This window comes from Dama dama, chromosome 9, assembly GCF_033118175.1.
Source record: "Dama dama isolate Ldn47 chromosome 9, ASM3311817v1, whole genome shotgun sequence".
Taxonomy (NCBI): domain Eukaryota; kingdom Metazoa; phylum Chordata; class Mammalia; order Artiodactyla; family Cervidae; genus Dama; species Dama dama.
The window spans coordinates 72,746,352-72,818,440 of record NC_083689.1 but is presented as its reverse complement, the minus strand read 5'-3'; the positions used below and the strand labels follow the sequence as shown (position 1 = coordinate 72,818,440).

The 72,089-nt window shown below is 38.9% G+C and overlaps 2 protein-coding genes across 3 annotated transcripts in view; one reads left to right on the top strand and one right to left on the bottom strand.

Annotated features, from left to right (window-relative positions):
- IL12B (interleukin 12B) overlaps positions 1–12,463 on the top strand; it is a 15,185-nt gene extending 2,722 nt beyond the window's left edge. Inside the window, exons 2-8 of the mRNA XM_061149479.1 lie at positions 1,339–1,426; positions 4,616–4,891; positions 6,337–6,454; positions 8,487–8,704; positions 10,117–10,274; positions 11,654–11,779; positions 12,341–12,463. Coding sequence (XP_061005462.1) covers positions 1,339–1,426; positions 4,616–4,891; positions 6,337–6,454; positions 8,487–8,704; positions 10,117–10,274; positions 11,654–11,779 — 984 coding nt within the window. The 3' untranslated portion in view covers positions 12,341–12,463. The remainder of the gene's footprint in view (positions 1–1,338; positions 1,427–4,615; positions 4,892–6,336; positions 6,455–8,486; positions 8,705–10,116; positions 10,275–11,653; positions 11,780–12,340) is intronic.
- A 24,151-nt stretch (positions 12,464–36,614) lies between these two features.
- On the bottom strand, positions 36,615–56,676 carry UBLCP1 (ubiquitin like domain containing CTD phosphatase 1). 2 transcript variants are annotated; one of them, XM_061151857.1, is made up of 11 exons: positions 56,541–56,676; positions 52,647–52,844; positions 51,786–51,877; positions 51,073–51,158; positions 50,876–50,991; positions 49,750–49,848; positions 47,426–47,463; positions 46,766–46,864; positions 44,144–44,260; positions 39,269–39,396; positions 36,615–37,704 (listed from the first exon to the last, which is right to left on the bottom strand). In XM_061151857.1, the coding sequence occupies exons 2-11, from the start codon at positions 52,798–52,800 to the stop codon at positions 37,677–37,679; spliced, it is 957 nt and encodes a 318-aa protein (XP_061007840.1). In that variant the 5' UTR covers positions 52,801–52,844; positions 56,541–56,676; the 3' UTR covers positions 36,615–37,676. The 2 variants fall into 2 exon arrangements, with proteins under 2 accessions (XP_061007840.1, XP_061007841.1); XM_061151858.1 differs by lacking the exon at positions 56,541–56,676 and adding an exon at positions 55,656–56,521.
- Positions 56,677–72,089: the final 15,413 nt, after the last annotated feature.

Sequence of the window (72,089 nt, the reverse complement as noted above, 5' to 3'; positions counted from 1 at the left end):
CCTAGAATTAGCACCATTCTGACAGCCATGATTTGTCAATATTTAGTCACCCTGACCAAGGGGTGCTTATTTTTAAGGTATTTTGCCAAAAACTTTTTGACTCTGGTCTTTGGATAGCCCAGTGGTTTTTTAAACTATATTCCTACAGAACATTGGAGAGCCAAGATGGATAGAGGTGTGTCAGATTGAAAATAAATAATAATCTCCATCTAATTTTCAGTCTGAAAATTTTCATAAACCCTGGATACTAATCTTGACTGAGTTTCACTGTAACATGGTGAATTCACTATAATATGGCTGATTTAGCACAAAAGTATGCATTTAATTACTCTGTGGTGAATATTCAGTATTTTATGGTCTTCTCCCAAGAAACATCTTGGTTTTCAGGGGTTGTGGACCCTGGACATGGATTAAATCAATGGACCTTGAAGAGTAGTCCTCAGACCAGCAATATCAGCCTCCCCTGGAAGCTTATAGGAATGCAGATTCCCACACCCAGACTGCTGAATCAGTTATTTTAGGGTCAGGGTAGGGGGTAGGGTCACCAGTCTGTGCTTTAGCAAGGATTCCAGGTTATTCTGACATACACTCAAGTTTGAGAACCACTGGTTACCTTACATGGGATGAAATAATCTTTGTGTTTGGAACAATTACAGTCTAAACAGGAGAGAAAGGAAACTTCTTTAACAAGGGCTGAACTCATTGCCAGAACTTGAAAGATCACTTCAAATATGACTCCCCCGCCCCACAATGTAAATCCTATAGTCCTGAGTGTCACTGCACATACTGCTTTGTGCTACAATAATACGGATATGTAGCTTATTTCCCCAACCAGAGGATAGGGATTTAACAAAGTGACTTAATAAATACTTGTTGGATGAAAGTATTTGCTCCTGGATGTCAGGATCCAGGTGAAAATCCTTTTCCGTTTCAGCTATTCTAGCTCAGTACCATCTACATAGGGAGTAAATAATGACTGAATGTCAATCCAGACAAGTCACTCTCCTTCTCTGAGCCTTAGGTTTCTCATCTTAAAAATAAGAGGATTGTATCAGATGGCTGGCCTTAGGTCTCTTTCAGCTCCAGATCAACTGTGGTTCTCTGTTTGGAGACGTTCTTACTCAGAGACTGGCAGAGGGCTCCTGGAATTCACTGCAAATTAACCTGAAAGCACAAAGAAGGAAGCGGAAGATAAAGATTAAAGACAAACGGAATACATAGAATGTGAATATGGTTTCCAAATGTGACTGTGTAACTACTGACATTTTCTCTTCTCCTATCCCTCCTCTTCTTTTCTCTTTTCTTCCTTCTCCTCCTCTGTTTCTCCCCCTCATGCAGATGCACCCTCAGCAGTTGGTTGTTTCCTGGTTTTCCCTGGTTTTGCTGACATCTCCCATTGTGGCCATATGGGAACTGGAGAAAAATGGTAACCAACCTTTCCTGATTCTCTTCAAAGGTCCCAGGGCCTAAGCCAGGACTGTCAGGCAGTCTTGTTGAGAAATTAGACTGAAATGGGCAGGCACTGGGGCTTCACTCTGGGATAACAGTGGCCCTCTGTCCTTGTTCCACCTTTGAGTATATCTGTATTGTATGGCTTGAGGGTATCTATATTGTTTGGCTCTCACATTAAATGTCAGAGAAGGAGCTTTTGGTGGACTATGGTAGGAAAAGAGATACAGACTTTACCAGTATTACTAAATATCAGCTGTATCATATGACAAAGATTCCAAAGTGAGGGATTTGAAAAGTATAAGAACTATGTCTTCCACTCCACCATGCAATATCAGACCCTCAGTTAGCACTGAGATGACTTACCTCTGACCAAGCATTTTGTGGAAATCATGGGATTTTAGACCTACATTGACTTCCATTCAGGGCTGATTTATGTCACTTATTAGTTATGTGGCCTTGAGCTGGGTCACCTCTGAGCCTGAGTTCCTTCAAGTAAACTGAAGATTATGAAGTTATATCTACTACAAAGATTATTAAGTATACTAGTGAATACAGAGAACAACTCAACAGATGATGAAGTGACAGTGAATTAGCTAGTATTATTGTTTTGGTTGTTTAAAATAATGTGTCTGGTGATTCAAGGCCATCTATTTATTATCCCAGTGATCAATAAAAATTATTAGTAGAATAATAGTTACTTATTATTAGAATAAGGGATTTCCTCTATCCTTCTAGTATCTCACACACAACAAATATGCATTAACAGATTGTTAGCTGTTCCTGAAAAGCCCTCAGATATTTCTCCTTGATGTCAATGTAACAACATAGACAATTACTGTCTTTAATTGTATAATAATAATGTTTATTGAGAATAGCATCTCATTTAATTCTCACAACAACCATAAGAGATAGGAAGTGTTTATACCCCATTTTACAGATGTTAAAAGTAGAGGCTGTAGAGATTAAGTAACTTGCCAAATTTCACCCGGTAAGGGTGGAACAGGAACTTGACCCCAATTCTGTCTCACTTCAGTGCTTATGCACTGAAGTATTTGAAGAAGGTTTTACCAGAAGGACATGAAGCAATTGTTTCCTCTGTCCTCAGACAGCTGAGCGAGAGGAAATAGGCATGCACTTAAAATGAAGACATTGCAGCTGATCATGAGAAATCATCTTGCAGTAGTGAGAATACACTACAATGGATCCCTGAAAGAAATCTGGGGCTCTTCCTCCGTTCTTAAGAATTTATGGAAGACAAGGATCCAACCATCCCTACTTTGCCTCAGGAGAGTCTGAGAGTTTTAGACCCTCCCCTGAATAAAGAGAAAGGTCTGAGCCAGATGATTGTTCCAAACCCTTCCAGCTCTGGGAGTTTGAGCGAGCTCAGGAGCTATGTCCCTTGCATAGCCTGCCCTTAGTTACTTCTGATTTGGTAAACCACAGAAATTCCACAAAGTCAAAGTGAGAAACAGTGAGAGGGCATGCGACTCTGGCAATGAGACGAGATGCTGCTGGGTGCTAGGTTCTAGACACATCTCCTCATGCAGCTGTTTCCCCTGCCCTTGGACAGGTGTCTTCGGCTTCTGAGTCTTAATTGTGACAGGAAAATAGCCCTGCTGGTCGGTCACCAGTGTGACAGAGACAGTCAAAAGTGCCGTGTGGTTTTATCTCGGCACAGCTGACCATTTTCAGAGCTGGGCCCCAGGTACTTTTTACATCAGTTCTGTGTTACCCATTCAGTAATTATAAATCCCTTTGCTGTCAAGTGGGAACTTTATATTCCAAAACGATTCACATTGGGATGCCAATTACGAGAGCCAGCAGTGACAGAGCATTTAAGGGCACTGTGTCAAGCTCTTAGATGAATTAGCTCTTGTAATCCACATCTCCACCTTCTGGAACAAGTTCTAATATATTGCTTATTTTAAAGATGATGACACTCGAAGCTTAGAGTAATTGAACGCTTTGATCAAGGCCACAGGCCAGTGTAAAAGATAGAGCTGAGTTCTAAACCAGACCTGTGTTGACTCCAATATCCGGGCTTTTAACTATCATGGCTCTCTAGAGTGGGTTTCAGAATCATCTGCAGAGATTACAAACAGGTCACTGGACCCAGCTCAAAGTTCTTGATTCAGTAACTGAGAATTTGTAGTTCTAACAGAGTCCAATGTGCTGCTGCTGCTGATAGTAGTTGGATGCTCATGCATTGAGAACCACTACATTAAATAATTCTGTTTAATTAATAACTGATGCATGAATGAATGAAGGTTTGATATGAAATACTCTTCAAAATATGATATTAGGCCATTCCTCAAGTGCCAGTTTAGATGCTGGTATTAAAGCTTCAGTGCAAAGGCCTGAGATATAACTCTTGTGATTCTAACTTGATGTAACGTTGCTTAACCTCTTGGTCTGAGTACCCTTCTCTATAAAATGGGAAGACTAAGATCTACTGAACTGCCTCATAAGAGTGTAAAGTAGCTTTTAAAAACAAAGAGAGAATGAAAATCTCCATTGGTGAGTTTCATGCAGTAGGAAATAAATCCTTCAATCCCCATGGAAAATTGGAAAGCAGTTTCTGGCACAGTTGTCTAAACTTTGGTCTGTGAATAACAATAACAGCTAATTCTGAGTGACAGATTCTGTGCTGTGTTTTACATGCTTTTTTCATTTAATCCTCACAGCCAAACCTACAAGGCAGATACTATTATTGTTTTCATTTTACAGACAAGGAAACTGAGGCTCATGGTGATTAAGTATCTTTCTCAAAATTCCCCAGCCAGCTAGTGGGGACAGGATCTCAGTCCTCATCAGTCTTTTTCAGCACTTATTCTCTATGAACGTGAATTGTGCTGGAAGTTTCCTATGTCCACCAAGACTTTGAGAAAGAATATTGTGCTGTTTGCATTTTTTGGTGTATCAAGGTCTTCCTCATCTGCCAGCTAATCAGAAGTTAACTATTAATGGCAGCCTAACAATCAGTCAGTGGCAGTTATTACACTCAGCTTCTCTCTTCCACAATTTTGAACCCAAGTGAAGCCTGATAACCTGAGGTCATCTTCAGCAAGCATTTGCTGTTATTAGCAAGGTTGTGCTTCAGCCATTCAGATGCCCAAGTGATACAGAAAACACAGTCCAGTTCTCCAATCCCTGTGCTCTCCAGTTTATGTTGTAGAATTGGATTGGTATCCTGATGCTCCTGGAGAAACGGTGGTCCTCACGTGTGACACTCCTGAAGAAGACGGTATCACCTGGACCTCAGACCAGAGCAGTGAGGTCTTGGGCTCTGGCAAAACCTTGACCGTCCAAGTCAAAGAGTTTGGAGATGCTGGGCAGTACACCTGTCACAAAGGAGGCGAGGTTCTGAGTCGTTCACGCCTCCTGCTGCACAAAAAGGAAGATGGAATTTGGTCTACTGATATTTTAAAGGATCAGAAAGGTAATCCCATCCCCTTGGATGGTGTCAGTTTTCTCTCTGGCTCCATAAGAGATAAAAAAAAAATTAGAATTTAAAAGGCAAGACATTTCTGGCAGTTGTTTTTGGACTGGATGGATTATTTTGCTAGAGAGGTGCATAATTACTGAGCACTTGTAAGGCATCAGGGATCATGCTATGGATAGGTAGAGTGGGAGAGGTGGTCTGTCCTCATTCTTCTCCTTTTCGTCTCCTCCTTGCATCCCAGAGTTGACTTAGCAGGGTCTTGACCTGGCATCACTCTATTCCTCCTCTCAGGCCTCTTCTCCCATCACAGGAGGCATGACTCTTTCTTGCCAAGTGTTCACATCAGTGTTTCCTAGCTAGTTCCTCTTGTTATATGGTCACATCCCAGTAGACGTTTTGGTCAAGGTTGCAGGAAAAGGACTGAAGATAGACTGCGAAGGTGGTTCTCCCACCTAGCCTGTGGGTCAGATTCATTACAGTAAGTCTTAGGCCACAGTGAAATCGGGGAGATTGGTTTGTTCTTTTCTCCTTTTCCATCTATGTGGTATATTTTTAAACAGAATTTTATTTTTTAAATAAAAGTTCCTTATAAGAGGATACCTTCATTACACTCCTGCAATATAGCCGTTATTGTATTGTATAGTTCCGGTTATCTGTATTATATGTAATGAAACTAACAGGGTGGCTGCTGCAGAATGCGGGGTGTCACAGGGAACATACAGAGCTGTTCCCTGGAAGTTTCCTTTTAATTCCAACTGTGGCCCTTTTCCATGCGCCTTCACTTGAGCTGTTTGCCTTAACCTCTACAGTCTTGCTCTCCAGGGTGGTAAAAAAAAATGCAACACTTGGCATTTTTTATGTTAAAAAGAACAGTATTTTATTTATAATAAAATCTGAATATTTGTAACCCTTAAAAAAAATAAATAAATAAAAGGCAAGACATGCTTAATGTGGTTAATGAAGTCATACCAAGTCCCTTACTGAAACCACCCAAAACCTAAATTTTCCTTTGCTTTGCTTTTCCTTTGCTGGACACTTTGGATTATTGACCATCAAAATCTCCTGTTGAGAGAGTTTCAGAGGGAATCTAGATGCTTTTCCTGAGGTTCTTTTCAAATAGCAGTAATATGATTGGATGACTAACGAAGTTAACATGCAGTGTGTGTAACTCAACTCTGGGCTGATAGCCTTAAAAGAAATTAATACCTCCCTCTGATATATTAGGTGTGTAGTATAATCTACAGGATCAACATCCTCTTGGGACCTTTGCAGTCCTCGCTGAACTGCCTGCCGGGGGAACAGCAGCATTTTCCAAGGACATAAATGGAAAATCTTCACTCTTATACCATATGGTGGTCTGTAATTTATGGCAATAAAAATCTGTGCAATTTTAAAAGAAAGAAAATCCCTAAATATTGAATTTTTGTTATTTTCAAATATAGAACCCAAAGCCAAGAGTTTTTTAAAATGTGAGGCAAAGGATTATTCTGGACACTTCACCTGCTGGTGGCTGACAGCAATCAGTACTGATTTGAAATTCAGTGTCAAAAGCAGCAGAGGGTAAGTGAAACCACTGGGGTTTCTCAGCATTTTTCTTGAACTTTCTCATTAAGAAAATAAGGGCAACCGAGCAATAGCCTATCGGTTAATGAGAAAGGAGAAAATAAAATCAATCCTAATGTTTTTAACCACCCCCCTCCACATATACACACCCTTCCCTAAATTAGGGAAAGAACATGAAGGTTTAAGCTAATTGTCTGAATAAATGTAAGCATTAGAACAGGATATTATTGGGACTTGGAATAGCCTCTGCTATGTATGAACCCACACAACCAAATTGCCTGGCAATGCTTCATTAAGGCTCATAGCACCACAGGGAGAGAATAAAAGGAGAAATCAAAGCTACGAAGGACTTGCCAAAATTGCACCTTGAGTCAAAAATAGAAACAAGAGCCCTAGCACATGGATCTTGTAAGCCCTGAGACCAACTCCAAAAACTCTGTGAAGCTTCTAGAAATTTCCCCAGGGCCACTTCAACTCCTTTTTCTTCTGCTGACACTACTAATCTGAAGGTCACTGTCCAAGTCCAAGTCCACTTGGACTTACCCCAAAAAACCAATTCCCTTGGTACGGAACCTACGTTAGCCCTCTATGTGACTTCCCTCACTCTCATCTAAGTTCCCAAACAATGTAGGCTAACAGAACAAACCCTAAGTGATCACCCTGGCCTGGCCACTATTTAACTGTGTAAACCATTGGAGTCTTACTATTCCATCTTTAAAATGAAAGTGCTTATTAAAGAAATGCTTATACAAGTTCACAGAGACATAGATGCAAGGGTTCATCATGATGTTCTTGGTAATCTGCAGGGAAAGGTTAAACAGTGAGGTACATTATACTCCCTCTTATTGTGCAGTCTTCAAAATGAATAACCCAATCCATGTGGTGTGTCATGGGGTACTCCGTATGTTCAGAAGGGGGAAAGATGGTTGCAGGATTATATATATACATACATATGTATGTAAATATGGGTGTCCCTGGTGGCTCAGTGGTAAAGAATCTGCCCCCCAAACAGGAGGTGCGGGTTTGATCCCTGGGTCAGGAAGATTCCCTAGAGAAGGACATGGCAACCCACTTCAGCATTCTGGCCTGGAAAATTCCATGGACGGAGGAGCCTGGCAGGCTACAGTCCATGGGGTCACAAAAGAGTTGAGCACAACTTAGCAACTAAACAACAGCATATATAATATAATAATAGGTTAGAATCTTAAAACTTATAAAATACATATTTTACATGTATATATAATTTGATCCTTTTTCATAAAAATAAAACCGATGTATGTGTATATAGACAAATAAGTGTATATGCATATATGTGTGTGCGTGCTAAGTCACTTCAGTCATGTCCAACTCTTCGCAACCCCATGAACTGTAGCCCACCAGGCTCCTCTGTCCATGTGATTCTCCAGGCAAGAATACTGGAGTGGGTTGCCATGCCCTTCTCCAGGGGATCTTCCCAACCCAGGGATTGAACCTGCATCTCTTAAGTCTCCTGCATCGGCAGACAGGTTCCTTACCACTAGCACCACCTGGAAAGTCCTTATGTATGCATACATGTGGATAAATGATTGCTTTGAATACTCATAGAATAATGTCTGGAGGGATACAAGAAGCCAGGAAAAGTATTTGTATTTATATCTAGGGCATGAGATTATGGTTAAAAGGGGACTAGAATTAAAAGAGGCATACACATTTCATTTATACACCATCTTAATCTTCTTAATAATAGGTATGTATTGATTTTTGTTCAGGAAAACGAATTAAAATGTTTAATAAGGAGATTTAACCAGAAGTTTTGAATCCAAAAATTTTCGAATTCATTTAGGCCAGAGGCATATAAGTGCAGAGTTGTTTCTAATCATTTGTACTACTTTTCGAAGCAACACTTGGTCTCATGGGGAGAGCAGTTGCTATCCCCTTGAGAGAAGTCAAACCAATTGGAGAAATTGCATCCTTGGACAGATGTCTGGCTACAATGGCTAGCGACTCACCTACAGTCGTGTGACACAGGATAACTTGTCTTTGATTTCAGCTCCTCTGACCCCCGAGGGGTGACGTGCGGAGCAGCGTCGCTCTCAACAGAGAAGGTCATTGTGGACCACAGGGAGTATAAGAAGTACACAGTGGAGTGTCAAGAGGGCAGCACCTGCCCGGCCGCCGAGGAGAGCCTGCCCATTGAGGTCGTAGTGGAAGCTGTGCACAAGCTCAAGTATGAAAACTACACCAGCAGCTTCTTCATCAGGGACATCAGTGAGTCTGCTTGATTGTGTGTGTGGCTTAATCAGGATGATGCCATTCATCACATGTTCACAGTACCGCATGCAGTGGGGTGAGGGTTTGTACATGCGTTATCTCTTACTCTTCACCTCCACCCCAAAATAATTACAATGTAGATACAATTGCTGCTTTTAAGGAAGAGGAAATTGAGTCCTGGCTAGGTTAAACATCTTGCCCCAGATCTCACAGCTAGCAATTCAGACCTAGACTGCCTCAGAAAAAGAGCAGGCTCCTGGTTACCCTTCTGTTCTGCTACCCAAGCACCTTCCATGATGAATCCAAGCGCAGTCCCTCAAGGATAATATTCATATGCAGAACCAGAGCTTCCCCTCCTAATGGCAATTATTCCCAACTAGTCTTTCTCTAGCATTTGAAAGAGACTTCTTTATAAATTGGCAGACGGAGATTTTGCCATTTGTCATATCCTTCACCGTTTATCCAGTGAACATGCATCATGACATAAACTGTAATAGAATCAGAGAATCTACTTTAGCATTTGTGGAGAGACTGCCTCTGGCGGGAAGGAGAGGGTGGGGTCTTGTTCATGTGAGGTAGCCGGGGAAGGTCTCTGTGAGGAGGTGGCATTATCTGAGTCCTAAGGGAAACAAGATGTCATTGTGTTAAGAAAGAGGAAAGAGTATTTGTGGAACATCTAGGAGCCTTTCGTCTTTGTGTGGAGAGGTGCTGGGTCCAGATGGTTCAAGCCCATTCTATGGACTCCATCTTCTCCCTACACCCTTCTAGAAGAAGGCATGTTATTTGAGGACAGAGTCTTTCTGACTTTCTGAGTCTTTCTGTGCTTTCTGCACACAGTCCAGTGGCTGGCACATAACGAGGGCTTTTTATTGAATGAATGTGGGACTGAGCATAGAGACAAATTGGCTTCACTGCCACAGGACAAGTCAGTGTCAGACTCCATGGAAAGGCGAAAGAGAGAGCACTAAGTGGGAATCTGTCATCTAGTCCCCAGCAAGAGGCTCCGCCCTTTCTGAGTTTGGTGCCGAGAGGAATGAGTGTAGAGAGGGTGGTCCTTCACTGCCAGCCCAGATGTAAGTCTTGTTGTCTCTGAGATCTCTCCTCTGAGCACCACACAGAGGTTATTCCACCCCCCAGGCCTATATGACTGCACAGTGACGAGACGGATTCTGGGTCTCTCTTAGGTTCAGCCAAAGCAGCGGTTGGTGAGGACTGCCTCCCACAGGCATCAGCATGAGCATCACCTGCGGGGGTGACTCATGTCTGTCAACCAGGAGATCAGAGAAGTTCAGTAACTGTTATATGGACCTAGGCTCAGAGCTGGTCAACAGCGAAAGTGGGATCAGAAGCCAAAACTACCTTACCCCAAAGCCCCATTAGGAAAATAACTGTTTCTCTGTCTTCTGCAGTCAAACCAGACCCACCCAAGAACCTGCAACTGAGACCATTAAAGAATTCTCGGCAGGTGGAGGTCAGCTGGGAGTACCCTGACACATGGAGCACCCCACATTCCTACTTCTCCCTGACATTTTGTGTTCAGGTCCAGGGAAAGAACAAGAGAGAAAAGGTAAGATGTGATTCAGGTGCCATCTGTTCTGTAGTCAGGTTTACATAGGCCCACATCGAGGAGAAGATTAATAATGCTAGTAACAGCTAATGTTTAGTTGGTACTTTCTATGTGCCTGAAACTCTGCTGAGGGTTTTCTCTGCATATCTCACTTAATTCTCACAGTAACCCTGGAAAGGCAGGCGGTGTTATGTGTAACACTAGTCTTCACTAGTGAAGACTTTGAAGCTCAGAGAGGTAGAGTGACATGCCCAAGGTCACCCAGTTAGGAAGTGGCAGAACCTGGACACAAACTCAGTCTCCAGGACACAAAAGCCATGCACTTAAGACCCTACTGCCATCAGTATGGTTGATCATTAATTTTTGCTCTCAGAATTGGCCTCAATATAGAAAATTTGGGCTCTAGGAGCCTAAAATAATTGTTTCTAATGAATGAATATAATGGGTGATAGAACATTCATGCTATGTTTCATCTAAAGTGTTAGATAATTCCCAGCTTGTGAAATTATCTTATTGAATAGAATGTTGTCTCAGACCTTGGCTTTCAAACTTCCTTGCCTGAGCATCATAATCTCAAGTTCCTAGAGGCCCTTTTATAGAGCCAAAGTCTCCTTGGACCCCAGTTTTAGAAATCACTAGATAAAGGCCTTATTCAGTATAGTGGTTTATATGTGGTAGAAATTTGATGATTCAGGAACTCCCTGAGAATTTTTTTTTCTGGAAAGGAAGGGCTATTCAAGAGTAGATTTTACCTAGATCTTATTTAAAATCTTGCTATGTGCTTCTCAATATATTATTAATATATAGTATTAATAGGTAGTAGTATTTAAAGAGAATTTTCTACATGATTAAATACTTTGCTACTTTAACTTTTATAAAATTCTATAATGGAGTGATTATTATGATTATCTCTCTTTTATAAATAAGGAACTGAGACACAGAGAGACTAAGACATTTTCCTGTGACCATATAGCTAATAAACAGTAATGCCTGAGTTTGAACAAAGATATTTCTGATAAAAGGATCAGACTATACAATTTCAGAATATCCAAGGGACAGCTAGAGGAAATCTGCCTCAGCCCACCACTAGCCTAGTACTAGAGTGAGTGCTCATGGGGTCTTCAAGCAAGGCAACTGTGCTGAAAAAAATGAAGCCTAGACCAATTTCTTCCTCCAGGCTTTGGGCTTACAAAATAGAAAAAATCGTGTCTATGCTGAGAGCTTCTGTCAGTAGGTGGCGCGAGTTCTACATACGCCCTGTGAAGTCCAAGAGTAGTGCCCTGAGACTAAGGTGTGGATGTTTTGGGAGACTGTACTTGCCAAAATATGCCCAGCCCACTTTGTGATTGCGTCGTCAAAAAGTTCCCTGTCCTTTGCAGAAACTCTTCATGGACCAAACCTCAGCCAAAGTCACGTGCCACAAGGATGCCAGCATCCGCGTGCAAGCCCGGGACCGCTACTACAGCTCATTCTGGAGTGAATGGGCATCTGTGTCCTGCAGCTAGGTGAGCAAGCCAGCAAAGCCCAGGCCAGACTTGTGCACCCAGTGTACCCACGGTCAGGACAATGGTGGGGATGGGGATGGTGTGGGGCGGGGGGGTCGGTGCCCAAAACACAGTCGCCAGAAATAGAAACGTACGTTTGTTCATTGATGGGTGTTTATTTGACGCCCAGGGCATTCCAAGCACAATGCTGGGCACAGGGACACTACAGTAAAGAAAGCAGGCTCAGGTCCCGCCCTTCCCGAAGGGAAGGCACAGAGAGAGAAGTAGCACAGGTGGCCTGCAAGCTGTTTCCAGGAATCACAATCTTATCTGGAGACCCCTGGGGCCACTGAAGGGCTTTAAGCAAGGAAATGACATGATCAGATAGATGGTCTTTTAAGAAAACTCCCAAGAGAACCTCTGGCAAGTATAGTACCAGCAAAATCTTAGGCCACATAAAGAAGGGGAGCACTCTTCTGACATGGAATCCCCAAAACCCAACTGCCCAAATAATGTGTTGTGTGAAATAACGGTTTGCTACTGAATTTCGAATCTACATAGATGCTCGGCGTTCTTTTCCAGGTTCTAACCTCTGGATGAAACCTTGGAGGAAAAGTGGAAGACATTATGCTAAATTTTTAAAAGACATGTCGGAACAGACCTCCCCAAAGATATTTTCTAGCAATTTGCTTTTTTTTTTAGGATTATAAAGATGTCTTCGCTGTATTTTTATATTTAAGTGCTAAATGCTCACTGAAACTATCAGCTAATTTATTTATAGTGTTTCTAGCTAGCAGGTCACAGCTGACTTTTATGTTATTTAAATATTTAAGTAATTTATGTATTTATTAATTTATTACTGTTATTTAACATTTGTGTGCCAAGATATGTTTCATACACTCATGACCTGATGTAAGGAATGGGCCTTATTATGCAAAATGTGAATTTATGTGTTATTTATACTGACAACTTTTCAATTGAGGCTGCAAGTGCGTCAGTTTTATGACAACCAGTAAGAACACAATGTTCTGATGTCAGCACTATAATATATTTGTGATGGATGGGAACATAAGAGGTAGTTAAACAGAGACATGAACACCCAAACTGAGAAGGTCCTAGACAGCAGATATTAGTTCTCGTGTCCATGAAGACTTCCTTGAAGTGGTGGTGATAACTCAGGGCTTTTTGCACCTCTAAGCAAGTTTAGTCTTTGGATGCCTGAACTTAGAATTTAAAAAGATGATTGAAATCGAAATTCAGCTTCAGCCTTTCTGGCAGCCCCCACCCCTTTCTATCTGTAAGACATAGGAAAGTGATATGGAGAAATCGTTAGCGTCTGGAAAATACAAAGAACTTACAATTCAAGAGAGAAGACAAGTGTAGTTATGGCTATGGACATAAAATTGTCAGAATTGCCAGTTGTTCCTTAATAGCCACACAAAGAAGCAGACAGATGCAGAGAAAACAGCCAACAATCTCTTATTTGTCAGCATGAGGGACTATGACAAGCGGATATAACCAGAAAGTGCCAAGCCATTAAAATGCTACTTTTAAGTAATGAATGTGCTTTCTGTAAAATGACTTCATTTGTTTTCTGTTCACTTATTTATTTTTATATTCTGATGGTGAACTAATAAAAATATAATTCTTCTTTGCAATAATATTTTGGACTTTCTCAGTTGACTTGGTATGCCGTTCCCACGTTGATCAGGGCTGAGTTATTTTTCCCCTGTCGTTGAAGAATCACCCCACTTTGGAGCAATTTCATTTCTGGTTTTGCAGAATGGACCCTTTCCCCTTATAGGAAAGTCAGTGTCTTTCTGAACTCAGGAAGTGTCCCTGTGGTCTGACCACGGGGGACTCTGTGAGGGCACTCAACTGCATCATGCCCCTTCAGGGATGGGATATTCTAGCTTCACCTTCTAACCTGGAATTGATCCTACCGGTTTCCAAAGCATCATGAAAAAAATTTCCCAACTGGTAGAGCCATGGGCAGCCCATCCCATAAGTCCAGCTTCGATGTTTATTGAGGGTTTATAGTGTGTCTGGCCAGCTGCCTGGGCTGTGGGGTTGAGCAGTTCCAAAAATCCTTGTGTTGCTGCCCCCAAACAGTGCCCACTCCTGGCAAAGCTTGTAAGACTACAATGAAAAGTTAACCTCAACACCACTAAGTGCTACATGTTCACTGTATATAGCGCCCTGGGGTGAGAATGAAGATGGATCAGTATAATCTGGAGTCACCCAAGAAGGCTTGATAGAGAAGGGGGTGTGCTTACTCTGGGCTCAAAGAATGGCCAGGGCCTGCCAGTTCCTCTTTGGTGCCTCTTGTTTGGAAAGAACAAGTGGTGGAGTAAAAGAGAATGGTGTCCATTCTCTATCTTCAAAAGCCATATGTACACATCTGGCTCCCTTGCAATGGCAAGGTAATTATAATAGGGATGTTTATTTACATTCCTTATTTTAAGTGTCCCCTGAACCCCCAACTTCACTACTGTCCTGGTCTGGACAGATGTTGTGAAGTTTCTGTCATCCTAATCCAACATTTGAAACATATCATCTTGTGTGATAAGCCCACTCTTGACAGCACATGATTGGTTAATAATAACTATATGTATCCTCTTGAGTACCTTTCATCTAGAGATACCAAAACACTTACTGGGCACTTAATGAACAACACTAACCAAGAAAAATATAATTACACCTCATCAGCACAGAGACATGGGGACCTTTCCCAAAACTTCCGGCCAGCCTGGGGCACTGCTCAGGTGTCCTGGCTCCACCAATGCCCAGTGCTTTCCTAACGCAACCTCCTAGCAGTTGATTAATTTCAGTTACATATAAGCTATGGAGAGTTTTCCTCTTTGAAAGATACTCTCCAGGACAGTCGTTTTTATTGGGAAAATAGCCACTACAAATTCATCAAATGTCCCAGCAAAAGAGCCCAGGATGGGGAACCCAGAGCCTGGGTCCTCGGCCTGGCCAGCCCTCCTGTGTGACCACGTGACCTCCGGCAGAGCACCAGACACAATCAATTCTCACTCCCAGAGGCCTTCTCCCCTCATGCACCTCCTCAGCTGAAAGGTTGGGAAGCTAAGTAATCACTTTTCCAGTTGCCCCTGCTTCTGAGCAAGGCCAAGAGACCCAGTTCTGGCCCATGAAGTAGAAGAAAACTCTTCTGGGGGTTTACCTGATTTAAAAAACCAGAGCTATAGCTAATATCTCCCATCCCCTCCTTCTTCCTCTCTTGAGCAGATGAAATTTAAGACGTTTCAGAGGATACCTTGAACTCAGGATAGAAACCATCATGCTAAGACAGTAAAGAGAAAAAGACTCTGAGACCCTAGCTTCATCAAGGAGCTGAACCAACCCAGACTTACTGTTGTGTTGGAAAAGCAGACCCGTATGTGTGGTTTTTTAATTCTGGTAAAATACATACAACATAAAATTTACCATTTTAACCATTTTTAGGTGCAGAGTTCAATAATATTAACTACAGTCATGCTGTCTTGCAACCATCACCACCATTCAGCTCCAGAACTTACTCTTCTTCTGAGGCTCTGTACCCATTAAACAACTCTGTTTTTAAAATAGGAAATGAACAAACTGAAAATTAAATAAAGACATCTTCCTAAACATTCAGATCCCCATCTACCAGAGGCTGTTGGCCAAGTCAGATAAAGGAGCCAGGTCAGCATAGGAAGGAACTGGCATCAGAAAATCTGGTTCTACTTCTTACAGTTGGCACAACCCTGGGGAGGCCCTGGAGGACTTGATCCTAGTGATGCCAGGTGGGGTCCTGGTAATATCCTACCTAACCTGGTAGGGTTGCCATGGTCAGGAAGCCTGCTTCAAGGGCAGCCTGAGTGTCAGCAGGATTCACATGGTGGGGTGCAAGACGAGGAGATGAGGGGTTACCTCTTGAGGGTTAAGAGAACTATGAAATGAGGTCATCAGTTTACTGTGATCAGTACAGTACCTGGTCTACCATAAGCACCCAGAAAATGGAAGTTATTTCCACTGACTAGCTCTGTGATCTTGAGCAAGTTACTTGAGCACCTCAAGCCTCAGTAAAATGAGATAATAACAGTTACTATCTCACAGGGAAGTTGTGAGGATTAAATGGAATAACACTCAGAAAATGCTTAGAAAAATACCTGATCCATAGAAGTACTCAATAATAAGCTTGTTAATATTCTTACCATATTACTTATCACTTGAAAGAAGCATAATTTATCACCCGTGCTTTTGGGAGGTGGTGAGATGGAGGAGTCATTGTTAGGAGGCCCTGATGTCTCTAAGAACTAGGTTGGGATGAAGAAGGTATTAATCAGCCAGTGGGGAAGAAAGAGGTAGTTCACCCCCTTGAGACCGAAAACAGTCTTCAGTGTAGAATCCCCTTCTAATAAATAAAGTTGCAAAAAACATCCCCATGGGGGATACCAAGATGCAATGAAAGCAGTTGCTGCCCTCAGGGACTGTAGTCTAGTGAGAGAGAAATGGGCCAAATATAGCGACTATATTAAAATACAGGCTAGCTAGCACAAGAGCACATGCACCCTAAAAATTTCTTTTTATAAAGGTTTACAGCTTCTAGGAAGAGCCTGTCATTCCTTTTCACCTTCCTGGATGCAATAATTTGGCGTAAACCTACCAATTCACTTTACCTATAAATCAGACTGTAATCATTTCTTTCCATTTCATTTCAGTACAGCCCATCTTCCAGGACAGAACCTGTGAGCAAAATGTATTTGGACAAGACTTTCTCCAGAGGGTCATATTATACCAAGGAAATGAATTCCCTCTCTCAAGCTCATAAAATGCAAAAATAAAATCAGCTTTCGGGCTGAAGGCGGAAGAGACCAGGCATGCATACTGAAAAGCCTCCTTCTGTGGGAAGCAGAATTGATTCACATTTTCCTTCACGCAGGCCTGGGTGCCAGGGCAATGGTTGTGCCCAGCCTCTCACCAGGGGGATGCCCGTGTGTGATGGGCTGCAAGGCTCAGCAGCTGCTCACTAGTCTCCCGTTTCCTTTTATATAACTTTTTTAAATTGGAGTTTAGTTGCTTTACAACATCGGGTTCGTTTCCACTGGACAGCAAAGTAAATCAGCTATACATATACATACATACATATACTCCCTCTTTGTCACCGCAGAGCATTGAATAGAGTTGTCTGTGCTATACAGTAGGTTCTCATTAGTTACCCATTTTATCCATAGTAGTGTATATATGTCATTCCCAAGCTCCCAATTCATCCCACCCCTTCTGACCTTCAAGTGTCCTCACCTATCACTAGATGTTCTCACACGGTGCCCTGCAGAGTTTAGGGGTGTTGAGGTGACACGCTGGGCTCTCAGTGGTGAGTAGGGCGGTGAGACTGAGTGGGTGGGAAGCTTCCGCCAGAAGTTCTGCTTTTGTCTACTTTCCATGTAGGACTTTATAAAAAATTAATTTTTTAATTTTGCAGGAAATCTACTAATATATCCTTCTTGTAAGGAATTAGAATACTGCAGACACAATTAAGGCCCCTTTGGTACCCATTCTCCCCCGTCCCTGTATATGTTGGAAATTCATTTAAGATTTCCTTTTGACCATAGAGATCCTGACTAAAACAAGCTAGGGGACCATTGGTCTGATTAGCCTCCAAGGACCTCAAAAACACAAAAAAGAGGGATTTCAGAGAAAGCGGCAAGCCACCACTGGTTCCACAAGGTTGAATGGAAACCCACACAATGGCTTACTGAAATGGAGCATTGCTCTGGGTGCTGTAATTTGGGGGTGGTGTCACTGCTGTGAGCTGGCAATGTACCCAGGAGAGAGCTCATGGGCAGGAGGACATACATTTGCAAATTAGAATGGGAAGGCTTGTGTACATGTCCCGAACCTGCCCTCATTGGCATAGGGAAGATGAAATGGCATTAGTGTTGCTTCTTTTTGGCCTGACTTTAGAAAAACAGCAAGTGTACCTAACACTTGTTGTGTACTTGCTGAGTGTTGGGTGCTCTGAGCCTGGTCTTGGGTAATCCTCATAGTAACCCTGGGAGGTGATGGCCCTGCCAGCATGCTTGTTTTACAGGTGAGGACACTGAGGCCAAAAGAGATTAAGGAAATGCCTAGAAGCACATCACTGGTAAGCAAGGTGTGGTGAGCCCTGGGTTAGATGTGCACACCCCATTGGTAAGCCTCCCACACACTCCCTGCCACCACTGTAACTCCCTCCCACCTGTATGAATGTCGGCTGGTGGGTGTGGGGAGGATAAAGCTGGCTGGACAGTGTAGTTTGTCTAAGATTTGCCCCCCAACTTTTCTACTCCCTCAAATTCCAGGACCACAGGGAGAATGCTCACTTCCCTAGAGCCCCCTTGCTCAAGTTAGCAAGCATTCAGGGAAGATGCCAGGTAGACTGGGATAGAGGGCAGGAGAGAGTCAGTTTGTGCTCCTTATGAAAGGAGATAGGAGTCTCAGGCTAGGCATATACCCAGAGAAAACCATAAGTCAAGATAACCTGCACCCCAGTGTTCATTGCAGCACTACTTAACAATAATCAAGACATGGAAGCAGCCTAATTGTCCATCAACAGAGGAATGGATAAAGAAGATGTGGTACATATGTACAATGGAATATTACTCATCCCTAAAAAAGAATGAAATCGTGCCCCTTGCAGAGAAGTGGATGGACCTAGAGACTGTCACACAGAGCAAAGTAAGAGAAAAACAAGTACTGTATACTAACACAGATGTGTGGAATCTAGAAAAATGATACAGATGAACTCCCTCCCCCACTAGTTCCACTGTGCTAGCTTTTGTCCTCACATGTGTCCCTCATGATGGTTGCTGCGGACCCCAACATCATGTCCTCACACTGCCATGCCCAAAGATCAGAAAGGCAGTTCTTTTCTAAATTTTTGTGGGTTTTTTTTAATCAGAGAAGACAGTCTTTCCCAGAGTCCTCCAGCAGAAACACCCATACCCTACCTACTTGAGAGGCTGGGGAAGCAAAAATCTAGCATTTTCACCCTTCAAAGTGGGAGTCAGTCTCTGACAGCAGAAAAGTACTATAGCTGAGAATGGGAAATGATTATTGGTGAAGCAACCAGCAGTGCCTGCCACTGGAGCACGAGGCGGGGACACAGACCCTAGATTTGAAGGTGGGCACCTGTGATAGGCAAAATGACCCGCCCTCCCTGCCCCAAATATGTCCACATTCTATTCCTCAGAGCCTGTGACTGTGATGAGATTATCCCAAACTCTCCAGATGGAACAAGTGTAATCACATGAGCCCTTAAAAGTCAAAGAGTTGGAGAAATGTCTATTTAGATCTCCCACCCATTTTTTGGATTGTATTATTTGTTGTTTTGATATTGAATTGTATGAGCTGTTTGTATATTTTGGAGATTAATTCTTGGTCAGTTGCTTCCTTTGCAAATGTTTTCTCTCTTTCTGAGGGCTGTCTTTTCATATTGTTTATGGTTTCCTTTGCTGTGCAGAAGCTTTGAAGTTTAATTAGGTCCCAATTGCTTATTTTTGTGTTTATTTTCATTATTCTAGCAGATGTGTCCAGATGAAACTATTTGCAGGGTAGGAATGGAGACACAGACGTAGAAAAGAGATATATGGACAGAGGCGGGGAAGGGGAGGGTGGGACACACTGGGAGATTGGGACCGACATATATTCAGTGCCATGTGTGAAAAAGGGAGCTAGTGGGAACCTGCTTTAGAGCACAAGGAGCTCAGCTCAGTGCTCTGTGATAACCTAGAGGGGTGTGCTGGCGGGAGGAGGTGGCAGGGGGTCCGAGATGGAGGGGATATGTGTATACACATAACTGATTCACTTCCGTCGTATAGCAGAAACTAACGCAACACAGTAAAGCAATTATACTCCAACCTTTAAAAAAGTCAAAAGACGGCAGTAGAGGGAGAAGTCGACAACTTTTGAAGCATGAGAAGGGTTTGACCTGCCATCACTGGCTCAAATATAGAGGGGCCACAGTTCCAGGAAATGGGGATTTCACTTCCACAACTACAAGGAACTAAATTCCGCCAAAATCCTGAGTGAGTTTGGAAGCATACTGCTCCTCAGAACTTGCACAAAGGGATGTAGCCCTGACTTGTAAGACGCTAAGCAGAGAACCCAGCCAAGACCGCCTAGACCTATGACTTCCGAAACCTGTAAGAAAATAAATGGGCATTACTGCAAGCAGCTAAATATAGGCAATTTGTTGCAGAAGCAATAGAAACTAATACAAGATCCCAAATGAGAATGCACACTTGCTGTGACTTTATGAATTAAGAATTGCCAGGTGAAAGGGCTAACATGAGCACAAGTCTAGAAGAGGGAAAGACATGTTTGGAAACCAGCAGAAAACTCATTTCAACTGAAGCATAGGAGCTTCAGTTGCACAGAACCATGGAAGCACAGGGGCTAACAGGAGAAGGGGAGGAGAAAGAAGAAAAATAAAGATAGGCAGATATGTAGGAACTAAACAAGGTAGGTCCTCAAATATCAAGAGTGGGCTGCATGATGATGACAACAGAAAGTCACTGAAGGGTTTTAAGCAGACAAGTGATGAGATCTGATTTCTGTATTTACCAGTTCATTCAAGTTGCTACAGGGAGAACAGATTGGGAGATGGCATGAGAGAAGGCAAGTGAACCAGGTAAAGGTCACAGCTGTCATCTGGGTGAGAGAGTGTGACAATTTGGACTGGGAAATGAGAAGAGAGTACTACTCTGAAAGAAATGATGGAGAGAACTGACAAGGCTTATTACTTGGAGAGGTGAGAAGCAAAGAAAGGAAGGATGAAAGGATGAAGCCATTCATTCATCCACTCATCAGGTCATTATTTGCACTTTTCACAGTGAATGGTCCAAGACTGAGCTAGACACAGAATGTTGGCTCAGCATAAACAAACAGTCCTTCTTTACATGGAACTGAGAGGTTTCTGATTTGATCAATTGGGTCACTGTTGATACCATTCACTGAGAAGGGAGGAGAAGGATTGAGTTGGGAAGGAACCAAGAAGAGGGAATAAAAATGATGAGTTCCACTTTATATCTGAGAACATATACAAGGGACAAGTAATTGGAGCATCCAATAAACTTTGGATATATGGATCCGGGGACTTCCCAGTTGGCTCAGTGGTAAAGAATCTGCCTGCCAGTGAAGGAGACATGGATTCGATCCCTGGAGAAGAAAATGGCAACCCACTGCAGTATTCTTGCCTGTAGAACCCCATAGACAAAGTAGGCTGGTGGGCTATAGTCTATGGTGTCACAAAGTGTCAGACATGACTTAGCTACTGAACAGCAACACATGAGTCTGGAACCTGTAAGTGAAATTTGGGCTGGAGATAGGGAGCTGGGGATCACCAGTATATACAAGAAAATTACCTTCAGTTGCTCAAAAGACAATGCCTATGAGGAGAAGGGTTAAGAATTAGGAAATGGGGATTTGTTTTCAAAAGCTATTGTCTCTACCTTTTTTTTTTTTTTTTTGCCTTTGGACCAACCCTGAATGAGAGACTAACTGAAACCTGGGACTATCTTCTTCATCAATTTATTCTGGCTAAGCCTGGCACCAAAAAGCCCAGGGGTGCTCAATAAAGGTTAATTGAATGAAGGAATGACTCAAGAAGGCAAACAAATGAAACCCAGTGGACTATTCTCTCTCAGATCCTTTGCTCTAAAATAGACGAAACGTTTGCTCTCCACTTTTTTAAGTAGCTCCATTGCCCTAGAATGCAGTCTCCCATGTATTTGAATAACTGAAGTTAATTCCAAATATTCCCTTAAATTAGTTGCTCACTTTTAAAATGAAATATCTCCTTGAAGACTAACACTTCTTTCTTGGGAGACTAAGACACAGGAAATACAGTGCTTCCAAGGAGGCAGCTATTTGATTTCACCAGGCTGGGGTGGTTGTGGGGGGATGGGCAGTAAGAAAACAGGATGGGGCATCCAGCTGTGCACTTGACTATTCTTCACCCTTGGAATTTATATATGATATATAGACAGAAATTGGACTTCCCTGGTGGCTCAGTGGTAAATAATCTGCTTGCAGTGCAAGAGATGTGGCAGGAGCCGCAGGTTCAATTCCTGGGTCAGGAATATCTTGTGGAGAAGGAAATGGCACCCCACTCCAGTATTCTTGCCTAGAAAATCCCAACAACAGAGGGGCCTGGTGGGCTACAGTCCATGGGGTTGCAAAGAGTTGGACACAACTGAGCAACTAAACAACAAATAGAAATTGATCAAAGGTAACCATTTCACATTCTGTAAGAAATCTTTGGCATTGACATCCAGAAGGGTGTATAGTGGATAGGAATATGGTGGTATCAGAATATAGAGGTTTTAACCCACCCAGCATATACTAGCTGTGTAAGCCAGGGCAAGCTACTTATCTACTCTGTTCATCAATTCTCTCAGCTATAAACTGGAAGCAATAATAACACCTCCTGCAAAGTGATGGGGTGAAGATAAAATGAGATAATGCATACAAAGAGCTCAATGTTCTAAGTTCTCAAGAAATGTTAACTAGTGCATGGGTTTGTTGGGACTGATGTAACAAAGTACCACAATCCAAGTGGCTGGAACAACAGAAACTTACTGTCTCACCATTCTAGAGGCTGGAAGTCCAAGCAGGAAGCTGTCGGCAGGGTTGATTTCTTCTGGGGGCTGCCAGGGAGGATCTGCTCCATTTCTCTCCCCTAGCTTCCACTGCGTTGCTGAAAATCTCTGGAGTTCCCTGACTTCTGCTACCTCACCCCCATCTCTGCCTTCATCGTCACATGGGGTTTGTTCTCCCTGTGTACCATGTCCAAATTCTCCCTTTTTGTAAGGACAAGCTGGATTAGGGGGAGACCCGACTCCAGTATGGTGTCATCTTGACTTAACTACATCTGCAAGGGACCCTGTTTCTAAAAAAGGTGACATTCCTAAGGGTATTAGAACTTCAACATGTAAATCGGGGTGGGGGGCAAATCCAACCAATAACAGCTAGTATTATTACTGTTAACTTTAATACTATGCTCAGTTCAGTTACCAAATAAATATACCTATCTTTCAAGTTTTTATTCTGAGTTCATTTCCAACAGAAAAGAACTTCAAAAATAGTATGTTGCCTTATAACTATTACCCAGCTTCTCCTAATGTTATCATCCATAATCTTAGTACAAGTACCTAAATCAGGAAATTAATGCTGATACAGTACTATTAACTAATCTATAGACCTTATTAAAATTTTTTTAATTGTCCCACTAGTGTCTTTTCTCTGTCCAAGAATCTAATCCAGATCCAATACTGCATGTAATTTCATATCCCCATAATCCAATCTAAACTCTTTGGTCTTCCCTATTTCAAATCCTGAAAGATGATGCTGTGAAAGTGCTGCACTCAATATGCCAGCAAATTTGGAAAACTCAGAAGTGGCTACAGGACTGGAAAAGGCCAGTTTTCATTCCAGTCCCAAAGAAAGGTAATGCCAAAGAATGCTCAAACTACCGCACAATTGCATTCATCTCACACGCTAGTAAAGTAATGCTCAAAATTCTCCAAGCCAGGCTTCAGCAATACGTGAACCGTGAACTTCCAGATGTTCAAGCTGGTTTTAGAAAAGGCAGAGGAACCAGAGATCAAATTGCGAACACCCACTGGATCATCGAAAAGGCAAGAGAGTTCCAGAAAAACATCTATTTCTGTTTTATTGACTATGCCAAAACCTTTGACTGTGTGGATCACAATAAACTGTGGAAAGTTCTGAAAGACATGGGAATACCAGACCACCTGACCTGCCTCTTGAGAAACCTATATGCAGGTCAGGAAGCAACAGTTAGAACTGGACATGGAACAACAGACTGGTTCCAAATAGGAAAAGGAGTAGTCAAGGCTGTATATTGTCACCCTGCTTATTTAACTTCTATGCAGAGTACACCATGAGAAAAGCTGGACTGGAAGAAGCACAAGCTGGAATCAAGATTGCCGGGAGAAATATCAATAACCTCAGATATGTAGATGACATCACCCTTATGGCAGAAAGTGAAGAGGAACTAAAATGCCTCCTGATGATAGTGAAAGAGGAAAGTGAAAAAGTTGGCTTAAAGCTCAACATTCAGAAAACTGAGATCATGGCATCTGGTCCCATCACTTCATGGGAAATAGATGGGGAAACAGTGAAAACAGTATCACACTTTATTTTGGGGGGCTCCAAAATCACTGCAGATGGTGATTGCAGCCATGAAATTAAAAGACACTTACTCCTTGGAAGGAAAGTTATGACCAACCTAGACAACATATTAAAAAGCAGAGACATTACTTTGCCAACAAATGTCCGTCTAGTCAAGGTGATGGTTTTTCCAGTGGTCATGTATGGATGTGACAGTTGGACTGTGAAGAAAGCTGAGCACCGAAGAATTGATGCTTTTGAACTGTGGTGTTGGAGAAGACTCTTGAGAGTCCGTTGGACTGCAAGGAGATCCAACCAGTCCATCCTAAAGGAGACCAGTCCTGGCTGTTCATTGGAAGGACTGATGCTGAAGCTGAAACTCCAGTACTTTGGCCACCTGATGTGAAGAGCTGACTCATTGGAAAAGTCCCTGATGCTGGGACGGATTGGGGGCAGGAGGAGAAGGTGACGACAGAGGATGAGATGGCTGGATGGCATCACCGACTCGATGGGCATGAGTTTGAGTAAACTCTGGGAGTTGGTGATGGACAGGGAGGCCTGGTGTGCTGCGATTCATGGGGTCGCAAAGAGTTGGACATGACTGAGCGACTGAACTGAACTGAACTGAATGGAATCGTTTGCTATTGCTACAATTTGAAGAGCAGTGACCAGTTATTTTGTAAAACGTCTCTTAATTTGGGTTTACCTGATATTTCCTTGTGACTAAATGTGGATTCTGCATTTTTGCCAAGGATCCCACACAATCGATATTGTGCCTTCTCAGTGATCTTGTCAGGTGATTCATCATCACTCAGAGTTGATGTACTGGCGCCTTAGGACTGCTCAATATTAGTGTCAGTGGTGTCCGCCAGGCTTCTCCACTGTGGAGGTTCTATTGTTCCCTTGAAAATTAATATAGCTATCTTGTGGAGAAATATTGGGAGGCTATGTTAATATCCTCTTTCTCATCACACTTTCACCCACTAATTTTAGAATATAGTGATGATACTTGCCTGCAGCAATAGTTTTGCCTAATAGTGATTATCTATTTCCATCATTCTTTCTACATTTATTGATTATAATTCTACCATAAAGGAGGCTTTCCCTTCTTCCTATATTCTTTTTAATAAAACATTCCTACGTTTGAGGTTATCAGAGGTCACCAAGTTAGTTTCTTAGGGTTCCTTAGTATCTTATTCTTGGGTCTGCTCATTACTGAGGTATTCGCTTATATGCTAGAACAAAGAAAAAAAATCTCCTTTGTTGTACATTTAAACCTCATGGTTTCAGTTCCCATTAATAGAATCTTTGAGGGAAGAGTATGCTAAATGCTCTTCAGGGTGAAGAGGATGTTTAAATTATTCAAGAGAACTGCTTTTAAACAATTTGGATGTACCCATTTCCACATAAAAATTAATGCTAACTAGATATAATTTTCATCTACTCATTAAAAGAAATCCCAAAGCATTCCAGAAATCCTTAGTTAGCCTAGTGTTATTCTAGGTACTTGAAAACAAAATCACTTTTCTTAAAAAAAGAAAAATCATGACTTTGCCTTTTATGAAAACATTTATAAGCACTAACAGTGAAGCTGCTGGCTCCTCTTTCCAAGCACCCACTTCTTTTGCTTTTCCTAACCTACCAGGCATTCATTCAACAATCACTTACTGAGAACTTACTGTGTGCCAACCTCTCCTCTAAGTGCTGAGACCAAAGACCTGCCCTGAATACCTGCCCTGTGGAGCTTCCAGTTTCACGAGGAGATAAACTACAAACAAACTAACAAATCCCATAAGTGGTAGTTGCTTTGAAGAAACATGAAGTGAGCTAGAGTGAGGGAATAGAGAATAGGGCAAGAAAGCCTCTATTCAGGAAGGGTCAACCAATGGTATGACCCCTCAGGCAAGGTAAGATGTGACAGAGACTGAAAAGAAGTGAAGGAGAAGCCCAGGGTAGGGGTGAGGGGCAGAGAGGATTCCAGCAAGTGCCCAGGTTTCAGCTCTGTCTTAGGAGCAGTGATTGGGCTGCGTTTGCCAGCAGGAGTGGCTGTTGTGTGTCCTTCCCCAAACTGGTCCATTTATGCTCTATTTATAGACAGCCTTCGTCTGTTAAGTCTTCAGCTTTTTGTGCCTTCCAATTTCCCTCCCCTCCCCTGCTTAATTTTTTTAATATACAGTTTTGAAAATCTTTCCTCATCTGGAAGAATACTTCATGTAACTAGATAGATAACTAAGACAGATATATAGGGTTTTGGTTTATTTTGGCTTCACTGTGTATCAGGCAAATTTCCACTTAGTAACAAAACTTCACTGGATAAGAGAAAGACTGAGTACTGACCCCCAAAAGACTAATACATAGAAATAACGAATTTGTGAGGTTACACTCAGCTCTAGATCCACAGAAAGAGAACCATTTCACTTTAAATAATGAAAAAGTTATTTAAATATATAGAAAGAAACTCTCATATGAGGCTTCACTTTTCTAACTTTATAAACTGAAGCTACCAAAACTTAAATATCAAAATTTTTTAACAGCTATAATGAGTATAATCCACACAACTGTGCAACTGACTACTTAAAGCATAAATTCAATGGCTGTAGCATATTCACAGAGTTGTGCATCCATTACCATAATCAATTTTAGAATATTTTCAGTCCTCCATAAAGAAACCCAGCATCCCTTAGCTATCAGCCCCAATCCCACCATCTCTCTCCTCCCTCTGGCAGTCCCAGGCAACCACTAATCTACTTTCTGCCTCTGTGGGTTTGTTTATTCCATTTCACATAAATGAAATTATATGATACACAGTTTTCCAATTTCCTTCTTTTCCTTAGCATGTTGTCAAACTTCAAACATATTATAGCATGCATCAGTACTTCACTCTTTTTATCACATTGTGTTGATATGCCACATTTTATTTATATATTCATCAGTTGATGGACATTTGGACTGTTTCCACTTTGGGGCTATTTATGAATAATGCTGCTTTGAATATTCATGTACCTAATTTTAAACTTAAGTAATTCTGCTTTAGGGCTCAGATGCATCCAAGGAAAGTGGATGCAAGGAAACTTTATCAGTGATTGCCACTCATAAATCATGTTTTCCCAAGGAAAACATTCCCTAACAGCCTGATTTGAAAGCATTAAGTCTCTCTGAAAAAACTGTTTGATCCTTTCACACAAATATATTTATTGCATGGCTACCCGATGCAACATACTGTTTATGCTGGATTGATAAACTTGAACTATTAAACAATGTTTTTTCCCTGTATTTCTTTGCACCTCTTGTTCTGCTCCCCCTTTGAGCCATTCACTAAGAAATGTGTGGGGAACGGATACCTCAGAGAAGAGCAAAGTAATCAGCTTTGCGCTTTTGAATCTCAAAAGCCAGGCAATAAATTTGGGAACACAGGTGATGAATTAGATCAAAGCTTCCTCCCACAAAGATTAGGTTCTTCTGGAATTGAGGGAGTGTAGTAGGAAAATGACCCACTCTAGTGTTCTTGCCTGGAGAATCCCAGGGACGGGGGAGCCTGGTGGGCTGCCGTCTATGGGGTTACATAGAGTCGGACACGACTGAAGTGACTTAGCAGCAGCAGCAGTAGGAAAATGAGTCCAGAAGGGGGACAAGGAGAATTCCATGAAGGTTCATGAGATCAGAGCGCAAAGCAAATGCAGGCCTCTCTTCTCAGGTGGTGTCCACGAGGGCTACCATGATCTCAGAGAAGAAATGGCTGCATGGTGTGCCTTAGGCAGAGAGAACCTAGACAGCCCCCCAGAGTGTTCCCCTGGCTCAGCTTCCTCTTTGGTGAAGGGAGAAGGCTGACCTGATGAAGGCTCCTGAGTGGCTCTGAGGTACCACAGGGTTTTGGCTCCACAGAGTGACTCAAGGCTGAGGAAAGCACAGGAATTCTGTACCTTCAGCAGAAGTTCAGACATAACAAGGAGCATCCCTGGATCTGACGTGGAATAGGGGTTAAATGTGTCAATGACCCATGTGGACCAGTGACCAAGGTCCAGAGCAGATTTTGGAGACTTCAGCAAATACAAGTGTGGCTAATTGACAGCCTACAGTAGAGCCCTCCCCATCTCAATCCCATGCCCCAGGAATGTTGTCAAAATTCTCACTACCTGGATTGTAAGATTTTAGCCCCTTTCTGGAGATGGCGTATCTGTTTTCACTGCCCCCACACCCCAAATTTGCTACCTTCCCGTCTTTGAATCTAACCTCACCTTGAAAGGGGAAGGAAGGGAGCAGGGCACAACCATTAAAAGAATGACAGAGCCAGGATACAACAAAAACTGGTCAGAACCAACTAGGCCCAATGGGGCAAAAGATTTGACTTCTAGCAGATTCTTCCCCAATATAGCCTGGCAGATACCTTGTTGCAGCCTCGTGAGACCCTCAACAGAGGATCCAACTGAGCAGTACCCAGACTCCTAACATCATGAGGGACTAAACAGGTGTTGTCTTAAGCCAGTAAGTTTGCAGTAACTTGTTATGTAGCAACAGGAAACAGACGGAGGTTATGTTTCTTGCCTTAGACCCTCATATAAGTTGTAGGACTGGAGATCCAACCTGAGTCTGTTGACTCCCATGTTATTCAGGGCCACCTGTTGCATCTATGTGGTGCTTTCAAGACTGTTTCAGATCTAAGCCTGCACTCCAACATGGGACTCAGTTAAATTTCTCTAATTACTCAAACCAAAGGACGTTCCCTGACTTGGGTCACCCACAGGACCTCTCTTCCTTCTCATGTAGGCTGCAGCTGCCTGATGGAGTAATGATAATACAGGCCCATCTTGGGCGCTAGCATTTGAGAAGGGTCGGTGGTCAGTGGTCCTAGCAAGACTTCCTACAGGCAGAGGCCCCCATGCACATTCCCTGCGCCCCACAGTGGGGCTGGATGTTGGATGTGAGGATGCTTAGTTAGTTGCTCATTAAACTGGATGGTGGCAGGCAAATGGCAGCACTTTGTTTTTGATGATTTGCTGCTCAGTGGCATCTACATGATACCTATCAGGATCCTCTTAATCAAAAGAATCATCTAGGCTTGAGCTCCCAGAATTCCCTAAGAATATCAGTTTATGAGAAAGGATTATGGCATTTAGATATGGTATTATTTTTATTATTACTTTTATTATTATTTGGTAAAGGCATTTGTAAAGTATATGAATCAATTTACTACTAAAGAAGGTACTAATAAATAGATGATAATCTCTCTTGTCCATCATGAGACATGAATGTATAACAGAGAAGCCAGCCAACATTACATTAGTAACTAGAACTTACATATTTCATTTTTACAATAAGCTTTCATGAAAATATTTTCCTTACTTCAATATATACTCCTCAAAGGTAGATGGAAAAAATCAATATGCAGGGATGCAAAAAGGGAAATACATATATTATAGTCCTGAGTCTCATTATGGTTGGAAGCAATTAAAGCAAATGTTTCAAATAATGACATTACATAAGTGTATATTTTATGGCTTGTTTATATATTCATTAGTTAACTCACATTTGTCTCGTATCCACCTAGTTCAGAGGCCTACTATGTACCTGGAAAGAATACAAAAGGAAAAGAAATATAGTCTCTTCTTCCAGGAGCTTTCCAACTATCAGTCCAGTTCAGTGCAGTCACTCAGTCGTGTCCAACTCTTTGCAACCCCATGAACCTCAGCATGCCAGGCCTCCCTGTCCATCACCAACTCCCGGAGTTTACCCAAACTCATGTCCATTGAGTCGGGGATGCCATCCAACCATCTCATCCTCTGTCGTTCCCTTCTCCTCCTGCCTTCAATCTTTCCCAGCATCAGGGTCTTTTCAAATGAGTCAGCTCTTCGCATCAGGTGGCCAAAATATTGGAGTTTCAGCTTCAACATCATTCCAACTATATGGATCTGAAAATAACCATATGGGCTAATTCAAGCATGCAGAGCCCCTAGGACATATTTTGACATTCTTGTACATGTACTCCACCAGCACACATGAACATTGACAAAAACCTGGAAGTACATCACAGTGTTAATCATGGCTACCTTGAGGTGGTGAGATTTTATGTAAACTTTAAAAATTATATGTATTTCTTAAATAAAATAGCCCTTGAAATGAAAATAATCATGCATTGCTATTAAAGATCTTTTAAACCACTAGGTCTAGGAAATTCCCTGCTGGTCTAGTGGTTAGGGCTTGGCGCTTTCACTGCAGTGACCTGGGTTCAATCCCTGGTCAGGGAACTAAGGTTCTGCAAGCCTCATGGCCTAAAAAAATAAATAAATAAATAAACAACTAGGTCTAATGTTAACTAAACAAACCCACCAAATGATGCACATCTATTCCTCCTGAGCAAAGAGACATTTAAGGGAAAATAAAGAATATTAACAGTCCCACATTCTTTTTTTTTAAAAAAAAAAATATGTCTTGGGAATTCCCTGGCAGTCCAGTGGTTAGGACTCTGTACTCTCACTGCCGAGGGTAAATACAAAACAAAACAAACAAAAATGTCTTCTTAAAGTTGAGTGATATATACAATAGTGTTTAAGTGTTCCTTCATCCTCCCCCCACTAGTAGAGGGGAGTAAGTTCAGGCTTATTTTTTTGTTTTTGCTTTGACTAAAATTTCAAAAACTTTACAGCTGTGCCTGTTCTTAAAGATCTGATTGTAATGCAGTACATTTGAATCCATTTGCAGATGAGACTCCTGAAGGCTATAAGAGAGGGTTTCAAGAATTTGGAGTTGAAGAAACACCTGGCAGAATTTAGCCACAGGCTTATGGCACACACTATAACCCCATTAGATGGTGGGGAAGAAGTGACAGTATACTGAGCATAAGTGCAAAATACTCTGTAAATGGCATTCTTGGCTGTTGGTGTATGAAATGGTTGGAAGAGGATGTTCTCGCTGCGACTCCACAGAAAAAGAAGCGGCAGCCTTTGATCCATTTTCCTGAGTACTCTCTTGTCACAGGCCAAGCATGCTCATGCAGGACACTCCATCCTAGGTCTAATTCTGGACAGCACTGAGGCCTTTTTCACTGTGGGTAGTGGGTAAAGTGAGAAAGGCTCTTTATAGGTTGACTTTGATATGTTGAGTTCTCTATTCTTCAAATGAAATTTCTTACCAAGGGGTAAAGCCCGGAGGGCTGAGTTTGCTATAGGTTATCTTATGTTGAATCTGCATAACCACCTGTGAAGTAGGTTATTTTTATACCAGCTTTACAGATTAGGCTCAGGGACTGTGACTGAGAGGCCATAAAATAACTCAATGATTCCCCCCCCCACCCCCCCCACCCCCCCCCCCGCCCAGTGTTCACACATTTGTTTAATCTCCCGAGTGTGGGAGGGAACTGTTGCTTGACTCTAACAGAGCGTGGCAAGAGTGATGGGCTGTCACTGCCATGATAACTCCATGTCACAGAGACAAGGCTGTTTTAGCAGGTGTAGTCAGAGACTCTCCCTGCAGGTTTGATGAAAGAAGCATCCTCGTCAAACCTGCGAGGAGACGCACAGTCCGTGTGCTGTGTGCTCCACACGGATCACGTCTAATATCGTCTCCATCACTGGAGACCTGGCTCCTGGTACAGGGCCTAGCATAGAGCACAGGCTCAACAGGTAGTTGGCAAGTGATGCAATGAAAGAGTGAAAAAATGCCAATTTTCCTTTGGGCACTTTGAAAATCTCTCACCTGGGTAACATCACTAGCCTGCTAACTGATACTATCCTTTTACCCTGTTCCCCCTCTATAATCCGTTCTCCACACAAGAGCCAAGATGATCTTTTAAACAAATCAGATTCTAAAATTAGATCTTGGTGATGGTTGCACAACTCTATAAATATGCTAGAAAACATTGAATTGCTCATTGAATTCAAATGGGTGAATCTTAAGAGTATTTAAATATCTCAATAAGGTTGTTTAAAAATTGTCATTCCCTTGCTGTATGACTCAGGCAACTCAAATCGGGGCTGGGTAACAACCTAGAAGGGTGGAATGGGGAGGGAAGTGGGAGGAAGGTTCCAGTGGGAGGGGACATGGGTAAGCCTACGACTGACTCATGATGATGTTTGGTAAAAATGAACACAATACTGTAAAGCAATCACCCTTCAATTAAAAATAAATTTTAAAAAATTGTCATTCCCTTAAAATCTTTCACTTATTCCCATTTCACTACGAATTGTCACTGGGAATTCACCAGGTTACTTATAGTGACCTACACAATCCAACCTACCCCATGGGCTCTGCCTCCCTCTCCATCCTCAGCTCCCCTCAGCCACCACTTGCCTCCCGCTAGACCCTGAACCTGCCCACCTAATCCCTGCCTTAGGGTCTCTCACTTGCTCTTAGCTTTGCCCACAATACTCTTCTCTGCGATATTCTGAGTAATGCCTCTTATCATTCACGTGGTCCCACATTAGCCCCTACTGCTCTCAGTCGCGACTCTACAGCCCTCCACCCCACACACTTCTTATCACATTACTATATTTTTACAGCACTTCTTACTCTTTGGGGGAAAAAAAAAAGTTTTAAATTGTTTTCCTTACTGGAATATAAACTCTTTGGGAGTAGAGAATCTTGTTGTTTACCTTTGAAAAACACATCTGAAACACACAATAGGTACCAACAAATCCATGTTAAATGTTGATTTCCTGGTCCCTGCACAGACAGTTTATTCTGCCGAAACTGTTGAGGAAAAAACATGTACCTTAGTATCCTTGTGTAAGAGAAAAAAAAGGTTTTAAAAAATTCAGTGCTTTGGAATGATATCTTATTTTTTACATGGCATGGCAAAATTAGCACGCTTCTATCTGGGAACAGCTGGATTCAGTGAAAAGATTAAAATAATGTTAATATTCCACTATACAAGATGTATTATAACACTGTGAAAGTTTCAAACATATCCAGCAGATCATCCACTCACACCATTATTAAGTGGCATTTGCAGACTAAAAGCATTTCAATATCTACAAAAACATCTGGATCATAAGAAGAGTTTCCTCATTCTACTTTCCTTGATTATTTAGAACTCTCAGAAAGCCAAGGTAATATTGTAAAAAATAAACTTGAGCAAAGTTTCCCTTTTAATAAGACTACGTTCTTGTTAATTACAATTTCAAGAATGAGACAGTTCAGCCACAACCACATGTTCTGAACTACTTTTAATAATATCTAATTCACACAAGCCTTTGCTACTTGAAAGTACTTACACATTGTCTCATTTGACCTTTGCAACAGCCTATGGGGTCACATCATTAAAACTTTTATGAAGAAGGGAAAGCTCAAGGAATTAGAGACACTTGCCTAAGATACAGTAAGGAAAGATTCTTTTCTGACATATCCCTTGCCCTTTCTTCTTAAGGCTTGGGAAACCATCACTGTTCTCCTTACAAACTATGCAACAAGAAGTGATAGCTATCAAAAGTGCTCCAGGAAATCAAGAACTGGGAATAGTAAATAACACTGTATGAATATTGGGCTGCATGTACCTTTTCAAAGCAATCTAAGTGTCCATCAACAGATGAATGGATAAAGACTATATAATGAATGATGAATGAATATACAATGGAATACTACCATCACTAAAAAAGGAAATTTTGCCATTTGCAACAAAACAGATGGGCTTGGAGGGCACTATGCTAAGTGCAATATGCCAGACAAAGACGATACTTTATGATACCACTTACATGTGTAGTCTAAAAAATACAACAAACTAATGAACAAAACAAAAACAAACAAAAAAATTCAGATTCACAGATATAGAGAACAAACTAGTAGTTAATAGCAGAGAGAATGGGTGGGGGTCAACATAAGTGCAGGGGAGACAGAGGTACAAACAATTAGGTATAAAATAAGCTCTTATACAAGGGTATATTGTACAACATGGGGAAGACAGCCAATATTTTATAACTATAAATGGAGTATAACCTTTAAAAATTGTGAATCACTTTATTATATACCTGTAACTCATAAAATACTGTACAGCAACTACACTGCAATTTAAAAAACTCTCAAAGGCATCATAATGAGTAAAGGAAAAACAAGACCTGTGAACAGAATTGAGAGAATTGCATTCAGTCAAAAATTGCTATTTTAATAACCTGTGCGTTCATCAATTTGGTCTTTAGCATCACAGATTAGACACATACACATCTAATTTGTGTTTCTTGTGGCTATATTGACTTATAAAATATCGCTGGTTTTGGTATTTTTAAAGACTGCTTTTCCACAGTTCATACAAACTCTAAGTTCAACTTTTAAAGCTTTTCAAAAGGAAATCAGTGCTTTAATAAGTAACACTGTGTATCAGGAAATATCCTTAAACTAGCATTTAAGAAGTGCTTACTTACATCCAGTTTTGGGAATTCCCTCTTGGTCCAGTGGTTAGGACTCCATGATGTTACTGCCAAGGGTGTGAGTTCAATTCCTGGTTGGGGAACTAATACCCCACAGGCTGTGTGGCACGGCCAAAACTCACAAAAAAAGAAACATCCAGTTTTAAAAGATCACTAGAGTGGGAGGTTTTAAAGATCTTATGTTCTACATGGAACCTCATTGACCTTAAGTAATTGACATTCTTTTGTAAACCTACAGGATGCCTGATACTGATTTCTGTTCCAATTCTTAAAATGCATTAGTTTCTCAGTCTTTAATAAATCTATCCAACTAATCATCAAGGATTTCTCCTTAAGTGCTGTATACTTAGCATTCCCACAAGACCCACACAGCTTTTTCCAAAGTTAATTATAAAAACTAATATATCCTTACATAAATACCTAAGACGCTTACTCCTTGTAAGGAAAGTTATGACCAACCTAGACAGCATATTAAAAAGCAGAGACATTACTTTGGCAACAAAGGTCTGTCTAGTCAAGGCTATGGTTTTTACAGTAGTCATGTATGGATGTGAGAGTTGGACTATAAAGAAAGCTGAGCCCTGAAGAACTGATGCTTTTGAACTGTGGTGTTGGAGAAGAGTCTTGAGAGTCCCTTGAACTGCAAGGAGATGCAACAGTCCATCCTGAAGGAATCAGTCCTGGGTGTTCAAATCAGTCCTGGGTGAAGCTCAAACTCCAATATTTTGGCCACCTGATGCGAAGAGCTGACTCATTTGAAAAGACCCTGATGCTGGGAAAGACTGAAGGCAGAAGGAGAAGAGGACGACAGAGGATGAGATGGTTGGATGGCATCACCGACTCAATGGACATGAAGTTGGGTAAACTCCGGGAGTTGGTGATGGACAGGGAGGCCTGGCGTACTGCGGTTCATGGGGTGGCAAAGAGTTGGACACGACTGAGCGGCTGAACTGAACTGAAGCATTTAATCTCTAGGGACACCACTTGGGCTGCTACTCCAGCTAAAAACATTAATAAATTTTGATGTACCAATACTTTAGGGGAAATTAACAATCTGTCCCTCTGAGAGAGTTCTGTTGATTATTTGGGATGAGAAAAATCCTCAACCAGTTCATTTACTTTTTAGGTTTTACTACTATTCTTGGCAATTGTCACTTAAAAACCAAGCCACACCCTAAATGATCTGCCTTTTCCCATGTTGTTGTTTTGCATATTCTTCTTCTTTCCCAGTCCCTATTCCCGTACAGCTTCACCTCCTCCCCACAAGACAACCATCTTCCTTTCTATGAGTGAAAAACAAGATGCGGTTCCTATTATGACTTGCTTATCTATTGTCTTTATACAACTGAGTAACTTCTACAGATATCATTAACCCAATAACCTGATTTTCATAAAGGACCTGAGGGGCTACCAGGTCTCAAACAGCCCTATAAACCAAAGATTTAATGATGTTCTGCAGTTTTTAGATTAAATATACTTTGTTAGGCACTAATGTCTGAAAGTTTGGAACATTTGCATATATAAAACTAATTTGCTATTTCACTAGAGTATGCATGTGAATTAAGTCATCTCTTGGTTCTGTTGTGTACACCACATACACAGATATGTATAGATACATCTGTTCAATAAGTCATGAGATGCTGAAGACAAACTAAAATTCTCACACTATGAATGAAGTAACCACACAAGCACATGTGATTCCAATAAGCTGACAATGACAAGGGTCACTCGGGACTGCTTAATTTAGCATATCCACTAATAAACTTTGGTTTAGGGCACCACCTAACGGCAGAAAAAAAATTCTCTTGAATCCTATTATGCTTTGCTTCCTGAAGATTGCTAAGTTTTATATTTTAGTTTACAGTGATTTAGAAAATGTTTGCTCTTTATCAACCTGTAAGAAGTTTTCAACTTTCTTAAAAAATCAAGCCCTTTCTACGCCTAACTTAGAATAAGAAGCTGCTTTTTACAGTGGGGAAATGTGCCAAGGAAATATTCTAAAAGGCTCTATCTTTAAATATTTAAATTTAGCCTCATAGTTAAAATGCTCTCACTGAATGATTTTAATTAAGGGTTCTCAAACGCTTCTACACTCTATACCTTTATAATAACCACACAAAACAGTTTATCTTTCTGAAAACAAGGTGACTATTAGAAATAAGTAAGCTCACATATCTAATTAGTTGCTAAAATCAACTCCAAATGCATGAATAGTGATACAAACACTTTTAAAACTATACATATTTAATTTTTTTCAGTAAGTGCCTACCTGAACCTAGTGTGTGTTTCATGATTCAACAAAGAGGCAAAATATCTGGGATAATATAGAGCAGATAACCAATGTCTTAAGAAAAGAGATTTATTATTTACACCACTGAAATAGTCCCCCCATAAGAACAATATATACCATGTTTATTTGAAAGAGTCAGATTCCTTTCAAGTAGAAGAACTGTATAAAGCAATACTGTCAACACAAAACAGTGGTCACATTACATCTGCAGGCACAAGCATTGCAAATAAATTTTTTTTCATCTTATGGCTAGGTATTTTCACTGAAACACAGTGTCTGCACTTCTACAAGACAGAGCTGGAACAGAACAAAAACTTTTTGTTCATGCTTTTCAGGGCTGAACCAGTGATACATCCCATTTGAAAATGTACTGCTTTTAAGACAATGGTTTGAGGCAGGAGTGCTTCTACTTGGCCACCACAAAGAAACACACTCTATTTCTGTACTTTCATTCCTCAGTCTTATGTTTACTATTTGTCATATTATGACATATCTGTATCACAGCAGACGTTTTCCAGTTTTACTCAAAGAACACTGACACACATACAGACCAAACTGAGACAGGTCAGAATTCAGAAATGTAAGTAGTGGAGTAAGAAGAGAAACTGTGTTTATGACAAAGGAATAAAAAATAATCTTGATGATTTTAAGCAAACCAAATTAGGTTCCTTACTAAAAACCATTCCTTTTTTTGGTGTTAAAGAGAAAAACAGTAGTTTCAAGATGGGTTTGGGCTTAGACAACACACTGAGACAAAAACACAACACATACTTGTTTCCAAAGTCACAAAATGACATTGTTAAGTATACATTTCTGCCACTTCGTGGGGGGTGGGGGGTGGGGTGAGGTGGGGGGGACTCACTACTCTATGCTGGAGAAAATATTTTTTAAGAGTTATAGTATATTCATATGGGGGGGAGCTTTTTTCTTCTTTTTTGGCATATTGCTATGATCTTCAAAAAATATAAAATTAAATTTACAAAAAAACTGGAAGACCAAGGATAAGCAGTCGGTATGTGCTGCAGTGTCCAGCACTATCATGATGATCTCTAGCACAAAAGCGAGAAGCTGCTCCTGGATGTCAAGTATCTTCAGTAACTGCCAGCACAGCTTGTAACTACTGTCCTTGCTTCTTTGAGAGATACCTGCGAGAAATCAAAATAAAGATGTCTAAGCTGTATTATACTGAATTCAGGTTAACAAGCTAACACTCGTCCCCAAAGAAAGCTGATTATTTTAATAACAAACCTTTTCAAGATAAGTAATAACGGTTAATAATCCCTAACATGCATTGATTATGTGCCAAGTACTGTTCTAAATACATGCACTAATTCATTTAGTCTTCATTCTATGAGGAGTTTTCAATGAGAATTTATTTCTATTTTACAGTCACAAGAGGTTAAGCAATTTGTCCAAGTTCACACAGCAAGAAAGTGGTGGAGTTCAGATTGAAAACAAGACTCTGGAGGCTGCACACTGTCACTACATACTGTCTTACTTCCAAATGTGAAACCAATGTATTAGCTAATATTATAAATTTCCCCCAAAACTCGAAGTCCATTTAATGATCTTCCTGCATAAAGGTAGTGAGCCGAAGCTGCTAAAGAACTCTGATCAAGACTGTAAAGATGATAATTCACTAAACAGACAAATTTTTTTTCATATTATTTTACAGGAATTTGCAAACAAACTAAAATGGTTACATCTCTATTTCTCCCATTTATGAATTACTATACTCAGAGCTATGGGGGTGGAGAAAGAGTTCTTAAAATCAGGAGATCCAGATAAGTCTTGATGGTAAAACTTGCTCACACTGGCATCTATTATTCCTATGACTTCGTTATTACACCATTTACAAGAACTGGGTATAAAAATGACAGTCCTAATATTATGAGATTCTAGTAAGAAGCATATTACAAGTTTATGTAAGTATATAAGTATATCTAAGTACAAAAGTCTACCAGTGATCTGAAAGGCCAAAAGTGTAATTCAGCCAGAGTGTTGTATCACATGAAGTTTCTTTTGTTGCTGTATTAGTGAAATCCAATCTTTAAAGATCTACTTCGAAAAGAATACTTGCAGTACATAATCCTGTCCACTCCTCCAGAGGCTTTTCCTGCACCTCCACAGGTTTTTCCTGCAAAATCTTGATGTTTACATGCAATCTATGTATAGATTTGTATTTAAATTTGTGCTCAGAAAAAAAGACTAGAAGACAAGACACCAAGCTGGTATCTTTCATAATCACAACTGTGTGCCTAAAGGAATTAATTTTCTAATTTTTCTGCTACATACAGAGGTTACTTGTAATTTTTAACAAAAAACATTTTAACATATTTTATTTTATCCTGACATTATTTTACAGTATGAGAACAGGGATTACATTCTCATATGATTCATAAAAGAGTGACCCACTTAATGTTACAAAATAATTAACAGGTATCATTAAAAACATGTACTAGCCTCTCAGATCCTCTCTACTAAAGAAGTATTGAAGGTCTTAAGAGATGTGGGTTTATGAACAAGTTAGAGGTTAAGACGAAGGGGGAAAAAACACCTCCAGGGGAGATGTCACTAGATTACAAAACAGCTTTAGAATTTACCCATTTTAAATAAAAAATAAGAGTTATGTGTATACCAGAGTTACCAGACAATTTTTTCATTCATTAACGTACAGATGAAATAAATGAATAAGCAAATGACACTTACCTTTCCCAATATTTGTGATTCAGGTCCAAAAAATCATCTAGTTTTGCTATTTCCTTGAGGTACTGGGTTAATTTTAAAAGTTCTTTGTCTTTATCTCGATTTAGGTGTGCTTTCATAAAAGGTCTTATCTATTAGAAAACAGACATTATCCAACAATTCACATTGCAGTAAGAAAAACAGTACAAACTTGTACATTTAAGTTACAGTCAATGAAATTAATATCACCAAGGATGTCAATACTAAGAATTACTTTTATATTATCTCACTGACAGTCCTGGTGTGTTTATAACAGAAGACCCCTTCCACCTAATTTGCCTTCTATTAGCCTTTGAGTATGAACTTGACAACACCAGCTATCTTACAGCTCTTCAACCCTACATGGCTCCTCTACTTTGCAGAACTACTTAAGACTTTCCCCCTTCTATCTAGTTGCTTCTTACTAATTAAATAATCTCATTCACGTCACTTCATTCATTAAAAAGGTACACAATACAAGCTTGATTTATAGTAGAGTGAGATAAACTTTTTTGAACCATAAATTTATTATTACAAATAATTTCAAAGATCAAAAACTGATAAAAAATTCTCGGACAATAAAATGCAATATTACATATGCATTTAACCCCAGAAGTCCTCCCCAGAGTCGTTTTGTTATTTTAAAAAAAAGAAAGAAAAGAGAAAACATTTAAATAAATTTTTAAAATCAACTTTGTATTATAATACTAGAGAATAAAACACATCATTATCATATATTAGTATGGAAGAACAAACTAATGATGAAAAGTAAATGTCTGATTATTTTCACATAAGTATTTTTCTATGAAATTTTTATATAACTAAGATATTATGCATTGGTATAACCTGTTTCCATTCACATTGTATCATAAGTATTTTTCTTTATTATTAAAGTTTCCATTAAAATATTTTTAATTATATGAGTTTTCCCATAAAAAGTGGTCATAGTTTTTGAATTTTTAAGTTCAATATATTTTATTATGATAAAAAGTTCATTTCAAAAGCATGAAAGTCAGGATGATGGACAGGGTTGAAGACTATAATTAGTAAGGAATTTTATATCTTGACTTGAATGGTAGTTATACAAGTTCTCTGTAAAACAATGTTAAACTATACATTTTATGTACTTTTATGTTACAGTTCCAATAAAGAGTTCTACTTTTATAAAGAACCTGCTCATCTATACACCACTCAAGATAGCATTTCATAAACCTTTAACTCATTTTAGATGAAATAATGTCTAGGATTTGCTGTAAAATATCAAAGAGAGGAAAACAGTTAAGGTATAGAGCAAACATTCATGAATTAACAAGTTGTTTAAACAGGATGATGCATACATGGGGGCTAATTTATACAATTCCAAGCAGTTCTATTGTATGTTTGAACTTTTTCACTATAAAAAAATATTTAAAAAAAAATACTCCTGTAAGAACTGAATAAATCATTTTAGTAAAGTATTAATATATCCTTATTGTGACTGAGAGAAAAGGCAAACTGGTCAATTTTACACAGGGACATTTAAAAAGATGACATTTGATCATTGTTACATATTGAGAACAGTGAGCCCACGGGAGTCGTTACGTGTCAGTCAAGAGTAGAGGTTTCACAAGAATTTTTATATACTTCTGTGTCACTGGAAAAACACAACAACAGCTTGAAACCAACAGAAGAAAATATTCCCATACATCCCAGGTTCTACTTGCATCAAAACAGCTTAGGGCCAAGGACCTCACAGCTGTGAGTCAGCGGGTGGCTGACTGGCACCAGTAAGCGCTGTCAGAGTCTGCACAGATGCAAGCTCTTGTAGGAGAACCTGCTTCCAAACAGGGAATGCTACCTCACAGCAGCAGCAGTGACTGCAGGAGATCAAGGAGACTCTCTGCAGGGGCCTGCGTAAGCTCTGCAGCTAGGTATAAACACGCATGATATCAGAATGTGGTGACATGAGTTTTTGCACAATCCTGGGCAATACTGTAACATTTTAAAGTATTCCCTCATGTAACTAAAGATTGTAAAAGCAACATATTAACTTCTAAACTATTAATATACAATGTACCAAAGTGATTTCCAGTGTAAAAGCAGGAAAAGATTTAGACTGAAAGAGAAAGTACAGAGTCAGTGCCTAGTAAATAAGATTTTCAACCCAAGGCCCTGCTAAGCTACTTTCACTTTCTAAACAATTGGTCTTAAGCCCAATTAACAAAACTAAAACAACCCAAAGATTCTAGATCTAAAAGTTAAACCAGTTAAGTGGAAAAAATTGACCTAATTCACTTCAACTGTTTCAGTATAATCACTGTTCCATTCTCAAGAATAATCAAAGTGATCAACATATATTACCCCTATTGCTGCAGAATAATCTAAGTGATCAACATATATTACCCCTACTGCTGCATAACCAAAAAAACATTTTTAGGAACTTAAGAATATTTAGATGATCTGCATTCTCTTATATTTCCACTTCTTTATATAGATAATAAAAGTGAAGTTCAGAGTAACTACTGTTTGTGCATGACCAAAACTCCAGTTCCTTAATTTTAGTATTAGATTTAGAATTGACAAAGCCTCCTATGTTATATTTCAAACCTTAAGATTAACAAACTTTTATTATGAGAAGTTAACTACTTCAAAAATAAGCAGTCTTTAAGATCTCTGTGAAATCATTGAGATTTCTACCAGAAGTATTATGAAACAGTGGTAACAAACACAGAGTTTAAGAGTATTTCTCAATTTCAAAACCACTTCTATGTCAATGTGGGCAGAACATTAATTACTACCTTCTTAAAAAGGGTTTTCAAAAGGAGACTTGAGAGAGATTACCTGTAGAATGCTTAAAAATATCTCTCCTGAATTAGAATTTTTGGAGGTGGAAACTAACATATTTTTAGGAACTCCTTCAGTGATTCTACTGAGTAGTTTGGTTTAAAAAAAAAAATCTTGCTCTAAAGTACTAGATATTTGTATCATCATCTTGCTTTATCAGAGATGCTGCTGCTGCTAAGTCACTTCAGTCATGTCCGACTCTGTGGGACCCCACAGACGGCAGCCCACCAGGCTCCGCTGTCCCTGGGATTCTCCAGGCAAGAACACTGGAGTGGGTTGCCATTTCCTTCTCCAATGCATGAAAGTGAAAAGTGAAAGTGAAGTCGCTCAGTTGTGTCCGATTCTTAGCGACCCCATGGACTGCAGCCCACCAGGCTCCTCCATCCATGGGATTTTCCAGGCAAGAGTACCGGAGTGGGGTACCATTGCCTTCTCTGATCCAGAGATGAGGAGGGCCCAAATGTTGGCTGGGAAAATGTTGCTTCTAAAAACACAAATGAAAGTAATATATATATATATTTTTAAATTTAAGCTCTTCTCAAAAGTCATTCCCTGTCTTACTTATATGCAGAATCTAAAAAAAACAAAAACAAAACATACACACACAAAACCAAGCTCATACACAACAGAGAACAGAAAGAATAGATTGGTGGTTGCCAGAAATGGGTAGGTGGGAGAAATGAAGAAAGTCAAAAGGTACAAACCTCTAGGTATAACATAAGTCATGGGGCTATAAGGTAGAGCATAATAACTATAGTTAATAATACCGTATTGCATATTTGAAAGCTGCTAAGAGAGTAGATCTTAAATGCTCTCATCACAAGGAAAAAAATAACTGTATGGTGACAGATGTAACTAGACTTACTGTGATCATTTCACAATATATACAAATATCAAATAATAAATTATACTGTACACCTGAAACTAATACTATACCTCAACCAAAAAAAAATTTTAATCATTCCCTGAATACCATGACTTTACCTCCTTTCCAGTACAGATACCATTGGTTTCATAAAAGATTCAGCTTAGATCAGCTGAATCTTTGCTCAAGACTGAAGAATGTACTTTTGTGTCTTATACCTGGTAAACCACACAGGAGAAAAGCACTTCTCCTAAAGCCTCAAACAGAAATCATTTTTAAAGAGGAACATAACCACCAATCCACCCCTAGTACTTTTCTTCCAAGTCAACAGTTTTTATATTTGTGACAATTCACTACCTAGATTAATAAAATTTCCCTCAACTATCCTCCTTGTACACCAAAGGCCACATCAATAGTCTGCAAGGATAGCTTCAAAAATGTATCTACTTCAGGTTTTTCTCTTGTCTTTTAAAGTCATCAAGAATTCAGCTTGTGGAAAGTTTAGTACTGAGATTAAAAATATCTTAGTGTCAGGATTTACACTTCAAATGGAGATTTCATTTGCATTAGTACCATAATATAAAGCTATCTTTTCCATTTTCATATTGTACTGACACATAGGCAGCCACAGGTACCAAAAATCTTAAGTTTCAATTTCTCTCTTACCAATTTTACACTGCTCAGACGGTAAAGAATCCGCCTGCAATGAGGGAGACCTGGTTTGATCCCTGGGTTGGAAAGATCCCCTGGAGGAGGGCATGGCAACCCACTCCAGTATTCTTTCCTGGAGAATCATCATGGACAGAGGAGCCTGGGAGGTTACAGTCGATGGGATCACATAGAGTAAGACATGACTTAAAGACTTAACAACAACAACAATCCTTAATCCAACAATGTCTGATACTTTCACTTTTGAAGCTCAAAGTCAATGTCAGTAAGCTCATGTTGTTCCTCAGAGCTAACTGAAAACAAAACATCTAGATGAGTTGGTTAACTAAGGAGGTACCGTGCGAAAGAGAAAATGTTCAATTTTATATGAATTTTTCTAAACATATAAGCTTTTCTTGCCAGCACAATACATTACCTGAAAAAATCTTTGAAAGTCAATAGTGCTTTAAAGTTCTACTGCATATACCAGCATATATGAGAATAGCAAGTAAATTATGTCTTACCTTTAGTCCATTCTGTGGGTTCATTAGAAAATTTCTTCCTATGTCATCAAACATGATGGTGTTTTTCTTGCTGTAAAACTCCGAAAACTTTCCCCATATAACACCAAGAGGCTTTACCTTAGAATAAAAACTTAGATTTAACTCAAATTTCATAAATAGTTCATCCTTTCTTAGAAGCAAAAATACTGCAAAATGCCTGCATAACTATGCCAGAGTGTTCCTTTACCACAAGACAGTGATGGCTGGCTCTGTGAACAGACCAGAACTGAGAGGTAACACACTTTAAGGGACAATGTATCTCCCAGTGTTAACTTCTAAAAGGTCTGTTCATGTCTAATGGAACTAAGCCCATTATAACACTTCCAATAATTTTAACACGAAGGTTTGGGATTAAGAGTATTTAATTCAAAAAGTAAGAATCTAGTTTAGATATCTGCTGAGCAATCATATGTCCCCAGAACCTGAGGTTTCACTTGGGGACTATTTTCAAATCTAGCAAACCTTAACAACAATGTATCTGGCTCTTTTACTACAATATTCAAATATTTTGTAAAGCAAAAATTGACTTTTTCTCTTTAGTTCAGTAGTACAGGTGCACAATTTCTAGAGCATTTGACTGCTTAACTTCAAAAATATCATAATTTGTAAATTCTTGCTTGTATTTCTGAATTCTTAAAATAAGCCTTCAAAAAGATAACTCCTCAGATATTCGTATCTGTTGATACTTGCATAAATTTTCTGTAAGACTACATGGGGAGTAACACTGATTGCCTATAGGAAGGAGAGTTAAGTGGCTTGAAGGTTCAGGATGGAGGAAGACTTTTCACTACATATTTTATTTGTGAATCATGTGAACATATTTTATACATTCAAAAAAATTTTTTAATACACTAACTTTTAGAAGAAAAAGTACTTTTTGCTGAATGCAGGAGTCTCATTTGTGATATGAGATTACATGCTATTCATAATAACTATATGAAATTAAATGGTAGTAAATAAATGGTGATGAGAGTTGTCATTTAAAAATGTTTTCTTTTTTCCCTTCTATAATTTATTTTAATATGGAGAAAGTCTCTTTTCCTATCTTAGTGTTCTTGCTACTACAAAAAATGTTATTGAAATATTTTAATTTCACTAAAATTTTATTTGCTGTATGTGTTTGTACTATCTGTTTACTACTGAAACAAATCCCCCAAATACTTGAAGACAAATATATTGGAACTGAAACAATAAACCAGATTTTTGGTTTTCTTAGCCAACATAAAAGTCTCAAGAAATAAGGCAAGAGCTTTATGATAGCCAGGGTTAGAAATCCTACATCCTCTTAAATAGAGCTGTCATTTTGTAATTAGGTCAAGCACCATATGTTCCCCAAAACATGCGCTACTTTGTTCTCAATTAGAGAAGTAACTATAGGGAAAAAAATTGTGAAAACACAAAAAGGGACAAAGGAAAAATTTTAAAATATCTATAATCCAGTTAGTACCAAAGATTACAACTAGATATTCTGGTATATTTACCTCCAGTCTTTCTGATAAACAGCGGCAACCTCAAAGAGTTCACAGATCTTTTGTTAAGCTAAGGGAAACCCTGAACCAAACAAAGGTTAAAAAAACTATTTTCTAACAGTTTGCAAATACTGCTAAAATACTTCTTTCACTTTAATAATGTATCATGAAAAAATTTTAAAGCACTAAATACTACATCAAATAGTTAGCTGCATTCCATTAAATGGGTGAACAAAAATTTATACAATCAACTCTCTACTATGGTGGGGATTTGTTTATTGAGAATTTCCTTTTATTCCTTTTTCATTATTAGAAACGTTCCTATGTTTAACATTTGCCACACTTCTCCCTGTTTAGATTTTGTAAATGTATCACTTCAGTGGATAATAAATTACATTTTCTCCTGATGTATGTTTAATTTCCTTTACTGAGAAATCCCCATGCACATAATATGACTTATGATGGACAATTTTAATACTGTCTCTTCTTAATTTTCCTAGTTTGCTAAGTTCTCCCCAATTTCTATTAGTCTGTGTGTTTCCAAAAGACATGGACCATGTGTTCTCATCTCTTTATTCCCAACAGTGCCCATTGCAGGGCTTTGCAGACATAAAAGTTCATAATATAACTAGTTACTTGATGAGTAGACAAAGTGAAGAACCCTAATCTTTTCGGGCACAAATCTTTTTTGATGGTTCTTTTTATTTTCTTTAGGCCTTCACATATGTCAGCCCAAAGACATGCATCATGATGCATCTGCTTTTATTTATCAATCTCATACAGGCAAAGACAAGTATGTTCTTGTCTGTTTCTACTATCTTCCCTGAAGATATCCAGTATTTTTTCTCATCTACTCTGTCTTTAGCAACACTGCTGCTATCATCATGAGACAATTAACCATGACATTTCCTGACAGCCCTTCCTTAAGCTTCTTAATTTTGTCACTAAAATTCAAATTAACCTGAAATACAGCTTCCTCTGTCAAAACTCAATTGATACTCTATTATCCACTCGGATTTCTAACCTCTTTGTATAGTTTATTCCATCAATATAAATGCAAATAGTATATCAGAAAACAAGCAAGTCTTTAAATAAAAGAAAAATGACTTCTTACATCTATTAATCCTCTCCTTGGAGTATGCACTGTTATCATAGCAGCACTGTCCAACATGAACGTAATCTTGTAATTTGCATTTGTACTCACTCCCAGCTCCTATAAATATAAATGTTCACACGGTTAAAATATAATAATGTGGACAATCCCAGGCTTTATGAATTGTCCAGCATAATTTCCTATTACACCATCTTTCTATCCCCCTGGCTACCACATCTTGATCAACAACTGGCAAGCATTTAGTTTCACTAAGCAGATTCAGTAAATGGTAGTCCAAAGAACTCCAGTCTATTTAGCTTCCAAATGAGGGGCCCTTTTCAATATACTGCCAGAAACAGGTTACTTCCTAATTCACTATTTTAGAACAGCATCACTCCTTTAAGCATCACACACCAGACAAAAGAAGGAAAATAGAGTGTTAGCGTAAAATGAGGGCAAGAGGAACAGGAGCTTTGCTGTACTTTATCTTGAAAAAGACATAGGTAATCAAAGCAAATCACCACTAAGCAGACTTGAAAAACACCTCTAACTCCTGATACTGACATTTGTTTTGCTACTAAATGTCCTCCAATGACAATGAAATTAATTTAATTCAGGACTTTCTAAGAAGACAAATGCAGTTTCAAAATGTTCTTAAATGGATTGTTTTCTAACACTTACTTTCATTTTAGCTTCAATCCACTTCATATTTGTTGCAGCTAAAACATGAGGAATGATAACACAATATATATGAAAAGTTTGAACTTAATTTAAAAAAAAAATCTTTCTTCTGTATAAATTAGTTTCTAAGCAATACTAAAAGTTCAAATACATCACAAATAATCCCTAGCAAAATTTATGGTTAATTTTCTTTTAATTAAAAAACTTATTTTACTGTGTCTTCAAGACAACAATTTTTAACTCTTCTCTAGAAGATACTGGTCACCAATGCTCAAAGGAACTCTGAACCTAGGAAATTCATAACTCAAGACCTAATCACCCTTTTAAAAACAGCCCTGCCACTATTCTCCATCAGTTCTAAACTTGAATTTAGGGTGCCTGGATCTCCATTTTCTTCTATGTTCCCCCTGCCAGGTAATACACAGGTCAGGGTGGGGGGAGTTGTGTGGGCGTGGGCGTGTGTATGTATGTATGTCAATATAAGCAGATGAATATGTATGTATGTCAATATAAGCTAATGAAAATTAGAGTTTTTCCAGGCCCAGCAAACTTGGTGATCACTGAGTCCAGCAGCTTTTAACAAGTCTGAGACAACTAAATTCATAAACTGCATCTATGTCATGTACCTGCTCACTGTCAGTTCCCAACCACTTTGAGATCACTGACATTAAAATTTAACCTTCAGCTTCATGTGCATTACTCATCTCAAGTTACTGGACTAAACTACATAGGTATTACAGAGCAAAACATTTCAAAAGGAGTTCAATTATTTAAAGTGTGTGTACACAGGCATGTATGTTATTTTTTAAGAGCAAATGAGGTACCTAAGTTCTCGGAATAAAAATCTTTAGCACACATAAAAGAACCAAAATCACCTTACATGCAAAATTGGTCAGCTGAACTAAAATTTTAGAGAATGATGTGTCTACAATGACAACAAATCATGTGATAGGGAAAAATAATTTTTTAATTCAGTATATATTTTGAATCTGTAATTCCCAGATGAAAAACAAAAAGATTCTCAGCTAATAAAAAGGATTTCTGACTATTAAGCAATTATTACACATCAGACACATTACTAGTTGCTATATTGATATTTTATTCTTATAACTACCCTGTAATAAAGGTTTCCTTATCTTCATTTCTCAGATAAGGAAGCTAAGGCTCTGAGCGATGAACTGATCTGCCCAGTATCAATAAAGTCAGAGCCAGAACTAAAACCTTAGTCTACTTAGCTACAAAATGAGATGCCCTTTTCAATGTACTACTATGAAATTTATAAAAATAACCTATTTTAAATATATGATTGTAAAACGTTCTCAAAATTCCTAAGTCTACTCTAATAACATTTAGAGGATAAACGTTTTTCTCAAATGTCATCTCAGAAGTCAGAACTGCCGAACACAAAACTGTTTTTCAGGAAGTTTTCTCCTCTGTATCTCAAAAATCAGAAAATTATATATTTAACTATATATGTAGTTATAATGGACATGCACTCATATTAATACTAAACTATTGAAATACTCTGATTATAAGAGAAAATACAAAGGAAATTTACAGACTGCAGAAGTATGTAGCCTCTATAATCAGTAACCTAGTACAGTTAAATGTACCATCTTTAGCTGATGGGAGTTTATTTAATTCACAATTAGGATAGCTCTTTTCTGCTTATGACATTGCCAAAACTTAAAATGTTTGTGGGAAGGTGACATGCAAATCAATACACCACTCCCCTTTCCTTTTCAGAAAATCATGCCACAAAAATACAATGTCACCTGAACTAAACAGCGTGCTCAGTAATGCAGTAAATTTACTTTTCTGGAGCAAACTCACTCTTATCATAGACCTGTAAGTTCCTGGAATGGCAGACCACAACTTGAGTCACACTGCTTTAACCCACTTATTAATTTTCCCTAAGTAAATTCACATTGCCTTTATTTCTGAACTATATCATTGTAAATTTGTTTTAATACATATGTTTCTCCAATGTTCTAAGACTAGAATAGTGAAGAAAGGAGAAAGCAACATTATACTAAAACATCAAAGATTCTATAGCAAATATCAGAAAGAAAAGATCCTTATCAAGGTGGGGTCTTGTGAAAATAGGCCATTTTATTTTACACTATATACTACCCTCTTCCTATATTTAAGTATTTCAGTGGTATTGGCAAATACACGTATAAGTTTATACTGTGATGAATGAAAGTATCAAACATGCTTCATCAGAAATTTGCAAAATAAAATTTAAGTCACATTTTATAAAGCAAAGTAATATAAGCAACAACCTTATTTTCATGAAAATCTAAAGAAGAAATACAGCTTACACCAAATAACAATGTCATAATCCTCATATGCAGATGTTAGGAATTCATGAAGATATGGCCGCATTAATTCTACCCCAGTCTCTGCACAAGACCTATGGTCTAAAAGAAAATCAGTTAGAGATGATGATTAGTTTATTATCATGGACAAGTATCTAATATTGATTAAACTTCTGAAATATAACAGAAACACTCAAAATACTAACTACTTCAGACTAACTTCTATCAGCTGACAGAGGGACATCTTCAAAGCACACAATTCAGTATTCTTGCAATCCAATTTTAACTGATCAATTCTGTTCAATTTGCAAAGAGCCAATACCCAGAATTCAGGCTTATATAATAAACAGTAAGTTTTCTTCTCATCTAATCTCTAAAACATAGATCTTATTTTAGGATATGAAAAACAGACTAGGGCCAGATATACTCACTTTTTAGCCATTCACCTTCCAAATATAATCACATTTCACCAAAATGACAAATTCAATTAATTTACTAATCAAATTTTAAAATAAATGTACACTAACTTATGACATGTACTTAAAGGTTAGGATTAGAGGTAAATATGCTCATTTTAATGTCAGGAGTTAACTAATTATTTCTGCAATATTAAAGGATGAAATGAACATCTTTTTTTGTTGACATGAAATATCAAATGTCAAATTCTTAAATTCAAGAATCTGTCTTGAACATAATAGAAAACCAGGAATAAACTATCAAAAATGATTTTTAAATAATCCTTATAAAATGTTAATAAATAGGGAATGACTTGATTAAATTATCACATATTCATAAACTAGTAAATCACCAGACCAAAAAATACATATATTTAACTCACAATGAATACAAATGACTGAAATGTTGAACATATCATTAAGTAAACATGAAAAGGATATACATATAAACATCCAGGAAATTAACACATAAAAAAAGATATCTGAAAAAAAAAAAAAAGATATCTGGATCTTGGGATTACATATGACTTATTTTTTTGCTTACAATAAATGATTTACTTTTAAAATAAAAAGAAATGCTTTCAAGTAATTCATAGTGCAAGGAAAAAAACAAATAAAAGGGGAAAATGTTGTTACTGGTAACAAACGATGAAACACAGTTTCAGCTGACTTACCAAATAATGTATAATCAACATCTAGTACCAAAAGTTTTTTCCCTTCCCTGGGAGGATTCAAAATTTCCACTTTGTACTCTTTCACTCTGCGGGAAATTTTCAGTAGGTTTTCCTCCCTAATGAAAAATAAAATCAGATGAAAGATTCACTTTTTCTTGTATTACAACCAATTCCCTTTGATGATGAAAAGCACTCACCTATTTTCTACTTCAACTACTTCATCTTCAATATCAAAGTCATTAACAACGTCATCATTGTCAGGAGGTGGACCTAAGACATCTTCCTATTAAGACGAAAAATGGTTTCGCTTTACCATATTATCTTTAACATAACAAATAGATGCATAGCATAAAAAATTAAGAGGCACAAATTGAGTCCAAGAGTCTTGCAAGCACACGCTATGGGAAAACTTTCACACTTTATGTATGTTCACTGGGCAGATTTACCACGTTAAATTTGACCATTAGCACTACTACTATACTAAAAGCTGCCTGGGTACGCTGACAAGTGCCCCAGTGTTTGCTTTCTGCTAAGTTAATACCACATTCATTGTGCACTTTTTACTTTCTATTGACTATTAAACTGACAATTTTACCACAATTAAAACTATGATTTAACAGTGTGACATAAATCATAACATCTTCAAAGGGAGAGGTTCCTCGGTGGCTCAGTGGTAAAGAACGGTAAAGAATCCACCTGTAATGAAGGAGACGTGGGTTTGATCCCTGGGCTGGGAAGATCCCCTGGAGGAGGAACTGGCAACCCACTCCGGTATTCTTGCCAGAAAAATCCCATGGACAGAGGAGTCTGGAGGGCTATAGTCATAGGGTCGCAAAGAGTCAGACATGACTGAGCGACTAAGCATGCACACATATTCAATGGGACAAACGTAACAAAAGTAAACATTTACCAAGCTCTCCTCTCGAGTTCCCATCATCATGATTTTAGTATTTGGTTTCAGTTTGAGAGCTCCAAGCTTAACATCATTTTCTGCAGGTTTGCCTACAATACAAGCAAATGACTGTTTTCTCACTAAAGTTCAGGTGCTGGTTTCACTATCCCATTATACAAAACCCTAACATTAAAAGATCCCAGAGCAGGTTCTTTTCCCTTAAATTAATAAACTATTACTGCTAAATTAGCAGTTTCTAACACACTATGAAGAGCAATTAACACAAGGTTGAGTTTTTCCCCCCAACTCCATCTTAGAGCAACATCTTTAATTCAACTAACTAAATTCATGTTTTATTCTTATTCTGTTGTTCAAGATGAAGATAACTGTTTTCCAGAAAGTCCTGAAAATTGAGTGTCTGGGATAACTGTAAATTTACTGCTGCTACACAGAACTCACTCTTCAATGATAAAACAAACACAAACACCTTAACTGAATATGAACATTGCTGATAATTTCTAAATCGTTATTACATTCAAAAGAGAAAAGGTAATTTGGAGAGAGTAAAAGGCCTAAGTTGTAATGAAAAGACTGTACCAGAAGACAGATATTACAAATTACACTCGTTACCTGGGACTTCCATGTCCAAGGTTTAACAAGCAAACATCAACTGTCAGAGGAAATCAAAAGTAATCTTAATAGTGGTGTTATTTCCAAGTATCCTTAAATATTCTTACTTGTATCACTAAAATAGTTCCAGGGGTATCCCTAGCAAAGAAACCTCCAGGGGGAAAGACTTATTAAGGTGAACTGATAATAGCTAATATAAAGATTTATAAACATATCAATGCAATAAATTTGAAGAAGGGAGAAAATTACCTTTAACTTTGAGCCCAAGTAACTTCTGGCGTTCTGGTAGCACTCCTGTAAGGGTCTTGAGAAACTGTTTGAGATCCAGCACAGTATCATCTTCCGAAAGTGTGGTCACTGAATATTCCTGTCCACCCCATTTTACAATGATAGGAAGAGCCATCCTTGAAACATATGATAAGGCAGTTTTCGTTCTGAAAAAGATACCTAGAAAGAAAGCCATATACATGTTGAAACAGACATATCAAAGATGTCATGGTCATACAGCAGAAACTAACACAACATTGCAAAGCAACTATATTCAACAAAAATGTTTTAAAAAGATGTGTAGAAGAAGCTCTAAGTTTTATAACTGCATCCTTTGAGTCCTGTTTTAAAACTTAATGGTAGAGAAACAGGATTTTCTACTTATAGAAATGTTATCAGAACACCAAAAGTTATTAGGAGTCAAAGTTAAAATTCCTCCACCCTCCCAACTTTTAGCTTAGTTACAACCCTCTAATATTCTATCAGATTATTCCTGTTCAATTGGAAAGCTGCAATAATGAGCTACATATTTCTCCCTCTCTGATCAGGTTTATGCTATAAGCAAGTTCCTCCATGATGGACCATCCATGTTCATTTACCAGTTGCAAGGTAGGACAGTGAGTTGTTAAGAGCACAAACTCTTGAGTCAGATTACCTGGGTTTGGAGTTCAGGAATCCCACTTATTAGCTATTCAACCTTAGAAAGTTAATTGACTCTTAGTGCCTAGGTTTCCTCATCAGTAAAATAGGGATGCTAATACTACCTACTTCTTAAGGTTCATGAGGAGTAAGTTAATTTTTGTAAGTCACATACTACCTGGCATACAGGTAGCACTATACAAGTAAGTATTGGTTAAATAGTTTCAAAAACTAGAACTCAAGTGTTTTAGGCACAGCATTAAATAAATGGTAAATGGCCATTATTTATTTCAGATTTAATACACAGGGCTTCCCTAATAGCTCATTTGGTATAGAATCCGCCTGCAATGCAGGAGACCCCAGTTCAATTCCTGGGTTGGGAAGATCTACTGCAGAAGTGATAGGCTACCCACTCCAGTATTCTTGGGCTTCCCTTGTGGCTCAACTGGTAAAGAAACTGCCTGCAATGCGGGAGACCTGGATTCAATCCCTGGGTTGGGAAGATCCCTGGAGAAAGGAAGGGTACCCACTCCAGTATTCTGGCCTAGAGAATTCCATGGACTGTACAGTCGGACACAACTGAGCGATTTTCACTTTCACCTTTTCACAGGGGATGAGATGGTTGGATGGCATCACCTACTGGATGGATATGAGTTTGAGCAAGCTCTGGGAGCTGGTGATGGACAGGGAAGCCTAGCATGCTGCAGTTCATGGGGTCACAAAGAGTCGGATACAACTGAGTGATTGAACTGAACTGAATACACAGAACAGTTTTTACACAATCTCATTTAACAAGGTTGTTTGGTAAGAACTGTCTTTCTTTCACTGTGAAGGAAACAGGAGTTTAGAAGTGAAGTGAAAGTCGCTCAGTCATGTACGACTCTTTGCGACCCCATGGACTATACAGTCCATGGAATTCTCTAGGAGTTCAGAGAGGTTATGTAATTGGCTCATGGGCAAACAGCTGATAACTGAACAGGTCTTCTGACTAAATCTCAAGTTTCTTCCCCTTGTGTCTCTCTTGAATTGAACCTAAGGTACCAAAGATCAGTAAATACAAAACCCACAGGCACAGATAAAGTACACAAAGATTATACAGCAGCTGCCACTCATCAATGACAGCAGGTAGGTCTTCCCCACCATAAAGCTTTCTACCAGTTTTCATGTTTGTTCCCTCAACAAGTCAGAGAACTAGATTGTTTTCATCTAGAAGTAGTGGTATTTCCAAATGCTGTCATAATATATTTAACACAACATTTGACTGCACTCTTCAACTATTACAACCAACAACAAGAAAGAAGGCAAATTCTGAATCTTAACATGCCAGTGTAATTTGGAAACTCAAGATGTCTTCAGCATGCCCATTAGAAAAGAGCACCATAAATTCACTTACATTCATTCTATGTTTATAACCTGCTCTACTAAAACTTTAAAGAAGATATGCTACTTTAGAGCAATGTATTTCATTTGGTGAGAACGTGCTCTAACAAATGCTATACTCCTCAAAACAAAGAGCCAAATAGGCCTTTCGTGTCACATTGAAATACCATTTAAATATTATTTTTCTTTGAGAAGTGGAAATAAAAAATGAAAGCTTACAAGAGCTAGGAATGCAAACAGCGCTAACACAGCACATTGTATTGGGCAGGGCATGACATTTGGAGTGAGATCACCTAAACTCTAGGTTCAGTTCAGTCGCTCAGTCTGAACTGAACTCTTTCCAACCCCATGCCGCAGCACGCCAGGCCTCCCTGTCCATCACCAACTCCCGGAGTCCACATTGTGCCTCTAGATGACTGTTCTCAAAAGTGTGGTCCCCAGACCATTCAACAGTACTGGCCCCACTTGGTAACTAGTTAGAAAAGTAACTGGGCCTGGAGAGAAGAGACCTAGCAATTTGTGTTTTAACAATCCCTGTTCCCACCGCCCCCGACTCCAGCCCCCATCTTTGAGGCATGCTAAAGTTAGAGAGGCTCTTCAATTTTCTCAGCCTTAAAGTAAAGCAGTATACAGATGTTACATATCACCCCTGCCACAAGTGGATTTCCAAACTGACAACTGCTCTAAAGGACTAGGCATAACAAAACAAATAACCATAAAAAAGTTTAATGCAAAAGCCCTTAAAACTGTTTTTCAAAGTTATACTAAACTTTACTCCTTGAATATTTAGATCATTCACAAAGAATGGAGCAATGCAATGCAAATACACGAGTCATTTTCTGTTTTCACACTTGGCCTTTTCTTACACAATTCTAATGTTTTGTGTCATTCCAGACCTTTTCAGATTTATAAAGTGAAAAACGATGGGGTAGGGATGGCGATCAAACCCAAACAAGTTAGCAAGGAACATACCTTTATGGTGGTGAAACTACGGTCAGGAACGGCTGTCTGGATAAATTCTTCCACCTAACATACAGTGGTGACTTGTCTTGTCAAGGAAATAATGTTTACCATGACAACAGCGTTAAGCTGTGCAATAACTGCTGTGACAGCACTTATAAGCAATACAAATTGTGGTGAAGATAGAAAAATTATAACATGCTCGACAACTTTATTGAATAATCTCATTTAATCTTCACAATCCTAAACTGACAACTACTATCTTCACTATACAGACTAGAAATTTGAAAAAGAAGAAAAACAAGCTGCTCCAGACAACTAAAAAGTAGCAAAGGCGGTCAATTTGAAAGGACCATCAGCCTAAGTTAACACCTTAGGAATTGAGGGGAATTAACTTTTCAACCTGCCTAGTAAAGGGTAACTACTGAAGTACTGTCAACTCATTCTCTGGAGAGCACGGCTGCAGCAAATGCGGGCGAGTGCAGAGGAGAGCGCTGTGGGCTTCCAAGAGGCAGCTATGGGACGGCACAGAAGGCAGGCAGAGACCCCAAACCCAAAAGGGCCGGGATACGTTCAACAGGGAGGGGGAAGAAATGGACAAGCCCCAGAAGAGGGAGGAATGAGACGGGAGGACGCAAAACCCACAGAGGCGCGGGAAGCCCTCCAGCCAGGCGAGGAGGCTGGATGCGAGGGTGGCGGCCCTGGGATGAGCCGGCCGGGGCCGCAGGCCCGAGCAGCGCACGGACCAGGGTAGCCGCGGGCGTGACGCCCTAATGCAGCCCCAGGCGGCCTGCCAGGCCACAGTGAAGGTCGCGCAGCGAGGACAGCAAAGCTGCGGTCCTCCAGCCCAACGGTGTTTCCGCGGGCAGTGGGCAGGGATGCCCAGCGTCCCCTCACCTGGAACACAGCGGAACCGACAACAGCGGATGCAGGAACCGACCGCAGAGGAACCCAAGGCGACCGGAAGTGAGAGGTGGGGTCCGGAACCGGCTAACGAACCGGAAGTTGGGGTTTGAAACGGAAGCGCGCCAGAGACGGGACAATCTCTTCCTTTGTTTCTCTTCGGGTAGTGATACTACATGGTCGCCGCCAGGAACTGCCTCACCGCGACGAGGGAAACAGGCCTTTCCGAGAATGGGACCGCTATACACACGCCTGCGACCCCTGGCTGGCAGCGGGCCCTCGCCAGTTCTGCGCATGCGTCCGCTGGAGGGCTCTTGAGTTGGGCGGGAGCTGCGGGAGTATGACGTCTGTGGTATTATTTCGACAAAGTCGAAGCTGGTTCGGCGGCAGTGCGCTGGCCTACTCAGGTGAACGGAGATCCTCGTGGGAGACGGGCCTAGGACTCGTGTGGCTTTGTCATGTTCCGAATGAGGCCTGAAAGGGGATGTTTGAGGACTGAGGACTTGAGAACTCTACCTGTCACCAAGGGCCACCAACACTAATAATTTCAGGAGTTTGGAATTCTACCCGTTTTACCCAATCCCAGAATAAACAGGATCTTCAGGAAAGGGGCAAGCCCAAGTCTCAGAGAAGCATGCAAGCAGATGTCATTATAAGAGCTGCCATCGAGATTACTGTAGTCTTGTATCGAATTATGTCTACCTGCCCATTGCCACCTCTGTTACGTCTTCCTTCATTATGCTAAGAAAGCCAATTACAAACCCTAACAAAAGAATTACAGACTTTAATGAAAATTTGGAGCACCCGCTATCTGGTACAGTGAACTCCCAACATACATCCCTTTTATGTTAAACAGGAAAATAATGATAATTGCCCACTAGATTGTTGTCTGTGGCGGCAAATATATTCGGCTTTGAAAAGGAAGGGGAAAGGTGAAAATAATATTGGCCTCTGAGTATGCACTAGTCGGGGCTTCCCTTGTGGCTCAGCTGATAAAAAGAATCTGCCCGCAATGCGGGAGACCTGGGTTCCATCCCTGGGTTGAAAAGATTACCCTGGAGAAGGGAAAGATTACTCACTCCAGTATTCTGGCCTGGAGAATCCCATGGGACTATACAGTCGTAAAGAGTCGGACAGGACTGAGCGACTTTCACTCACATAAACTAGTCGAATGACTTGTATTTTTCTTTCTTCTTGATAGCATGTAACTGATCCATGTTTCCCTTTTGGCTGTTGGAAAGGGGGCAAAGAGCCCGGTTTTGTGTCTTAACAGTTTTTAGTTAAGACACACAAACTCTGTTTTCCTTCCCTTTTTGGTAATTCTTATTGCACTAGTAATGATGAGTATTTGCTCATTTTTTAAAAATGAAATGTATTTTCGATAAGAAGTATTCCCTCTATTTTTCAAAAAATAGGAAAGGGAAAGCCCAAAATTATAAGAATTGTAGAAAAGTCACGTATTAGCAATGTAGCTAAAGAGATGGTCAAAAGACAAAGGACTAGGCAATGAATTACAATTTCTTTCACCCCAGTGTTATTTGCTTTATTCAGGTCTAAACAGCTTCTTGGCGACTTCATATTTTTGCCATTGTGGTTAGAGAAGATTGTTTCTGTTAACATCAATTAAAAGCATTTTTAAGGTTCACTATTTCTAAGCAACAAAATTTGCAAGGAGGTTCTTTTTAATCATGGAATAGCCATTGTACAAAGGGTCTGATAAGTCTCTTACTACTAAATGTAAATAATAATTACAAATTATCTAACCAAGTATTGAACAGTAGTATTTCTCAGAGAATAATGGTTGTGGAGTATTTTACAAGTGGTTCATGTAGCAGATGATTTTTAATTATGCCCATACCTCAGTTCCTCCAAGTCTGTTTATGTGTAGCTAAACATTCATTAAATCAAAAATAATGTTAAGAAAACACTTGAGGTTGATTGAAAAATATTGTTTGAGTAAAAGAACTGGACTTGGTAACGAGGAAAGAATATAATAAAATGGACCTAAAAAAGGACTCACAGCAACTCACAATTGCCAATAAGAAGAGAAAAATTAAATGTCAGCCTGCTGCTGCTCACTAGAGTTGCTCTTCTAATATGCCTCACTCATCCCTGCAGCCACTGAAGGTGCCTGGGAATTCCCCCATAGGGTTTGATAGATTATCAGGTCTAAGAGACTAAAAAGAAATGTGGAACAGTTTCACAAAATCTGATATCACAGTGAAGATTTCACAGTGAAGATAAACTGATATTATAGTGACCATGCTGGGATTGGAGGACAAAAGGACATTCCTGACCCCCAGCTGGAAAGCTGTCACCCTGTTTGCATCTCCATCTTTCTCTTCAGTTCCTTCCCTTTCTCAGGCCATTTTCTTCCTCTCTTTCCAGTTGAAAAACATCCTCTTTCTAATTTTTTTAAAAATATAGTGCCCTGTAGCAATTTGTTTTTCTCTTTGAATGTTTGTACACTTGTTTTCCCCCTGACTTCAGTCAGTTTGCTGAAAACGGTTAGAATCTGCCTCATAGAATCGACTCTGCAGGCCCTTAACTCACCCTGGCAAGGGTACTCTACTGCGTATCTCTACTCATCTTGCTTTCCCAAATGACTACTTAAAATCTCAACTCTCTTCCAACCTCAGACCTTCTGATTTATATCCTTACTTTTGGTAGATGACATTGTCTTGTATTTTTCAAGGAAATAAGCAGTCTCAAAGAGGAATTGCCTGAACTTCAGACCTCTAAATCTACAAACTAAATTATAGCTGCCCTTGTCCTCACTTCCTATGCTTGTTTCAATGTGGCATTTTCTTTTTACCTGAAACCAACTCATATTTGTGCTGTGGCTCCTTCTGTTTCAGGAAGCTTTCATAGAAAATCAGTTATCCCTCTCTCTTGCTGTTGTATTTTTAACCTCTTTTCTCTCTGCAGGCTCATTTCTACTAATGATAACCATGCCATGGTATCTTGCCATAACTACTGTCCTCTCTTCACAGTTGGGCATTTCAAAGCATTGTTTGCATTTGTCTAAACTTGACATTATAATTGTATATTTCTTTCCGTTTGTTTGGTGACAGTTTTTACTATCCTGTAAACTTTGTGAGGAAATGGATGTCTGCTGTATTCGCTACTATATTCTCAGAGCCTCGCATGATGGTGGCTAAAGCAGGTACTCAAATAAATACTTGAAAATGAATGACTAATAAATGAAAAGAATGTCAAGTAATGAGATATATATATATAAATACATATATATTGTATACATATTTTACATATAATAGTACATTTTGGTGATTATTATAATTTGTAAATGACTTTGGATGCACAGCAAAGTTCTGAAATACACAACAAATGTTAACCATTCATGGCACCATAGGATACACTCAGTATTTGTTAAGTGAATGAAAGAGATCACATGACAGCATCATAGAGCAAGTGAGTTTCACCTTATTTGTATTTTTCTTTATTTGAATTTTTTATAATAATTTTACATTCTTTTTCTCTCTTATTAAAAACAGTACAGGGGCTGCCCTGGCAGTCCAGTGGTTAAAACTACGCACTTCTACTGTGGGGAGTACAGGTTCAATCCCTGTTAGGGGAACTAAGATCCCACATGCCTTGTGGCATGTCCCAAAACAAAACAACAGCAAAAATAGTACAGACGTGTTCTTACCACTATTTTTATGCCTATCTTTGAAAATATTTTCTGTGCTTTAGGTGAGGGTATACAGTTTATACATGATATTTTAAAATAATTGTAGATTTATAGGAGGTTTCAAAAAGAGATCATGTGTACCCTTTACCCAGTTTTTTTCTAATGATCACATCTTAGGTTATTATAGTATAATATCAAAACCAGGACATTGACATTGCTACAATGTGTGTGCATGTAATTCTATGCCATTTTAACATATAGATTCAATAGCCACTACTGCAGTCGATACAGAACTCTTCCATCACCACAAAGATACCCCGTGTGTTGCATCCTTATACTCACAGAAACCCCCATTTCTTTCACCATTTCTAACCCTCGATCACTAATGTTTTTCTGTCTCTGATTTTTCATTTCCAGATGTTATGTAAATGGAGTTGTACAAGTATATGCCTTTTGAGATTGGCCTTTTTCACTCAGAATAAGGCCTGTGAGATCTTCTCAAGCAGTTGTGTGTATCTGTAGTCCATTTCCTTTTATGATTGAGGACTTCCTGGTATGGATTTAACACAGTTTGTCTAATCATTCACCTATTGGACATTGTGGTTCTTTCCACCTTTTGGCTTTTCAAATAAAATAGACCACTTGTATATAATACAATTACTGATATTTTGAAGCTTCAGTCTGCCACTTTATTGTTTCCTGGTTTGGGTGGTTTTTCTATGTTGTCTGTCTTTCTGTTGGTTACTCGAGCATGATTTAAGAACTCCATTTTGATTTATCTGTATTATTTTAAAGTGTATCTCTTTATATAAATTTTTATAGTGATAGCTCTAAGTATTATATATACATAACTTATCAGTCTATCCAATTCAGTTCAGTCGCTCAGTCGCATTGGACTCTTTGCAACCCTATGGACTGCAACACGCCAGGCTTCCCTGTCCATCACCAACTCCCGGACCTTGCTCAAACTCATGCCCATTAAGTTAGTGATGCCATCCAACCATCTGATCCTCTTTCGTCCCCTTTTCCTCCTGCCTTCAATCTTTCCCAGCATCAGGATCTTTTCCAAGGAGTCAGTTCTTTACATCAGGTGGCCAAATTATTGGAGTTTCAGCTTCAGCATCAGTCCTTACAATGAATATTCAGGACTGATTTCCTTTAGGATGGACTGGTTGGATCTCCTTGCTGTCCAAGGGACTCTCAAGAGTCTTCTCCAACACCACAGTTCAAAAGCATCAGTTCTTCAGCACTCAGCTTTCTTTATGGTCCAACTCTCACATCCATACATGACTACTGGAAAAACCACAGTCTTGACTAGATGACCCTTGTCGGCCAAGTAATGTCTCTGCTTTTTAATATGCTGTCTAGGTTGGTCATAGCTTTTCTTCCAAGGAGCAAGTGTCTTTTAATTTCATGGCTGCAGTCACCATCTGCATTGATTTTGGAGCCCCCCAAAATAAAGTCTCTCACTGTTTCCATTATTTCCCCATCTATTTGCCATGGAGTGATGGGACTGGATGCCATGATCTCCATTTTTTGAATGTTGAGCTTGAAACCAGCTTTTTCACTTTTATATACATAACTTATCTTTATAAGTTTATTAGTATATGTATAAGTTTATATATATAACTTATATGCATTAATTTATCTCTCCTCTTTCACTTTTATCAAGAGGCTCTTTAGTTCCTCTTCACTTTCTGCCCTAAGGGTGGTATCATCTGTGTATCTGAGGTTTTTGATATTTCTCCTGGCAATCTTGATTCCAGCTTGTGCTTCATCCAGCCTGGCATTTTGTATGATGTACTCTGCATATAAGTTAAATAAGCAGGGTGACAATATACAGCCTTAACGTACTCCTTTCCCAATTTGGAACCAGTTGTTGTTCCATGTCTGGTTCTAACTGTTGCTTCTTGACCTGCCTTACAGATTTCTCAGGAGGCAGGTAGGGTGGTCTGATATTCCCATCTCTTGAAGAATTTTCCACAGTTTGTTGTGATCTACACAGTCAAAGGCTTTGGCATAGTCAATGAAGCAGATATTTTTCTGGAACTCTCTTGCTTTTTCTATGATCCAGTGGATGTTGACAATTTGATATCTGCTTCCTCTGGCTTTTCTAAATCCAGCTTGAACATCTGCAAGTTCGCGATTCACGTACTGTTGAAGCCTGGCTTGGAGAATTTTGAGCATTGCTTTGCTAGCATGTGAGATGAGTGCAATTGTGTGGTAGTTTGAGCATTCTTTGGCATTGCCTTTCTTTGGGATTGTAATGAAAACTGACGTTTTCCAGCCCTGTGGCCACTGCTGAGTTTTCCAAATTTGCTGGCATATTGAGTGCAGCACTTTCACAGCATCATCTTTTAGGATTTGAAATAGCTCAACTGGAATTTCATCACCTCCTCTAGCTTTGTTCATAGTGATGCTTCCTAAGGCCACTTGACTTTGCATTCCAGGATGTCTGGCTTTAGGTGAGTGAGCACACCATCATGGTTATCTGGGTCATGAAGATCTTTTTTGTATAGTTCTTCTGTGTATTTGTGCCACCTCTTCTTAACATCAGTCATTTGGTGATAGTATTTTACTAGTTCCAGTGAAGTATAAAACCTTAACTTTTACTCTGTCTAGTTCATATGTATTTTAATTATTTCCTCTACTTACATTGAGAGCCATATCAAACAATGTTATAATTTCTGTTTCAATCATCGAATATAAATCAGAAATTTCAAGCAGAAGGAAAGTCTATTGTCATTACCCATGTTTTTATTCTTTGCATTGTTTTTCCTTCCTGGTGTTCCAAGATTCCTTTTTGTTTAAAGAACTTCTTGTTCTAAATTGTTCTCTTAGGATAGGTCTGCTGGGAACAGATTCTTTTAGGCTTCCTTCATTTGAGAATGTTTTGACTTATCCTTTATTACTAAAGCATATTTTCACTGGTTATAGAATCTGAATTGACAGTTCTTTTCTTTGGGCACTTGAAAAATGTGTGACTTTCTTCTGCCCTCCATAGTTTCAGAGGAGAAATCTGCCATGTGAATTGTTTTTCCTGCTATTTATAAGCTGTTGTTTCTTGATGACTATGCTGTGGCTTGGTGGAGATTAATTTAGGTATATTCTGTTTGAAATTCACTCAGCCTTTTTATTCTATAGGTCTATTTTTTTTTCAAGTTTGGAATATTTTCAGACATTATTTCCTCAAATACTTTCCCTGGTTGTGGTAGACATCCAGGTTCCTCATTACGCTCTTTTGACACCCCAGGTAGGCAGGAAAGGGCACCCCATTACTCTTGTACAGGAGTGAGGGTGAGGGTTCTTTACCAGCCTCTACTGATACCACCTGAGTTGGGAGGCAGAAGGGTGCTTCATCGTTACTCCACGCAGCCTTCACTGGAAGAAAGGCAGAGTTCTGCTTCCTGCTCAGTCTTCTCTTACACCATCCTGGAAGAGGGTTGGAGTACCTCTTTATAACCTGGCATGGATGAAGGCCTAGACTTCCTACTGGGCTATTGCTGACAGAGGTGATAGAACCACCACTTTCCCTGTGATGTTTGGCTGGAGTGTGTCGATTTGTCAGCAGTCTCCAAGAACATTGCTTTGTTCAGTGATTCACCAGGAGGACTCACAGATTCAGTTTGTTGTATTCACCGTTGAGATTTACAGCAGCAGGTTACAAAGCAAAATCAGCAAAGGGAAAACCTTCATGGAATGAAGTTCAGAGGAAATCAGGCACAACATTCTAAGAGTTCTGTCTCAGTGGAATGGCCCAGGCTCTGCACAGTTTTTCAGTCATGAATTGTGACAACGCGATGATGTGTTTTTGTCCTGGGAAACTAGAAACTCAGTTCCCAAGGTTTTTTGGAGGGCTGGTCATGTAGCTACTCACTTCCTAATACCAATTTCAGACTCCCAGAAGGAACACAGGGGAGCATAATAAACCACATGGTTTCCATGAACAATCTAGGCACAATGAGACACTCTCCTCATTTAGGGAAGGTTTAATATCTGTGTAGGGAACTATCAGTGCAGTTCCCAAATGTCAGCCCAGGGCCAACCTTGCAAATAGGACTTTCTGCAGACAACAGGCTCAGGCTTTCAGTGTTGACTCTTCTGCACAGGTGGTTATTAACTAAATGTTTTCTTCCTTGCTAGGCTGTGGCTTTCCTGGTTCTTTGTCTAGAGAATACAGGCTTTTTTGTCTGAGACCACTGGCATTTCTGGGTTGCCTGTATCTCTAGCACTCCATCTGAGAAATATGAAGTGGAAAGAAAACTCATAGAACTCACTGCCTTGTCTTTCCAGGTATCTAGCCAATCTGCCTTCTCTCCACCTTTCAGTTTTCTTATATTTGTTTTATAATGTCCAGGGTTTTTAGCTGTACTTGGCAGAAGGAACGGGGAGAAATGCAACTACTCTGTCTCATCTCGAAGCAGTAAGTCTCCATTACTTCTATAATTAAGAAAAAGTGATTTTTAAAATTTTTCATTTTGAAAACAAGTTATATATGTATACAAAATACACATGTATGTATACATGCATATATATATATATATATATATTTAAAATAGGTTTAATTTTTTAAGTTGAATTAAGAACACTTAACATGGGGTTGTATCCTCTTAGAAAAATTCTAGGTCCATAGTACAGTATCCTTGCAGGCAGTTACCCATGCAGAGTGTTAACTGTAACACCTTTGCTTCTGGTTTATAACCAAAGTCACGCGCATAGGAGACCATATCATCTCAGTCTCAGAAGAAATAATTATAAATGTCCCTAACCAAAAAATTCTAGACTAATGAACTATTTCTGAGATGAAAAATTTTGTAAGATATATTGCTACCTAATAAACATTCAATTTGAAGTCTTAAACAAGAACATCAAATTGTTAATCTGTTGCAGTATTTCAAATTTTGAGGACAGTTTGATTTGTTTTTTATATCCACAGTGACTCATAAGTAGATAAATTGATATTTCTCAAACTTGCAATAAGTATTAATGAAATGTCTAGACTGTTGCAATCTAAACATTTACAATCAAGCTTTGATTACCAGTAAGTTGTAATGAATAGGTTACCATTGTTTTAATCATTATACTTCTAATTGTCAGGAAACATTTCTTTAACAATGTATTTGTGCTCAAAGAGCATTAGTCAGGGTTCTGGAAACAGGCTTAAAATTATCCTCCTGACTTTGAGGTAATCAATTTCTACTACTTCAATCCCTGTTTACAAAAATGAGCTAATTGAATAACCAAAATATGATTTTAAATTCTGTATTTTAAATCTTTAGGTTTTAATTCAGTAGTTCTCAAACAGCTGCCATGGACCTATGTGTGTCATGATTTCCATCATCTTTCCCTTTCAAAATTAGAATTATAAGGATCACCTACTGCATTATCATAAAGCTAAATGGAAAAATCATGTTCTTTTTTATTGATAGCTTTTATTACTTCTCTCATGTCTATGTTTATCTTTCCTGGAATTTCCAGAACTTCATTATTCATATTGAAGTAAACATCATAGAGTATTTACATTTAGTATTTAAAATCTCGTTGATGACATGAAAGTGGTACATTTTTTTCTTGATGCTATATAAATATTACCTCAAGTGATTTGTTTTGAAATATTATTTATGGTTTTACTTAATAGAAGCCTAATCAGGTTAGCTTGTGCTAAAAAAGTGGGGACTGGTGTGGGGAAGAAGCAAAATATTACAAGGGCATATTACCTGACAGGGTATTAACTTAATGTTGCTGAACCAGGTACCAAGGCAAGTAAGATCTTTTGCAATAAATTCATGGACCTTTATCCTTAGAGTGCTACTGTTTATATAATTTTCAGTCTCTATATCACTTAGCTTCAAATTCCAAAATCCTGGGATCGGATCTTGATGGCATAACTTAGGTCACATGTCCATCTCTGGACCAGTCAACTCCTTCAGGGGCATCAGTTTCTGCCGAAGCCTGCCCCTGGCTACTGGGGAGGGTTCTTAAGGAAGATAGCCTTCCTGTAGGTCAAACAGCCACTCCTGAAGTATCTTCTACACTGATTGTTAAGGGTGTCAATTCTCTTCCTGACAGGTCTCAATATTATTCTTTTTCTCTTCTTAGCATTCTGGTTAATTCAGTATTCATTTATCTACTCTATTCTTCAGTAATAGTCACATTTTATCAGTAAGCAAATCATTCATTTTCATCCTCTCAGCTCTTTGAATTTACACTAATTTTATTTTCTCTGAATGAATATTTACATTTTTTAACACCATAAAATTCACCATTTAAAATTAAACAATTCAGTGGATTTTAGTATATTCACAACCATCACCACTATCTAATCTGAAAAATTTCAATCACCCTGAGAAGTAATCCAACATTTGTTGGGTTGTTCTATTTCCCCCTACCTCTAGCCCTTTGCAGCCACTAATTTGGTTTCTGTCTCAATGGGTTTGCCTATGATGGACATTTAATATAAATGGAATTATGCACTGTATGGGCATTTATGTCTGGCTTCTTTCACTTAACAGTGTTTTAAAGGTTTATCCATATACTCATGTGTATTAGTGTTTTGTTCCTTTTTATGATTCCATTGTGTGGCTATGTCACTTTCTGTTTTTTCATCAATTGATGGACATTTGTGTTTCCATGTGTTGACCATTTAGATAATGCTGCTATAGACATTTGTGTACAAGTTGTTATGTGGACATACTTATTTTCAATTCATTGGGGTAGATGCCCAGAAGTGGAATTTTCTGGGTCATATGGTAACTCTATGTTTAACTTTTTGAGGACCTGCCAAACAGGATTTACACAAATTTTAAATTCTACCACCTGCAAATGTATTTTATGCTATCACTGTTACTAACATAGAAAAAAATATTAAACAGTTCCAAATTAGTTCATAGCTCTCAAATATGGATATATTTTAAATTAACATGAATCTCTCCATTATTTTTTTTCTTAAAATTTCCCCTCAGAATTTGATTTCATGTGAATAGCTCCAGTTCTGAAGTGAGTCACATTACTATTCTCTTTTTGGTGTAGTGAATCTATAACTCTTCTTTCTCTTCGTTACTTTCCCATAATAATATCCCTAATTAGCAATAATGGTGATAACAGCTATTATTTACTCATGTAAGCACCTTAGGTATATTATTTCATTTAATTCTCATAACCTTATGGTTGTCAGTTTGGGTTTTTCTGTCCCAAAACAACAAAGAGCAGAATGTGTATTCTGAATCTTGCTCATTGTTTGAGAAAATCACTGGCAGCAGTCTGTTTAAAACCACAATTCATTACTTGATGTTCTACATTTAACCCCAGTTTAACTCAGTTTTTGCCTCCTCAACAAGGCTGGAGAATGAAACCTTGGGACTCTAATAAACAGTCTCAGACGTATCATTAGCATTGCTTTTCAGTTGTATTGATTTTTATTTCTAATCAATGGTCAGCATATCTGACATCTGGTACTATTCCTTCCAGATGTCTTCTGTATCTACTGACTTGAACATGATGCTTTCATGACCATGAGAAAATCTTCAAATATTGCTTAATTAGGTGCCTGCTTTGCTCTTTGTTTTTGTTTGTTTGCTTTAATAAGCTGCTCCAATGATCCTTCCATTTCTCAGTTATATCCCATTTCCGAGTCTGTTCTCTGAAGTGCTCACTCTTTGATCATTCTGCTGGTTCCCTTAGTATTAAGTTACTCATCACTGACACATGCCCATATCAATATGTCTAAGAAATGCCTAAAGAAAAAAAAAGAAATGCCTTTAACCCAGGTTAAGTATTATCATTACCCCTGTTGTGCAGATAAGGAAACTGAGACATAATGATGACACACCAAGGGATTAGTAGAAGATTTGCACACAAGCAGTTTGACTCTAGAGCAGCATTATCGAATAGAAACATACATATTTTGAGCCACATATGTATAATTTTTAATTTTCCAGTAGTCACATAGAACCAGTAAAAATAGGAAATATCCATTTTAATAGTATTTTTATTCAACCCAGGGTATCCAAAATATTATCATTTCAAATGTAATTAATATAAAAAAATTAATGAGATATTTCTTTTCTTCATACCAAATCTTCATACCATACATGCTTTTCTTCACACCAAGTCTTTGAAATTCATTGTGTCTTTTATACTCAGGGCACATCTCAGTTCACATTAACCACATTCAATGCACAGTAGCCACATGTAGCTCATGGCTACTGAACTGGACAGCAAAGCTTTGGCGTATGCCTTTTTAACCTTTTATTCTGCCTCGCCCCAGTATTCTTCTATACTGTTATATCTTCATTATGAGTTTTTAAAATTTCTTTGTATTTCCTCAAATTTTATCATATCGGAATTGAAATAATCCATAACTTGGGCATGGAAATTTTTTTAATCACACCATTCAGAAGGAAAATTTTAAGTACCCCTTCCAAACACTTAGAATGCTATTATTGCATTTATAATTCAGTTGTGGGGGAAAATGTAGTTTTTGGTATTTTTTAGTCTTTAAAACATCATAAAAATTAATTGTATCTATGGGTTCAAATTTAGTATCTGTGGTTTCCCAGCTGGCTCAGTGGTAAAGAATCCGCCTGCGGTGCAGGAGCCGCAGGAGACATAGGTTCGATCCTTGGGTCAAGAAGGTTCCCTGGAGGAGGAAATGGCAACCCACTCCAGTAATCTTGCCTGTAAAATCCCATGGACAGAGCAGTTTGGCAAGCTGTGGTCCATGGGGTCGCAAAGAGTTGGACACGACTGAAGCAACTGAGCTTGCATGGGTTCAGACTGGGGTTTAACTCACTCAGCATCTGCTGGACACCTGCAGTGACACAAACTACCAGTTGGCAGAAGGAAGACAAAGATCCCTTTGAAGGAGGGAATGCATATGGGAGAGATAGAAAAGAACCTGAGTGCAAGCACATCTGTTGCCTGCTTCTCCCAAGTCTCCTGCAGAGGGAAATTCCAATCTTAATTGTCAGTGTGCATGGTAAGTCTTTAAAGTACATTGCAGGCAGACATTTTTCCCCTTCATTTTAAAGGTATACTGTGTCTTTAATCAGAACGTATAAGAAAACCCAAATCCCCAAGAATCTATATAGCATAATTGACATAAGAAAATTAAGAATGTAGTTGTTTCCTAGATTGCCTCTTGTAAGTCATACAGAAGAGGAAATTATTTTAACACAGCTTGTTTTTAGCCAGAATTTGTTTTGATAAGTGTATTAGTTCTTCACTAGAGTAAATTCAGCCACTTGTATGGAAAACTAGACTTTGAATTTCAAATGTCTTTATGTGTTGTAATTGCTTATGTAAAACTCAGTTGTAACTGAGTTTTACATAAGCAATTACAACTACAGTTCATGTTATCAGGGACTTTAAAGTAAACACGTACAGTGGAAATATCTTCATGCTGTCTAGAGATAGAAAAACATGGCATTCACTTTTACATAAATTTATAAACACTAATTTTAAAATTATAGTTCTGTTGAACTTCCATTTGAGCAATTGTGTTATCACATAACTATAGCAGAAAAACTAAAGAGAACACTGAAGAATACTTTAGGGGACAAAATTATTTTGTTTTCCAGTATCAATAGAAAAGACTTGTTAAACAGCAACATCAAAAAATAGCATACTTTATGAAGAAATTGAAAAAAAGGAAGCAATTTACTAATAAAACTCCTATTCATATATATTTCTAAAACATCCTGAGAATTATATCATGCTTCCACTTGAACACTTCTATATCACTTAACTAATAGCAATGAAACTAAAAGAGAAAATAGTCAAATTATTAATATAGTAGGTTGAGAGCAAATCACTGTAAACACAAAAACCAGTGGCCAATGATAAACGCATGGAAATATACAGCTCTTTACTTGGGGCTAAAAGAGATACTTTGAGGAGAGAGCTAAGCATTAAGAACAAGTTTGACATTATAAGAGAGACTTGATCTTTGAAAAAATGCATCAGAACATACTCAGTTGCAAGTAGCTGCAACCAAAACAGCCTTAAAATATACATTGGCTAGTGCATAATTCAAGGTGGCAATAAAAGATGGTTTGGATCAAGACGCCCATCCTTAGGAAAGCATACCGTGCTTTCATGGGAAGCTAAAGAATGAAAAGAAAGAATAAATGAACTGAATAAACAGGAAAAGTTAGAGAAGATGAGAGAATGGGCTGCTGTTATTGAAAAAGAAAACGTGGACAGGCTATTGGGACTGAACATACTGAATGCTTCCGACAATGAGATTTCATAGTATGTTGACAATTTTTTTTATTGAGGTGAAGTTCAAATAAAATTCATTTTAAATATAATTCAGTGTCTTTATACTAATTCTTAAGGTATTGTTTTATAACTGTAGATTATTTAAATATGAAAATAAAGTGTTTACTTTTTAAATTTTACAAATTAAAATTTGTAATTTATAAATTAAAAGTTAATTGAGTCCATTTCATTCTTTTTGTAGGTAGGATAATTACAGTATTTTTGTTGTTGGCAAGTTCACTAAAATAATCCAGAAACACAGAATTTTACCTTCTAAAATATTGCTATTAATACATTAAAGAAGATTGAAAGCCTCCAAGTTCTATCTGAATGAGACTAAGTCTGTAAAAGTATTGATCTTTCTTTTAGGGGTGAAAATTTCCAATGATCAATCCTTTGTTTTTATTTGCATGAAGTTGTATTCTTAATTATTAAAAAATCTATGACTGCAGTTACTGTTGTATCTCACAGCGATTGATGGGGATCTGTGCTCCAGTATGAGAAGCATTGTTGCAGTTAACTTCATTCTTCAGCAAGCCACTAGGCGCCTTACCTCAGGTAGGCTTTTGTAAATTCACTTAACTCAGGTCCTTGATTATAAATTCCAGAGAAGCACAGTCCTTTCCTTCAGAGACTCACTGTAGTTTGTAATCACCTGCCTATTTCCAACCAGGGGTAGCCATCATCCTGAATTCTGTGTTAAGAACCCCTGCTTTACTTTAGAACTCACCGTATTTTTGTGTACTTCTGATACAGAGGTAAGCAGGAAAGGACCGGGAAGGGATCTAAGCACTAAACATTCTCAACATCCTTTAAATATTGGAGTTCCTAGGATTCTGCCCTTGGTCGTCTTTCTATCTCATGTTTTTGGGTGACTTTAGTGGGTGATTTCATCCATCTTCATGAGTTTCAACTTCCACTTTAGCAGTGATGATTCACAAATTTATGTCTTTCCTAAACTCCAGACCCACACATATAGCTACTGACTAGACATTTCCACTTGTTGGTTTCAGACTCAGTTTCTCTAAAGCGTAACCACCAAGCAAACTCCCTCTCATGGTATAGTTTTCCTGTATTTTACTCAGTTGCTCATGGTCAATATTCAGAAATCACCCAACACTACTCCTTTCTTCCGATCCCTTTCCTGATTATAATCAGTCACCCCAAATCCTGGCAATGCTACCTCATTTACATCTCTCAAAGATGCACTCTAAAAATTTATTAAACATATATTAAAAGTATTAAAGATATGGTGTGGGTTGAATTGTGTCCTCTTAAATTTGTATGTTGGTTTTCACATCTGTTATCTAAATGTCACCTTATTAGGAAACAGAGCCATTATAGATGAGGTCGTACCGGAGTAGGGTGGTGGCCTAGTGCAATATGACTTGTGACCTTATAAAAAGGAGAAATTTGGACATGAACAGGCATGCAGGGAGAGTGCCACATGGAGATTAATGCCAAGATTGGGGTGATGGAGGAGAAGCCAAGGAACACCAAAGATTGTCAGCAAACTAGCAGAAGCTAGGAGAGAGGCATGGAGCAGGTTCTCCCCATGGTCCCCAGAAGAAATCAAGCCTGCAGACACCTTCATCTTGGACTTCAGGCCTCCAGAACTGTGAGACAGTACA

Bases quoted from the DNA above. Each gene is read 5' to 3' on its own strand.
- UBLCP1 (XM_061151857.1), bottom strand. From the start codon at position 52,800: ATGGCTCTTCCTATCATTGTAAAATGGGGTGGACAGGAATATTCAGTG. The intron at 51,159-51,785 runs GTAAATGTTTAC...TCGTCTTAATAG, and splicing joins GAACTCGAGAGGAGAGCTTG to GAAGATGTCTTAGGTCCACC. The intron at 46,865-47,425 runs GTAAGTGTTAGA...TTATATTTATAG, and splicing joins GGATTGAAGCTAAAATGAAA to GAGCTGGGAGTGAGTACAAA.